Here is a 72,089-nt window from a genome sequence, read left to right on the forward strand (position 1 = left end):
AAAAATACTAATTCAAAGGGATACATACACCCCAATGTTTATAGCAGCATTATCTACAATAGTTAAATTATGGAAACAAAAAGTGTCCATGGACTAAGGAATGGATTAAGAAGAAATGGTATACATATATGATAGAATATTCCTCAGCCATAAAAAGATTGAAATCTTGCCATTTGCAGCAACATGGATGGAGCTAGAGAGTAAGCAAAATAAGTTAATCAGAGAAAGACAAATGCCATATGATTTCACTCATATGTGGAATTTAAGAAATAAAATAAATGAGCACAGGGAAAATAGAAGCAAACCAAGAAACAGACTCTTAACCATAGAGAACAAATTGATGGTTACTAGAGGGGAGGGGGTATGAGTTAAATAGGTGATGGGGATTAAAGAGTGTACTTGTTATAAGCACCAGCTGTTGTATGGAAGTGTTGATCACTATATTATACACCTGAAACTAATATTACACTGTATGTTAACTAACTGTAATTTACTTTTTAAGTTTATTTATATTTTGAGAGAGAGAGAGAGAACAGGTGGAGAAGGGACAGAGAGAGGGGAGACAGAATCCCAAGCAGGCTCCATGCTGTCAACGCAAAGCCTGATATGGGGCTTAAACTCATGAACCATTAGATCATGACCTAAGCTGAAGTCAATAGTTGGACACAACTGACTGAGCTACCCAAGCACCCTTTAACTGGAATTTAAACAAAAACTAAAAAATCAGTTTGATTCCTCCTATGTTATTGTTCTATTTCAAAATTATTTTATCTATTTTAGTTACTTTGCCTTTTCATATAAAAATTAGATTATGCTTGCCGATGTTCACAAAAACTCTTGGAATTTATTTACACCTATAGATCAATTTGGGAAGAATTGGCATCTTTGCTATGTTGATTCTTTCATTATATGAACAAGGTATATCTTTCCACTTATTTTGGTCTTGTATGATTTTTATTAGTGTTCTGTAATTTTCATAATAAATATCCCACATATGTTGTATTAGATTTATACCTAAGGTGGATTTTTTGTTATTATTTATGGTATTGCATTTTCAGTTTGAATTCCCAATGTTCTGTTCACTGTGTTGACATCCTACTTGCAAACTAGCTAAATTCACTTATTAGTTCTAGGAGTTCCTTGGTAGATGTTTTAAGACTGTCTACATAGATATCATATCATCTGCAAAATACTTTTACATCTTTATTTCCTACCTCTATGACTTTTATATCTTTTTGCCTGATTTCATTAGCTAAAACATGTGTTACTTTGCTGAAAAATCAGTTAGAGTGGGATATCTTTACCTCATCTCAATCTTAAAGATAATACATCTGTCTTTACCATTATATTTGATACTGTTTTTTGTTTTGTTTTGTTTTGTTTTTTCCAGGCTGGGTTTTGTAAATGTTTTTTTTTTTTTTATCAAGTTGAGCAAACTCCTTTCTTTTGGTTTTGAGCTATATCAACTTTTATGATAGATTTCATCCAGAATAAATGTTACAGTTTGTATGCCTTGATCCCTGTAAATTTATTTAGACTTTTTGACACAGAATATGTGCTATCGTGGTAAATGTTCCATGTTCACGTCAAAGGAGTGTCCTTTGCTGCTGTTTTAGTGAAGCATATAAATATATATATATACATATATGTCAATAAGATCAAGTTAGTTGATAATGTTTAAATATTCTATATGCTTCCTGGTACCTTTTTCTATATGTTCTACTAAATATTGGGGGGCAGATTGGAATTTCCAAATATAGTTTTGGATTTGTCTATATTTCTTCTTGAGGCACTATCAAATTTTTTTTTAGTTGGCATACATTTTGAAAATCTGTTATTTTGTGCATGAAGGATTAGGATTGTTATGTCTTATAAACTGACCAGTTGTTATGATAAAATAACTCTTGGGAATGCCTGGCTAGCTCAGTCAGTAGATCATGCGACTTGACCTCAGGACCATGAATTCAAGTCCCACATTGTGTATGGAGCCTATTTAAAAAGAAAAAAAATAATTTGTGAAATAATCTTCTTTAATACTGGTAGTATTCTTTTAGTATAACATTTACTTTAAGGGGCACCTGGGTGGCTCAGTCGGTTGAGCGTCTGACTTCGACTCAGGTCATGATCTCGCAGTCTGTGAGTTCGAGCCCCGCGTCAGGCTCTGGGCTGACAGCTCAGAGCCTGGAGCCTGCTTCATATTCTGGGTCTCCCTCTCTCTCTCTCTGCCCTCTCCCGCTCATGCTGTCTCTCTCTGTCTCTCAAAAATAAATAAACACTAAAAAAAAAAAATTTACTTTAAATGATAATATTGCCACTAAAGGTATCTTGTTTTTTGTTGGAATTATATATATTTGTCTATCCCTTTACCTTCTCCCTATTTATACCTTTATATTTAAAGTATATTCTGCAGGCAACTTATGGTTGGCTCTCATGTTTATGTCCAATCTGACAATGTGTCTTTGAGTTTGTGGATTTAGACCCTTTACATTTAAAATTATCATTAATATAGTTAAGTTAAAATGTATCATTTTTCTATTTGTCACATATATTACTTTATCCCTTTTTCTTATTTCTCTGCCTTATTTGCAATAATATTGTATGTCTAATGACTCCACTTTTTCTTCTTTATTGGCTATTTTATATCTATAACTCTTTTTTACTAGTATTGTTGATTTAGGATTTATTGTATGTAGGTTTAGCTTATAAGATTTTGTCTTGCAGTGATATTATACCACTTCATGTAATGCATAAAGCCTAAAAATACTATAGTTCCGCTTCTCATTTTCCAACTTTTATGAATAAAGGTTGTAATAAATTCTACCTTTACACAAGTAACCCCATACTACATTATAATTATTTTTTCTAAACTGTAAATTATATTCTGTTATTAACTAATAAGAAAGTATATATGTTTACTCAAACAGTTACAAATTCCTGTGCTCTTCATTACTTGGTGTAGATTCACATTTCCATCTGGTGTTTTGTTCTGTCTGCCTGAAATTTAACAATTCCTGTAATGAGGGTCTATTAGTAATGAATTCTTTCAGCTTATACACATTAAAAAGTCTTTATTTTATTTTGTTTTGGAAAGATTTTTTTGCTTTGTACAGAATACAAGATTGACATTTTTTTTCTTTTTAGTATTTTAACAATATCACCGCACTCTCATATATTTTTGTGTGTGTGTTGCTTCCAACAAGAAATATGCTGGCATTCTTACCTCTATTTAAAGGACCTCTTCAGAAAGAACATGCGAGGATTGGTCCTGACCACTTAGCAGGTCCCTGTACATTGCCAAGAGGGTACTGGGTTTGGGAAACAGCAAGGGTGGAAGGGATTTCACAGACTTGCATACTGACCTTGAGTGATCCTGTTCATCTTTCTATTTCCATTCCTTTTACCCCACACCCCACCTGAGGGCAAGCTCCTTTCCCCTCAACTCATTTTGCCAGTGTACACGGAATTCATGGATTTAAACATTCTGAGCTGCCAGCTCACCGCGCCATCTGGCGTCCACATCCTGGAGGCCAAGAACAATCTTAAAATGCTGAAAATAAACCTGGTCTGCAGCTGCACAGGCTGTGTTTCAAAATAACTTGATTTTATAGAAAGTTGGAAAATATTTAAGAGCATTAGATTGTTATTGCAATTTGTGGCATTCTAGTACTCTTATAATTTCAGTTCTAGTACCTTTATCATTTTTGTATATAATTTGGCACATCGTTCTTGAATTTAAAATGTTTAAATGTATAATAAAAATTGATACTTTTAGAAAAGCAAAAGGAATAGTAAAATTAACACCTATCCACCTCAATCCAAAATCGTTAACATATTTCTGTAATAAGCTCATTGTATACCTAAGTCTGAAGTAGACAATTTTAAGCATCATGGCATTTCTGCCTGCATTTTGACAAAATTAAGGATATTCTTCTGTAACCACAATACCTAGATCACTTCTATCGAAAAGGAAGGGGATCGCTCCCTAAGGCCATGATTTTGTTCCATATGAAAATTTCTCCAACTATCCCCCAAGATCTTCACTGATGATTTTTTTCCCCGAGACAGGAAACGATGGAAGATTCTGCATTTCCACGGACTTCAATGTCTCTAAAACCACTGTGAATCCTAGGCAATCTCCCCAACACCATTCCCGCTTTAATTTTTTAGTACATTCTCATTGAATTTTGTTCAAAGGCACGCCTCTTTTATCCCCGCCTTCGTTCCCCCCCCCCCCCCCCCCCCCGACTTTCTGCAGCCTAGGGGACTTTCCACTCTTTGCGCCAGCAACAGCCAGCTGTGGCGGGAGCCCCAGGGGAGGAGTCCCAGAGAGGCTACCGAGCAAGCGCAGATGACCTGGTAGGTGTGGACCTTCTCCGAACCCCGCCCAACAAGGGCAGGGCCCTAGCTGGCGAGGCTGATTGATATGAGTACTTCTCCGCGGGGTCGACTATGCAGGCGAAGCTAGCTGCTCCTTGCTTTTCCCTCAGGATTCGGTCGGAGAATTTGTATAAAGAACGTTTGTTCAGAAATCATACCGCTTGCTGTGCGTTGTTGCTTCAGGCCTTGCCTTGTAATATTTGTTCTTGCATTTTGTTTGGCATGTAAATGTCTTTAACACATGCGTATAAATTCTTACCGTAAAAAAAATTACATAGACATCATCTACAAACAGACTCATATTTTTTGTATTGTGTATGCCTTTCTTGCTTTTTAAATGCATGAATAATCATTTTTCAAAGAATTTTGAAATCATTTTTACTTAATGTTTTGAAGCATTACTCTTTACTAAATTGATTTTTTAAGGAAGACAGATGTGATATTTTCACTGTTTTAGTGTTTTCCAGAATTTTTCTCAGAGTCTCATGCTTTGAAACGTGCTGTGAATATTTTATTATATGACTTAATTTGTTCTAATTGTGAAAGATTCAGAAAGGCATTCATTTGTGTAAACAGAATACTAAGACTCCCTCTCTGAATATGGAGACCAGATACTTATTTGCTGTGCAAGTATGAATTTAGTAACATTGTTTGCTTTTTTCCTTATCTAAAAGCTGTAAACCTTAGTTGGAGCCTGTGGTTATTTTCACATCATTTTTTTAATGTTTGCATGATTTTTTTAAATATACATGGCCCATAATATAGATATATATTCTTTTCTTACTCTTTAGTAAGAGGATACTAAATGCCACTCAAAATATGTGTATACACATCTGTTACAGGTAGCACATACTTTTGTAATATGGTCTTTTAGAGAAGAAATTGTAATATTTTACCAATTACCATAATATTAAAGTATGTGTGCCTGTGACTTTTTAAATTATCATTGTATTGACTTAGTCAATTATTTATCCACATTTCTATGACTTAGCTGATTCATCAATGTTCATTGTTTCAACCTGAATCTTTGACACCTCTGTGACATAGTTTGTTTGTGAATAGGCTGATGAGTATCCTGGAGAGTGCAGATGGGATTCCTTGATTGGGTTAAATATGTCCTCACCCCAAACCACCAAGAGACACAAAAGCATGAAGAGGTAGAAACAATTCAGGCCTCCAACAAGCAGACTTAAGATTTATTTGAGGCCTGAAATGTGGAGAGCACAAATGTGTTTAAAGGAACACATTCTCCTGTGAAGGAAGCATCCTCACAGGTTGCATCTCTGAGACTCAATAGCTATATTTGCTATGCAAGCAATGAAATTCTTGATCTAATGGTCTAAAAACTGTTCTGGGGTGGGGAGCATCATTTGTTCTAGGTTTGTAAGATATGAGCAAAACAGAGCAAAATCATGATGTTTTTATGGATATCTTTACTCCAAATTGTATGGCTGCAGTCAAGATGTCAATACTGGAAATTAGTACTCTATACAGAGAATTTAAAGGCCAAATCTCATTTAAAAAATTGTGCCTCATCTTCACCTCATTTGATTATTTCACCATTAACCTTAATTTTCCTGCATGTGAAGAACAATCCACTGTTTCAATGCAAACTACATAGAATGTAGCATTTATATAGCAAAGGAAAGAGACAATTCCCAAGTTTAAAGGAAACTAGAGGATTTGGGAAGAAATAAATAGAAATGATAAACCTTACAGGTTGCTCTGTATTTTGATGAGAGTTATGTCTTGCTCTTATAAATAAAAAAACTGTAATTGAATTATTTAATAAAAATTATTGTAAGTTTATTGACCTCAAATATGAAATCACAATAAAAGCAGATTAGGGTCCCTATAAGTGGTTCAACCTACTAATAGACATCATTTCCTTTGTCTCTAATATGTAACTCTTCACCATTGGGCTTGCTGAAAGATAACAATGACATGTAAAGACCTCTATATTTTTGTAGTCAGGAGGATTAAAAGGTTGAGAGCAAAGTTCAAATGACATTTCCTAGTGTCTTTGCTTTTTTTTTTTTTTCCTGCACAGTTCCCATAGTTCTGTGACCCATATCTCAGTGGATAATGATTCACATAGCAACCCTATCTGCAAGGTAACTGGCATGATTATCATCTCTTCTTATCGCTAGATGTGGATAATGGTTTGATAAAATGTACTGAGCTAGATATTGAGTGAACCAATATGTAGTGTCTTGTCATATTTTCTTCTTCTGCATCTGAGGAATGTTCTAGACCAGTATAGGCAGAAGGTAGTGCCACATACCAAGTATTATTTTCAGTTTTATATAATTCTAAAATTTGCCTAGTTGTAAAAAGCTGGTAACAGAAATATGGGGAATTGACTGAGGCATTTCTGTTTCTACTACTTATTAGATCAAAGACTGCCAGTCAGTTGTTCAATATCTGATTTTGTTATATGTTCTATGGCAATAACAACAATTACCTCCTAGAGATATGTGAGAGTTAAGTACGTTAATAACTGTAACTAGTATGTAACTGTGATCAATAAATGTTTGTTATTGTTATTTTTTGAGGAGATATGTTTATTAAGTTGGTAAGCAGCAGTGCAGAAAGAAAAAGCCACACAGAACAAAGGATGTATCTTCCTGGGGCACCTGAGTGGCTCAGTTAGTTAAGGAGTGGTTCAGTCACTCCTAGTTTTGGCTCAGGTCATGATCGCATGATTCATGAGTTTCAAGTGGCACATAGCCTACGCACTGGTGGCTTGGAGCCTGCTTGAGTTTCTCTCTCTCTTTCTACCCTTCCCTGTTCTCTCTCTCTCTCTTTCTTCCTCTCTGTTTCAAAATAAATAAATAAGCTTTTAAAAAAGAACAAAAGATGTACCTTCTTGGGGCGCCTGCGTGGCTCAGTCAGTTAAGAGTCTGACTCTTAGTTTTGACTCAGGTCTTGATCTCATGATTCATGAGTTTATGCCTCATCAGGCTCTGCACTGGTGGCTCAGAGTCTGCTTGAGTTTCTCTCTCTCTTTCTGCCCCTCCCATCGTCTCTCTCTTTCTCTCTCTCTCTCTTTCAAAATAAATAAGCTTAAAAAAAAAAAAAAGAACAAAGGATGTACCTCCTTTACCAATCTCCAAATTGGCTAGAACTTACTGCTTAATTCTGGATGTAGAGTCAATGGGAATGTGGACAGATGGGGAATTTGGTTTGTAACTTCTCACATAGAAAATTGACTGCCAAAGTGTGATTTGCAGTTACTTCCAGGAGATAGAACCTGTTTTAATACCTAGTATTTGTACCCAACATCCCCACAGTGAGAACATTCTTGGAGAGTTCTCAGAATTGTGTTTGACAATACAGATACCAGTATATATTAACTACAGTGTTAATATCCAAATGTATTATCACCTTTCAATTTCAAAATATCTTATCAGGACTCTCATTGCTATTTTACAGATGAGAAATATGAGGCACATCCAGGTTAAGAAACTTCACTAAGTCACACAGAAAATGGCAGAATTGGGAAATCAGCACAGGCAGCCAGATTCCACAAATATTACTCCTCAATATGAAAACCCACTTCCAACAGCACGTAAGTAGCAAAAATCTGGAATTTTGAATGTCTTGTCTGCCTCCCTCTGAGGTTATTACTCTAAAGCTATTAACTTGATTCTCCTGTCCTCTAGCAGCACTTTATTTGAACACTATGCTGAGAAACTGCCTTGGTAATTCCTCTTTGGACTGATGGCAATACTACTCTCAAAATAACCTCTATATGGGGAATGGCCTCAAGCTATGGCCCATAAGAGCAAATGTCAGCTTCCAAAATCAAAGAACCTATCATATGGTGTTTACTGAAATGCCAAGATTTTTAAAGTAAAATATGAGATCCAAGTGTGTCTTTGCACCAACCCCTCCTCCCCGAATACAACGTAGTAGTATTGTCAAATTTAAACAAAGCTGGACACCACTTCATGGTAAGGAGAGATTTCAATCAATAGTACACTACTGCAATAGAAATGATGGTCTAACATCTGTTTGTACAGAGAAGACTTGGCATTTTAAAGAAAGAATAAGGGAAAAAGAGAGAAGTGAACAGTGGCTTGGTAGAGTCTGGGAAGTAAAAAATGATGTAGTTGGTCAGTATAAATGTGATTAGGCCAGCTGTGTCTGTTAGCTGACAATTATTAAAGTTAAGATTCTATACCCCAACAGAGGCCCTATCCTTCCTAATTTCATTTCAAACTAATGATTTTCAGGTACTTGAGAAAGAAACCTCTGAGTTGAAAGAGATACATACATATATATGTCAGTTATTTATAACTCAAAATAACTCAAAATTTTAAGTATTTTTTGTAAGTGTCTAATAAAAAGATCAGGGATCTATCATCAGGTGTTGATTAGAACAAACGGTAAATTATTTTGGCAGCAAAAGTCATCCTAGGTATTGAGCTGTTAGAAACTTTTATAATCTTTAAAAATTTTAATGTATGTGTAGGAAGATGAACAAAATCATTTATACTGAGAGTCTATAGTTTTATAGGCCAAGATGTGGGCTTAGAGAAACCTGACTAGAGATTTGAAAAAAGGATGATTTTTACCAGTATCAAAAAGAACCATGCATCCCAAAATACATATAGAGTCTCAAAAGACGCCATTAAATAGTAAATAAAAAGTAATAATAATAAAATAATAATAATAGTAAAATAATAACAGTAAATAAAATAATAAGTAATAATAAGTAAATGAAATAGTAAAAATAAATAAGCATTAAAAAATAAAATAGGAAAAAATAGGAAAAAAAAAATCCTGAAAAAGGACAAAGTTGAAGGTTTCATAGCTCCTGATTTCAAAAGTGATTGCAAAGCTACAATAATTAAAATAGTGTGGTACTAGCATACAGACAGACATATAGAACAATGGAACAGAATAGGGAGGTCAGAATTAAACCCTTTTATGCATGGTCATATTATTTTGACAAAGGTTCCATGATCATTCAAGGAGTGAAGGACAGTCTTTTCAACAAATGGTATTGGAAAAACTGGATACAAAAAATATATGAAAAAGTATAAAGTATAAAAAACTCAAAATGGGTCAAAAACCTAAATATAAGGTCTAGAAACTGTAAATGTCTTTGGAAAAAAACACATATAGGGACAGCTTGATGACATTAAATTTGGCAGTGATTTCTTGGATATAAATTAAAAGCACAGGCAACAAAAGTAAATATAGATACATTGGAGTACACTAAAATTAACAAATTTTGTGCATCCAAAGATACAATCCATTGACTGATAAGGCAATCTATGGAATGGGGGTAAATACTTTCAATAGATATTACTCCAAAAATGATATGCAAATGACCAGCGAATACATGGAAAGTTACTCAGTATCAACAATCATTAGGGAAATGCAAATCAAAACTATGATGAAATACCCCCTTACACCCATTAGGATGGCTTCTAAAAAAACATAGACATCAAAACAGAAAACCAAACAAACAAGTGTTTGTGAGGATGTGGAAAATTAGAATCATTGTTCACTGTTGATGGAAATGTAAAATGGTATAGCTACTACGAAAAAGAGTATGGTGGTTCCTTAAAAAATTAAAAGCAGAATTATCATATCATCCCACAATTACATTTTAGGTATGTTTCTAAAAAAATTGAAAGCAGGTCTTGAAGAAATATTTGTGCACCCATTTTCATTGCAGAATTATTCACAATAGCCTAAAGTTGGGAGCAACCAAAGTGTTTATCAACAGATGAACAGATTGTGGTGCTTGGGTCACCCATTAGACTCGGGGTCCAACTTTTGATCTCAGCTCAGGTCTTGATCTCAGGGTCGTGATTTCAAGCCTTCCATTGGGCTCTGCACTGGGCTCTGCGCTGGGTGTAGAACCTATTTACAAAACACATACACTCACAAATGAATGGATAAACAAACAGATAAATAAAATATATAAAACATAAACAAATAGATAAACAAAATGTATATATATGGCAGTTATGTGAAAAACAACAACCATAACAGCAACAGAACATGGGGATTTTTGTTATAGATGAATAATGAGACAAACTCAAAAGTTAATGAAAGTAAAAACAGATAAAATGGGGATGGTTTCTGGTTATTGACTACACTGTGAGGTCACAGGGAAGCTTCTTGAAAGCTTAGTTCCATTTATCCTATTAGTAATAGATGTGACCATCATGTTTATGACTTTTATAGTTAGCCCCTGGAAAACAAGAATTAGACTGTAAGCCCTTTGGAGACGAATTATTCTATTTTACCATTCAATTACGTATCCCCAGGAACTAGGATATTTTCTCTGACCTCACTGGTGAAAACACCTAGATATTGAATTAATATATAGATGAAATACATAGATTTATGTATGAAGACTTGGGTTTATAGCTCAGACAGAAAATGCATCCTTAATAACTCAGTTTTCAAAATCATCTAGTCAGGGAGTCAGTTTCTAAAATGATATAATGACTGAGTTAGTTATTAGAGCATTGCATTAGTTTGCTAGAACTTCCACAATACATTACAATACACAAGACATACTGGGTGTCTTAAACAAAACTAGTTTATTTTCTCACAGCTGTAGAGACTATAAATACAATATCAAGGTATTGGAAGTTTTGTTTTTTTTTTTTCCCTGTGGACTCTCCTTTGGCTTGCAGATGACTGCCTTCTCAGTGTATCCTCATGTGTTCTTTCAGTGTTAGCATCCCTGATATTTCTTTGTGTGTTCAGTTATTTTCTTCTTGTAAGGATACCAGCTGGAGTGGGCTAGGATCCACCCTAATGGCCTCATTTTAACTTAATCACCTATTTAAGGGCCTTATCTCCAAATACATTCACATTCTGAGGTATGGGGGATGGGATTTCCAGAATATGAATTTGGGGAAGATATAATTCAGCCAGTAGCAAGCACAGAGATTTCAAGGCTACAGAAATAAGGGAATGATACCCAGATGTAAAGATGTCCAAAGTTAATAAGGCAAAAATAATTACCTAGTCATAAAATTGTGAATGGCATTGGGACAAGAGATGAGTCTGAACATGTAGGTAGGACTGTTACTATTTTATCTCTACATGGAAATGTAAGTTGAACATTTCTACTATGCAAAATGTGTAATATATGTTTTTTTAAATGTATAAGGCTACTAATTTAAATAAGCAAGGACTAAAAGTAAGGAGATTGATAAATAATCCACTTATTCTTAAATTGGGTTTATTAAGATGAAATTCATCTTTTTTCAGTATATAGTTCAATGCATTTTAACAAATACATACCATCATGCAACCACCACCATAATTAAGATACAGAACATTTTTCTTCACCCTTAAAACTTCTGTTGTGTCTCTTTATTGCAATTCTCTCCCTTTACAGCCTTAGCAATTATTTTTCATATTTCTCTTGATTGTTTTGTCTTTTTCAGAATGTTATATAAATGAAATTATTCTGTATGCAAGCTTTCTGTCCAGTTTTTCTCACTTAGAATAATGTTTTTGATATTCATTCATACTGCTGCATGTATATGTAGTTTGTTCCTTTTCAACATTGATTTGTAATCTACTGAAAAAGTGTACTAGAATTTATTCATCTCTTTTACAACTTGTTGGATATTTGGGTTGTTTCCAGGTTTGGATTATTATAAATACATTTTCTATAATAATTTAGATACAGCAGGGGTGCCTGGGTGGCTCAGTCAGTTAAGACTCCAACTTCAGTTCAGGTCATGATCTCATGGTGGGTGAGATTGAACCCCATGTCGGAATCTGTGCTGACAGCTCAGAGCCTAGAGCCTGCTTTGGATTCTGTGTCTCTTTCTCTCTCTTCCCCTCCACCACTCGCACTCTGTCTCTCTCTTTCTCTCAAAAAAATAAATAAACATTAAAATATTAAAAAAAAGAATTTAGATACAGCATTTTATGAACATATAGTTTTGCTTATCTTAGGAAAATTCTTAATAGCAAGGTTGCTGGATCATATAATTGATTTTTATTCACTTTACATAAACTGCCAAATTGGTTCAGAAAGCTGCTATACCATTTTACATTCCCAACAGCAAAATAGGAGAGTTAAAGTTGCTTCACATATTTCCTGGCATTTGGTATTGGCAGTATATTTTGAATTTTTTAAAGTTCATCTAGTGGATGGGTAGTGGTATCTCATTGTGGTTTTAATTCTCATCTTTCTGATGACAGTGGTGTTAAGCATATTTTCATACACTTGTTTGCCAACTCTTTTTTGCTTAAGTATCAATTTTCCTGCTTTAAAATTTTGTTTCTTGTTTTATTGTTATTAAAATTATATATATAATATATATTATATTTATATAAATTCTTGATATAAGATTTGTATCAGTTAGATATTGAAAATATTTTCTCTAAGTCTATCGTATCTCTTGTTATTTTGTTAACAGAGTCTTTCATAGAATATAACTTATTTTTAATATTAAGTACAATTTATCCATTTTTCTTTTGTGACTTATGTTTATTTCCTACCCATGAAATTTTTGCTCATCCCAAGACCACAAAGGTTACCTATGTTTTCTTTTAGACATATATTAAGGTTTTATATTTATATCTATGAAACATTTTGAGTTAATTTTTAATATAGTGAAAAATGCAATTGGATGGTTTTATTTTGTTGCTGTTGTTGTCAGCATACAGATGCTCAAATGTGCTAGCACCATTTGTTGCAAATACTATTATTTCTCTCCATTGACTTCCTTTAGCTCACTTATCAAGACCTACTGACCATATGCCTGTAGGTTTTTTTCTGGATGCTATGATATTCATTTATTTAAATGTCTATCATCACCTCAACTTTCCTTTATATTAAGTCTTGAAATAAATCATGTGAGTCCTCTAACATTGCTTTTCATTTTCTGAATTGATTTGGCTTTCTAAGTCTTTTACTTTCCTATGTAAATTTTAATGTTTTTTAAACTTATTTTTAAGACAGAGAGAGACAGAGCATGAGTGGGGATGGGGCAGAGAGAGAGGGAGACACAGAATCCGAAGCAGGCTCCAGGCTCTGAGCTGTCAGCACAGAGCCCCAAGAGAGGGCTCGAACTCAGGAACCATGATATAACCCCAGCCGAAGTCGGACACTCAACCCACTGAGCCCCCCAGGCACCCCCTATGTAAATTTTAGAATACACTTGTCAGTTTTTACAAAAATTCATAATGAGATGTTGATTGTTGATTGTGTGGAAATATTTAGATAAATATGAAATAATTGATGTCTTAAAATATTGACCCTTCCAATACATGAGATTGGGGTATTTCTACATTTACTTCAATATTTTTTATTAATCTTATCTAATATTCATAGTACAAATTTTGCACACATTTTGTCAGATTTATCCCTAAGTTCTAATTTATTATATTTTATACTACTGTAAAATATAATTTTAACTTCAATATCCATTTAGGGAGCCCCCAAATATCCATTTATTCATTGTTGGAAAATATGAAGGCAACTGATTTTGAGCCATTCAATTTTGAAAACCAAAGAAATTAAGTGATAACCATGTAACATGTATTTTGCTATATATTAAGAATGGAGAAATGAAACATTAATGTAATGTTTCCCTTTTTACTTGAGACATAAGGCAAGTGGAGATTCAAATAGGCAATGGAAATAAGATTAAATATGCTGGAGGAGGGAATGTGCATTACTCTGCTGCAATCCACAATATGTACTGGAATGAAACCTGAATTTAAATGGTCATTGAAGATTTGTTGGAGAAAACATTCTATGCTTGAATACATAAAGCGTTAGAAGCCCATGTAAATTAGAGCTAGAGAAGCCAATAACGAAATTGTATTCAGGTATAAAGGACAAAAGATGTGAGAAATAACATGGAAAGTAGCATTTTCAGGAATTTGAAGAAAGCTGGAAACATATGCCTGTGGTAGATTTTTGAAGGAATGTATTCTCTGTTACTGAACTTGGATTTATAGTTTTTAACATTTTATCAGACTACTATGGGGTCTACTTACTAGAAACACAGCTGGTGTAACTGTAAAATGAGAATTTGGGAGACTTGTAAATTTGAATAACAAAATTTATGGGGTTTAGAGACAGACTAGGCAACGGAAAAGCATGGGGTGAAAAAAAATGAGCCTAAGGTCCTGGAAAAATAGCCACAAAAAAATTTAGTGTTTGCAGGGTACAGCCTTCTCTTGATTGAGTTAGACCTCCATGTGAAAGATGCCAAGTCAGACCATGAACGCCCCTCCTGTAAGCAGGCAATTCAGCTCCAAACACAGGTTACTTTCAAGCCTTAAACTAAACTTCTCATGTTTCAGAAGTACGTGCTACACTGATTTTGGAATCAGGACCCCTGGGCTCATAGCGCCATCTAGCATCAACAGAAATGGGAGGCCAACAGCAAATAGGTGGCTGCGGAGGGGAGTGGCGGGGGTGCGGGGGGGGGGGGGGGGTGACCCAGGAACCAGAAATGCCTGTGTTCATTTGAGCAGGATTTTTAAATATTATTTGAAAAGTGAAACATAATGAATAATTGTTGCAGGGGGAAAATAATGTGATTTTATGATTATTCTCGATAAAGATATAGAGAAGACTGGCCCATATCCACTTTACATTTTACAAGTAACATAAGGGTTAAAAAACTGATGTGAATTCTATTAGATTGATTTCATTTACAAACATGGATTAAAGGAGTGGATTACCATGGAGATAGATAGATATATATATAGATATATATATATAGATATATATATAGATACATATATATCTATATATATATATATTTCATGTTTGGTATAAAACTAATTCAGTTGACTTCTCACGGTGTCACACTAAATCCTTGGAAATATGTATGTGTATTTACAAACACCATTTTCCTCTTTAGTTACATTATAGTTCATGAGCATAATTTTAGGTTGAGGCCTTTATACGTTATTATTCTTTAAACCATTTTTCCAATCTGATAGGCCTGGCGTGTTTGTTTGAGGCTCCCCGGGCGGAGCCTTGTACTCTTAACACCCCAGGGTTCCGACTCGTACAGCACAGGCAGCCTTCGCCGCCTCCTAGCAGGACTTCAGCCGGCAGGAAATGCGCCATTGTACAGTGCGGCCGGCTGGCTCTCGCAGTGCGCTGTGGGAAGGTCACGTGCTTTTCCGGCGACTGCAAAGGCCGATCCTGTAAGTTCCGCGGCGCATAGGCGGGGCGTTATCAGGTGCGTCACTCCTTACCGTCCGGTTTTCATTCCCGTGCTCTGCGCTATGTGCGTTCCTCTTTCTGTCACCCTCCGCGAATTTCCTGTCACCCTCCGCGAATTTCCTGTCATCTGCACTGTAAAGACTTTAACAAATTATTTAAGTATCCCCCCCCCCAAAAAAAAAAAAAAAATTCTCCCAGACTTCTTATCATGGTTTTGGGTCTTGATCTTTAACTTTATATTAACTTCGGGTTATTTGTTCCCGCCCCTGAGAAAAGTACAAACTGATGTTTCCACAGGATTCTCTTCCTTTTTTTTTTTTTTTTTTCTGTACAGTTATATAAGCATTACTAAAGCCATAATTTTATACCCTTTCTTTACATTTCATTTATTGCATCCATCTGCAAAGTGTAAATATTTTTTAAAAATACTGATCTTGAGTGTTTTTTATGGTATACTATTTTAATCATTTCCATGTTTTCCTTTAGATTCTGTATTGCTTCTCTAATTGTTTTTTTCTTTCTACACCAATTAAATATCTTTAATATACGAAGACTTTAGGGGCTTCAAAGTTAAACTTTCCCAAAGTCTCAATATTCACATTTTATTTTTTTTAAGATTCTTAAACAATTATGGCGCAAAGTTGAAAAAAGTTTTACGACTTTTAAAATACCTACTGAATCTTGGTTTTCTATATGTCCTGACTTCTCTTACTCCATTGTCCTAGCGGACATCTTAGAACTGATCATTCAATCCCCAAATTGTTCTGATACTGCCTCTGCTTCCCCTCTACTATCCTCCCAGTTCTGGTTCGGTTTTCCTCCCTCCCTCCCTCCCTTCTTTCCTTCCTCCCTTCCTTCCTTCCTTCCTTCCTTCCTTCCTTCCTTCCTTCCTCTTTCTCTCTCTCCCTTTCTTTCATTCTTTCTGTTTCATAGAAAATATTCCCCAAACTCTAATTCAGAGGTCAGCATTGTTTTTGTTTTCTGTAAAGGGCCAGATATTAAGCATTTTAAGCTTGGAAGGTCCACTATGGTCTCTGTGACAGTTATTTATCTCTGCCATGTAACATGAAAGCAACAATAGACCATATATAAATGAATGGACATGACTCCATTCCAGCAAAGATTTATTTACAAATGTATAAACTGACCAATGAAGGTGGTTTCTGACTGTAGCTTAATCAGCACCTTGCTTATGGTAAACGACATTGTAGTTTATACAACTCAAAAGTCATGTTTTATTTTTGTTGTAAATTATTTTGATTTTACCTGTATTTTTTGCATTAAGTTGAAATATTTAAGCAATATTAGAGAAGGTAAGGGAAATGGAGGGAATCCCAACATAAAGACACTATGGTCTGCTATAATTCATTAGTTGATTCTATTATTGTTCTATAGTCTTGTATACTTACTTTGTCATATTGACTACCCTATTGTTTTTTTTTTGAAATGGGAATACATGCTGATTATAATATTAAAGAAAAATATTCAATGAAACTAGTTAAAAGTGATGTTAGGTTTTATTTGGGGCCATTATGACAGGTATGGGGATCACTGCAATGGGATTTTATAGTAGGAGAAAGAAGTTAGGCTCAACTATTGAATATAGGATGGGCAAGTGGGAATATACAGACAAAATCTAGGGTAGGAGTCAGGTAAAATTTCAGAGTTCTGGCTCAATCAACCTAACAGGATCCTTGCTGAAGAAAGGCCAGGTTCAACAGATATGAACTGGAGGATAGTGGAGGATAAGGAAACTGATTAAGGATGTTCAAGATGTTCAAATATTTAGGGTGGGAGTTTCTTGTTAAAGTATCTTAGTGGAGTACTTGCTAAAACTAGCTTTTACAAGGAAGAGCATAGATAGGACCAGGAGAAGGTTCAGGACACTGACTGAAGTTTGGCCAAGCAAAGAATCCTTGTCAGTAACAAAGAAGAAACAAAATGGAAAAAGAAAACACTGTAATTTTTTACAGTTAAGGAATTTCCGCCTTATACCACTGATCCAAAAATTAATCATTGCAGTACATTGCCACCATTAATACTTTGGTGCCTTTTTAAACTTATATTTATAAAATACATTAATGTGTCTCACTACATTTGTTTCTTTGTATGTGTTTAAATAGATTATACACAATATATAAAGATAATATTGATTTAAACAAATACTTATTGAAAAGTTATTTGGTGCTGTGTATTTTTTCTGAAATTAAAGCTCATAAAAGGTACATGGAGTTTGTTCTATGAATTTAGCCATTATATAGATGAGAAAACAAAGGTAAAATGCATTCACAACATTGAAGCAGCAATTGTTGGAATAACAATACAAGATTATTATTTTACATGCTGAGACCATTTTATTAACTCCTGTAAATCACAGTATCACATATTTCTGTTGACTTATAGCCTGAAAGGTTAATTCTGCCTCAAACCTGTTTTTGTAAATAGAATTTTAATGTAAGAGGTATGCAAATTTAATTGTGTATAGCTGTTTTCATGCTGCAATGGCAAAATTCAGTAGTTTTGAGAGAAACAATATGACTCATGAAGCCAAAATATTCACTATCTATTCTTTACCCCACCCAGAGTTCAGTTTAGAGCCTAGGCTGTTCAGTCTTTGGTGTGTTAATTAGGAAGAAATCCACACTAAGACAGAGGAGGCTGGTGAGCCTGTGAATTCTTGTACTACTTCAAAGAATCCCTTTCTCAAGCTCCTTTCTCTCCACAAACTCCCAATACTTTCTGCTTCCATTGGTCCTTTTCAGTTCTCAGGCCATGATTTTGACCATGTTTGGGATGAAGTGGTCAGAAGACATAGAAAACATAAAAATAATAAGTGTTGGCTTTTAGAACTACAACTTCTAGCAGCAAGGAAAGTTCCCTTACTCTTACTTTTTTCTTCTTGTCAGCTCCCTTAGCTGCCACTGTCACCATGACAACAGAGTGACCTCAGGGCTTGGGACGGAGAGATTGGAGAAAAGAAAGGGGGGAAGGGAAGACAAATTCTGCTCTTAGCATTAGCAGTTCCCTTTGCAATTCTCAAATTAGAATAAGAGGGCTCTGAAGCATTCTATCTGCACCACCGTGCTCATTTTTGGGTTTCCGTATGTGTTAAATACAAGCTGGGAGATATATGTGTATCTCAGGCCAGGAAATACACAGTGGGAAAAAAAGAAAGAAAAAGAAAGAAAGAAAGAAAGAAAGAAAGAAAGAAAGAAAGAAAGAGAAAAGAAGAGAAAAGAAAAGAGAAAAAAGAAAAAGAAAAGAAAAGAAAAGAAAGAATAAAGAAAGGAAAGGAAAGAAAAGAGTAAGAAAACACCAATTTAGTACTACTTCACGATCCATTGTCCTTCCTTGATTCCCGCTAATGTTTATTTTCAGTGTTTAAATAGCTGTTCCATATATTTTATTCAACATTTATAGTTATGTTCAGTGGAAGAAACAGAGTGGAGTGTGCTTGCTCCCTCTTACTTGGAAAGGAACCTTGAATGCAGTCTATTCCACCTTTGTTTTTAAATTTTGACCAAAAAATGTTTAATTTATGTTCACAAATTCATATTTATATTTATAAAATATCATGTTAAAACCAAGTTCTTCATTTTAGTATCTATGTCTTTCAATTCTGTTTTGATATATTTGTATTCTTAGAAAATTTTCAATTATCAATTATAATGATATATAGGCTATCACTTTTTTATATGAATGAGAATGCTACTTCTAGTATGAAATACAGATTTTAGTAATGTTTCTTGTGTTAATATTTTAAAATTTTTCCACAGCAATATATCTAGAGGATATCAAGATGAGTGGGAAACTTTGCTCTGAGTCTCATAATATTTTAAATTTCATGAATTTTACATGATATGATGTTATTTATTCTAATTTTAAAATGTGTTGTTTGATCTACCAACAACTACAAAATGGGCCCTTTACACTTTAAAGTCAACTTTCATGGAGCTAAATATAAAATTCAGAACTTGGGTCACCTGGCTGGCTCAGTCGGTAGAACATGTGACACTTGATCTCATGGCAGTGAGTTTGAGCCCACATTGGGGGTAGAGTTTACTTAAAAAAAATAAAAAGAATAAAATAAAATTCAGAACTTCCTGAACATATATTTATGCCAGAATAGGTTATGTCTACACTGTTCAGCCAATTGCCAAACATATTCTTGTCATACCCCTTTTTATATGCTCCTTGCCCTTTATTTCTCTCCCCTCACCCCAAATTGACAGTAACAATTATGTTCTAACCTTCCATTTGCCTTTAGAGTTGTCTCTACTACAGGATCCCCATACTATTAAGCTAATAGTCTCCTCACTAAGGTGTTCCTGAAGCCTTTTCATTGACACCCTATGAATTTGACTATTATTGTGATTATAATTACTATTTTGTTTTCAAAAACTTAATTTTTCTTCTCTCTAATCAGTGCTCCAAAGTTTATAAAAACCAGAATAAGCAAGCAGAATATAATCAGAAAAAACATAGAATAACAATTATAATTTTTAGATATCCTTTCTAATACTTACAACTTATGCATATATATATATCTTTCACTTCATTGATTTTTTTAATTTTATCTTAAGTGTAGAAGTCTCAAATGTAGACATTAGCAATCTGCATATATCCTAGATATCTTCTGATATCACCTTTCACTGGTGACCACTATCAAAATCTTCATGTATTTCTTTCCTAAGGATGTACTCTGCTTATAATATTTTTTAATTTTATTTTTTTAAATTTACATCCAAATTAGCATATACTGCAACAATGATTTCAGGGGTAGATTCCTTAATGCCCCTTACCCATTTAGCCCATACCCCCTCCCACCCCCCCCCTCCAGCAACCCTGTTTGTTCTCCATATTTATGAGTCTCTTATGTTTTGTCCCCCAACCTGTTTTTATATTGTTTTTGTTTCCCTTCCCTTATGTTCATCTGTTTTGTCTCTTAAAGTCCTCATATGAGTGAAGTCATATGATATTTGTCTTTCTCTGACTGACTAATTTCACTTAGCATAATACCCTCCAGTTCCATCCATGTAGTTGCAAATGACAAGATTTCATTCTTTTTGATTGCTGAGTAATACTCCATTGTATATATACATCATATCTTCTTTTTTTAAATTTGTTTAATGTTTATTTATTTTTGAGACAGAGAGAGACAGAGCATGAATGGGGGAGGGTCAGAGAGAGAGGGAGACACAGAATCCAAAGCAGGCTTCAGTCTCTGAGCTGTCAGCACAGAGCCTGATGCAGGGCTCGAACTCACAGACCATGAGATCATGACCTGAGCCAAAGTCGGCGGCTCAACCGACTGAGCCACCCAGCCACCCTACACCATATCTTCTTTATCCATTCATCCATCGATGGACATTTGGGCTCTTTCCATACTTTGGCTATTGTTGATAGTGCTGCTATAAACATGGGGGTGCATGTGTCCCTTTGAAACAGCACACCTGTATCCCTTGGATAAGTACCTAGTAGTGCAATTGCTGGGTTATAGGGTAGTTCTATTTTTATTTTTTTATTTTTTGAGGAACCTCCATACTATTTTCCAGAGTCGCTGCACCAGCTTGCATTGCCACCAACAATGCAAAAGAGATCCTCTTTCTCCGCATCCTCGCCAACATCTGTTGTTAATGGTAAGTCATTCTGACAGGTGTGAGGTGGTATCTCATTGTGATTTTGATTTGTATTTCCCTGATGATGAGTGATGTTGAGCATTTTTTCATGTGTCAGTTGGCCATCTGGATGTCTTCTTTGGAGAAATGTCGATTCATGTCTTTTGCCCATTTCTTCACTGGATTATTTGTTTTTTGGGTGTTGAGTTTGATAAGTTCTTAATAGATTTTGGATACTAACCCTTTATCTGATATGTCGTTTGCAAATATCTTCTCCTGTTCTGTCAGTTGGGAGAATGTAAATATCTTCTCCCGTTCTGTCAGTCTTTTAGTTTTGCTGATTGCTTCGTTCACTGTGCAGAAGCTTTTTATTTTGATGAGGTCCCAGTAGTTCAGTTTTGCTTTTGTTTCCCTTGCCTCTGGAGATGTGTTGAAGTTGCTGTGGCCAAGATTGAAGAGGTTTTTGCCTGCTTTCTCCTCAAGGATTTTGATGGCTTCCTGTCTTACATTGAGGTCTTTCATCTGTTTTGAGTGTATTTTTATGTATGGTGTAAGAAAGTGGTCCTGATTCATTCTTCTGCATGTCGCTGTCCAGTTTTCCCAGCACCACTTACTTAAGAGACTGTCTTTATTCCATTGGATATTCTTTCCTGCTTTGTCAAAGATTAGTTGGCCATATGTTTGTGGGTCCATTTCTGGGTTCTCTATTCTGTTTCATTGTTCTGAGTGTCTGTTCTTCTGCCAGTAAGTACCATACTGTCTTGATGATTACAGCTTTGTAGTGTAGCTTGAAGTCTGGGATTGTGATGCCTCCTGCTTTGGTTTTCTTTTTCAAGATTGCTTTGGCCATTTGGGCTCTTTTCTGGTTCCATACAAATTTTAGGATTGTTTGTTCTAGCTCTGTGAAGAAAGCTGGTATTATTTTGGTAGGGATTGCATTGAATATGGAGATTGCTTTGGGTAGTATTGACATTTTAACACTATTTGTTCTTCCTATCCAGGAACATGGAATATTTTTCCATTTCTTTGTGTCTTCTTCAGTTTCCTTCATAAGCTTTCCATAGTTTTCAGCATACAGATATTTTACATCTTTGGTTGGGTTTATTCCTAGGTATTTTATGGATTTTGGTGCCACTGTAAATGGGATCAATTCCTTGATTTCTCTTTCTGTTTCTTCATTGTTGGTGTATAGGAATGCAACCGATTTCTGTGCATTGATTTTATATCCTGCAACTTTGCTGAATTCATGAATCAGTTCTTCTACTTATAATACTTATGTGGATTATTTGAGGGTGGATTTATGAGTGTGTGTGTGTGTGTGTGTGTATACTTGTGTGTGTTTGCGTGTATGTGAGTGCACATTGATCATAATAATTGTTAGACACAATCATTATAGATAAAATTCCAATGGTATCGTATGTGTCAGAACTCTATTTTAGGTCTTTCCTTTGACCACACACACACATATACACACACACACACACACACACAATTTCATCATAAACTATTATTTTACCCATTAAAGTATTATTTTACCCATTACCCATTAATGTGAAGACATTAAGGATATAATTCAAAACCTATCTTTCTAAATGCAAAGACAACCCTCTTTATCATGGTGATGGATAAACTCTTCATATCTGTTCAGTTTCTTTAGACCCATTAGTATGATGGGTGTATTGTATTTCTTGGAGTCACAAAGCTGTCCTTACCTCTTCCTCGTGGAAGATTTTATCACTGAATCAATCAATTGAAGACAAATCAGTGGATAAATATTTAAATATATATAAAAACAATTATGTAGTAATGTATGGTTATACACACACACGTCTGTGTGTGTGTGTGTGTGTGTGTGTGTGTGTGTGTTACTAAGTGACTAAGTATATATAGTTACTAAGCATGATCTAGAGATCAGGGCTTAGACATGAGGTCTTCTTTACAACTACAATCCAGAGTCCTTACTCACAAGGAAGAACTGGATTTCCTAGGATTCATCTGGTATGTATCACTGTGCTGGATTCTGGCTATTGCATAAATTTGTGGTTAGTTCAAGTCATGCTTTGTAATGGTCTTTACTTCATGTTAAAACAAAACAAAACACTATAAACCTCTGAACTTCAAAAATCTCTGAGTCCTAAAATATTTCACCAACAATGTAAGCAGGAAAAGACAGTTGGAGAGAAGTGTTTAATTTCTTCTTCATGTTAAGTCCAATAACTAGGAGGCCCAAGAAAACTCTAAATAAGTAACCATGATTAGAATGAAAATACAAGATCCATAAATATTAGTTGTTTATTTTACCCTGACCTGGTATTTTTCTATCTACAGTGATGAGTGATCTAAGAAAGAAACACACACACACACACACACACACACACACACACACACACACATCCTGGACAATGTGATAAAACTAGTTATCACTAAATACTTAATTTTGAAGGTTCATACAAGCAAAATAATTGTGATTTCCTCAAAATTCCTTGATCACCCACATAGAGGTTCATGTAACTAATGTAACAATGCAGTATATTTAGTAAATTGCAAAGAAATCATGTGCCATATTCATGGATTTATGAGTAGAATGAGCAGAGATGGGGATAAATCAGTAGACAGGACTCATGTCAACTTTATGTCTACGTATCAGAATGCTACTAAAGAATTTTGAAATTAAAAAGACCAAATTATAATTTTTGTACTTGTGTGGGTTATTTAAATAAGCATAGAGAGATTGATGCAGCATTTCAGTCACTTTTACAAAATGGAATATTGGGCCACCCACATGGCATCTACTCCACTGTGCACGGAGGATACACAAATGTTCTGAATAGATGAAGATCCTGTTGCTCCAGATACAGCAACCAGTGGTAATTCTGACGGATAGAGAAGTGATTTCCATTGCCATAGATATTATGCAGTATAAAAAGTAACAGTAAAGAATGTTATGGACTGAATGTTTGTGCCCCCCCCCCACCCCCCTCATATGTTGAAGACTTACTCCTCAATGAAATGGTACTTTTGGAGATAATTGGGTTTAGAGTAGATCTTGAGGATGAGGCCCCCCCCTCACCGATAGGATTAACATATGTGTATTCAGTATGGGCACACAATAAGAAGGCAGCTGTCTACAAGTCAGTAGGCTGTATACAACTCACTGCTGGTGCCTTGATCTTGGGCATACCAGCCTCCAAAAGCATGAGAAAAAAAAAGTCTGTTGTTTAAATAATCCAGTCTGTGCATTTTGTTTTTTTTTTTAATTTTTTTTTCAACGTTTTTTATTTATTTGTGGGACAGAGAGAGACAGAGCATGAACGGGGGAGGGACAGAGAGAGAGGGAGACACAGAATCGGAAACAGGCTCCAGGCTCTGAGCCATCAGCCCAGAGCCTGACGCAGGGCTCGAACTCACGGACCGTGAGATCGTGACCTGGCTGAAGTCGGACGCTTAACCGACTGCGCCACCCAGGCGCCCCTCCAGTCTGTGCATTTTGATATACTAGCCTGAGCTAAGACACAGGTCTAGTAGAAGGAGGCAAAAACAAAACAAAACAAAAAACAAACAACAAAACAAAACAAAAGTCGTAGTGCCATAACATAAGCCTAAACATGAAAACATTTGAAGTACTGTGGAAATATTAACTATTACATAAATTACATCTAGTTTCTGAGATCACTGTATGCCATATTCATGAGTGCTGAATTTATTAACTATTCATCAACTTTATTGGGAGTATCAGTCTTAGGAATGCTGTATATACAATTGTCAAGACTTAGGTCTGAAAAGGTGCTGAAATAAAGCCTGGGGTTCAAGGACAGAGGCCATGTAAGCAAAGGAAAATTAGAAAGCAAGCCAACACTTCCTTCCCATCAAAAGTGGCCACAGGTTTTCAGTTGACAACCTTCTCTTCACCCACTTAAGCCTCCCTGGAAAGCTCTGAGAGTTAGGCCATAAAGGTACCCCTGAATTCATATTCTAATTGTCTCTTCATAGACTTTGTGTATTATTTCTCCAGTTTTTTGGGGTCCTGGTAACTGAATTTGAATTTTTTATGTTCTTCCGTGTAATGAATGCTTAAATGTTAAATATAAAAGTTTATTGTTTTTTCCAGAACCATTATTTCTGACTTTTTATTTTGTAAAACAAGTCTTTTTTTTATCAGCCACATTATATTGAGATTTTAACTAATTATTATTATTATTATTATTATTATTATTATTATTAATTTTAAGTAAGCTCTACACCCAGTGTGGGACTTGAATTCATGACCCTGACATCGAGTTGCATGCGCTAACGACTGAGCCAGCTGCATGCCCCAAGTAAATATTTTGAATGCAAACATATTACATTAAATTTGAGTAAAAGTGAGAGAAATTATCACCAAAAGATCATATCGTTGTCTACTCTTAATATTTTACCAAGCATGCATTTTTTAATAATTCAAAATTTTCTAGTATTATTGAATAATTGGCATATAACATTATATAAGTTTAAGGTATAAACATGTTTATTTAATACACTTAAATATTTCAAAATGATTATTATCATTACATTAGCTAATAATCAGTCATATCACATAATTACCATTTTTTTGTGGTTGAGAACAAAAGATCTTAAGCAACTTACAAGTAAGAACCATTCTGCTCTCTGTTTCTATGAGTTCACCTTTTGGAATCTATATACAAGGGATATCACACAGTGTTTGTCTTTTTCTGACTTATTTCACTTAGCATAATGATCTCATGTTTTATCCAAATTGTTGCAAATGGCAAAATTTCCTTCTTATTGTCACTAAATAATATTCCATTGTACACATACATACCATGTTTGCTTTACCCACACATACATTGACAGATGTACACTATACAACTGTAATAAAAGTTTTTATAGTATTTCATTGTAGTGATGGGCCACAGTGATTTTGAAGTTTACCATTTTTTCTTGATATTTCAATATTTAGGGAATTTTTGTCTGTTATTATTATCATTGTTTGATACAAGAAACAATGTTGAAACAAACATACTCAAACATAAAATAAACATATATGTTAATATGTATACATTTTTTGTAGCAGATTCTTAGGGCCAGAAGGTGTTCATTTAAAATATTGCTGGATATTGCCAAAATTGCTTTTAAAATCTTCTCATGTCATAAGATGGCATGATTGTTTTACTCATTTTTCTAAATGGGCTCAGAAACATTTTGATATTTATAAGATATAACCCCATTTATAACTTTGAATAATTTACTATTTTGACCATTTCATTACTCTGTTTTTACCTAAATCTTTCTCATCTGCAAAATTATGCTAGTTCCCACCTAAACCACAGGAGAACAGGAGAGAACAGAGGAACAGAGCTGAGCAGAGAAGACAATGTTGGGGAAAATACTCTAATGTTGCTTCTTGTAGATTTTGTTTTTAGAATGCTGCCCAGGTGTTACACAGCTATATTTTAAGTATGAAGGTATAAAACAATACATTATTACAGTTACATACAGAAGCAATTAGTTTATTTTTCATGTGCATGGCAAAATCCTAGAACATGTGAGCCAGATCTCTTGTAAAGTTTAAGAATATCCTGGGGCACCTGGGTGGCTCAGTCGGTTAAGCGTCCGACTTCGGCTCAGGTCTTGATCTCAGGGTCCATGAGTTTGAGCCCCCCGTCGGGCTCTGTGCTGACAGTGCAGAGCCTGGAGCCTGTTTCAGATTCTGTGTCTCCCTCCCTTTCTCTGACCCTCCCCCACTCATGCTCTGTCTCTCTCTGTCTCAAAAATAAATAAACGTTAAAAAAATTAAAAAAAAAAGAATATCCTCATGGACCCAGCATTCATCTGATTTCTATATTTACATTCTTAATTGGTAACTTTCTACTGTTTCCTCCAATCCTCCAGTATGCTTTGAGGAAGGACATCAGGATTCTGCTCAAATGCCCAGACAGAAGGCAATCATATGGGATACTTATCCAGGTAAGAATTGTCCCTGCTTCATTTCCATTGCTGCCCATTGAATTGTGGCTTCTGTGTATGGGTTTAGGAGAAACATACTTGATGTTTAGTTAAAGCCATGGCACACATTACCTGTGCTGTGACGCGGGTTATGAGAACAGCTTTGAACAGGGTAGGATATCTGCAATGAACTCAGTGAATATTAACAATGGTCTTATTTCTCACATGCATTGCTTGTTTACATCTTCCAACGAATCTCAATGGTATGTTTATTTTCTACATATTAGAGAAGAACAAACTGAGATTTTCCTGGAACCTTGCCTTAGTAGCAGGACTGAGATATTAAGTAGCACAATAAAAAATTATTAAACTTACTTTTAATCATTAACTATCATTTTCATCACAAACCACTTGACATGGTTACTAATTCTTTAAAAGTCCTTTACCTGTCTTGCTTTCTCCTTTGTTCCCTGTATGTTCTTCCCATCCTATAGCAATGCATTACATGAGCACAACTGAGGTCTTATGTTGATTCTAACTTTGGTTCTGTCCCTGAGTGTCAGTCCACATAATAGATTCTGTCTGGGCTATCATTAAAACCATCAGCAAAAATGTCCTTTTGTAGATCTAAAATTAGAAAAGAATGCCCCATACAGTAATTGCTGGAAGGACAGAATCCTCTAAGAAAAAAAATGTGATATCTGGGCTTTGCAAGGACAAAGATTCAACATGTTGGTAGCTAGAACAATATTGTCACCCATGACCTTGAATTGAAAAAAACAAAAGTGTATCTCTGTTAAAAGTCCATGCTCCATTCCATTGGGAAGAGGATTGTAATAGGTAGGTTAAAATAGGCCACAGAACTCTGAGTGTATCCTTAGGTAAATTGGAAGAGGACAAACACAACAGATTATGAAAACTCCTGCAGGTCAGTTTAGCATCCTGGTAGGTGCCAGGAACCATGAAGGATATGCCTGAAGCTTGGTGTCTGATCTCACTGTGCTGTTAAGAGGCACAAGGGCATTCTTGCAAGCTTATATCCAAATGTTTTTTTTTAAGGAGGTTCAAAATGAATCTTAATTTTTTGAGATATAACATTGGATAATTTTAAGGTATACACATGTTAATTTGATACAAGTATTATTGTAATAGGATCATTACCATAACATCAGCTAACACTTCCATCACATAACATAATTATCTTTTATTGTATGTAATAAGATTTAAGATCTATTTGCAAAGAACTAGATCTTTAATGTTCTCATTACATAAAATAAATTATATATATATATGGTACTTAGTATTATAAGTATATAATACAATATGATTAACTGTAATTATTATGTTGTACCTTGTATCCTCAGAACTCATTCATCTTCTTACTGCAAGTTTGTACCCTTTGGCCAGCATCTCCCTTATTTCCCCTACACCGCAGCCCCTCATTACCACCATTGTACTCACTGTTTGTTTTTTTTTCTCAATATTTGAAGTTTATTGTCAAATTGCTTTCCATACAACACCCAGTGCTCATCCCAAAAGATGCCCTCCTCAATACCCATCACCCACCTTCCTCTCCCTCCCACCCCCCATCAACCCTCAGTTTGTTCTCAGTTTTTAAGAGTCTCTTATGCTTTGGCTCTCTTCCACTCTAACCTCTTTTTTTTTTTTCCTTCCCCTCCCCCATGGGTTTCTGTTAAGTTTCTCAGGATCCACGTAAGAGTGAAACCATATGTACTCACTGTTTCTATGAGTTTGGCTTTTTTAAGTTCCATATACAAGAGATATCATGCAGTATTTGTCATTCTCTGTCTGACTTATCTCTGAATAGATGCCTTTTTTGGGGGACACTATAAAACCAAAGAGAGGAAGATTTCATAATATACACAAGTATCTGGAAAAAACAGTAGACACTGAACATGTATTATAATAGAGTACAGTGCAGGTAATTCTTCTCTTTTGATCACAGTTTTATCACCATTCCTACAAAGAATCTGGAATACTTTTGGCATCAAATATGTATATGTATATATAGGTATGATTAGATTATGCAACAAAATTTTGTTAAAATGTGAACAGAGCTGATGATGTTGCTCAAACTCAATAATCTGTCAATTCAGACTTTACGATAATCTTTATCACCACATTTATGGTGCAAGAACATATTATATTTGAAGAATTACTTAAATAATTATCTATTTCACTTCTTCATAAAAAGCTAAAAGAACAATTATAGGATTAAAATTATATTCTTATCTTTGTATAATTTATTTGTGTAAGTTATGAGAAGTAGCATTGTTATCACCAGGAATGATGTGTTCCTACTTCACTCAATCTAGTCAAAATGGGTATTTATATGTTAAACAATTTTCCTTGGGAATTAATTTTTTTTCAGTACTTATAATTTTTAGGAGCCTACCCTTTGCATCTCAAATCTTATTTCATAGAGCACTTCAGTGGCCATGTTCTTTCTGGTAGGTTGAATACTCAGTTGCCCAAACCATGCTAATATATTCCAAATTTTCAGGTGGAATCCCCTTAGAATCTTTTATCTGTTAAAAATTTATTTCCCAACAATTTTCTGGTTCATTTCTTCTGCAAACCTATATTAAAGACTTCTGTAAACCAAGTTTTAGGCTTTCATTAATAGTATTTACTTGAAGGAATAATTCAAATAAAATCCACAAAATGAGACAGATTAAAAACCTGGCAGTTGTAATACAAATAGGAGTATAAGAGTTAGATATTGCAAGATTTCCCTTTGAGTGCAAGTGAGTGGGACTCAGAATATGTCATCCTCTCAACAAATCATTAATTTAAGATGTATATTAAAGAAAAAATGCTCAGTGTATTATATAATAATGGTCATAATCCTTATTTTGTACATATAAAAAATCTCTTTGAAAACTATATACATATAGCCCTCATATACATTAAAAAAGAAACAAATTAACTAGATTCTCAAAAGTATATGAACAGTCTGCATCCAATTCTTCAGAATCAGGTTTAGACTCAGAGTCATCAATGTTCATAATGTTTAATGTAATATCTCTAAAAGTGTTGTTAATATAGATTGTGATGTAATGCTTCTTAATAGAATACACTTTTTTGTCCCTGAGACTTTCCTCCAAGACACTGGCACCAGTTCTGCAGAACTTCATGCTGGTGATCTAACTAGAAAATATCAATGTAAGGATTTTCAGACTAAGTTTATATGTGTATATGCAATGACGATGTGCTCTCTATGAAGTTATATTAATTATAAGAAGTTTTTTTTTCTCTACCCAGGATGAAAAATGTAATAAAATGTGCATGTTAAAATTGATGAAACTGAAAATTGATGTTTTAAGTAGTTTATAAAAGGAGCACTAATTACCAAGATGATTCTTGGTGAATGCATAGTTAACTCGGATCCAGCAAGGTGAGACTCCCTAACCAGAAAGAAAGAATGGTTGCAAAAGAGGTGAGAAGAACAAATGCATATCATGGTGATTTATTAATATAGTGGTGATTTGTGAAGAAGCAATCTCAGCCAAAAAGCAAGGCCTCATCCTGTGGTGCTATCTACCTGATGAAGCATCTTCAGATTCAAATCCTGTTTATAGTTGCAAAATTCTATAGTCTAGAAACACTAGAGGTCAAGGATGTGAAAGATTGAAATAGACTTATTTGATTTTAAACTACAATTAAAGGAAATCTTCTCTGTTACTCTGTGTCCAATACATGTGAGGGGCCTCATGGGGGATTAACATAGATGAAGTTTCCATATTCTCTGAGATTTTGGTCCAGTGGGAATTCCCAAAACTTAACAGGAAACTAAACTGTGGGTGGAGAGCTGCACTTGGGAACTCAGATGTGAGGAATCAGACTTACAATGGGATGCACAAGGAAGACCACTTGGAGGACCATATTTGAGGAAGTGTTGAAGTATGGGGAACAGCCAGTTATGCAAAATGGGGAGGGCAAAGAGAAGTAAAAGCATGTCCTCATCACAGGCAAGGGTATATGAAGAGGCCAGTGGTTTCGAAGGACCTTTGGGAACAGTAATTTGTAAGGATATCAGAAGCATTAAGGGAAGAGCATGGTGGGACTAGCCAGTGGGAGAGGAAAGTCAGGAAGTATTGCAGGGGCAGCCCACAGAGGAATGCATGTGGTGTCGGGGAATTTCTAACGCCTGGGTCTTGTTCCTTGAGACGTTATGCCCTGCCCACGAGGTCTGTCAGGAAGACAGGAAGACAGGAAGACAGTGAAAACAAGTGAGGATGGCTCCAATCCAGTGGACAGGTCCCTGGACATTACCAGGAGTGGTTCTGCACCAGGAGAGGAGCCACGCTGGAGGGGGCAAAGAGAATTTCCAGGCTAGTGGACGGCAGGGATCCTGAATGTCCCTGTTTACATCCCTTTCTCCATACCTCACAACTCTCTCCCATCTGAGTGCAGGCTCCTGTTTCTTCGCCATTTTGCATGTGTGCATAGGGTGGATATTGAATGTTGAGTAGAATATTCAAAGGGGCTGGGTCACAGCGCCCTCTGGCGTCCACAGATGGGAGGCCAAGAGTGGACTTAACAATGCTATGGGAAAGGGTCCTCCGCCGCTGAGCACAGAAGAAACTCGACGGGAGCGGCACAATTGACGCCGGCAGGGGGCGCTGAGGTACCACAGCTTGGCAGTGGGGGCGCCTCTTTGAGGCCATTTCTCACTGGAGCATATATCCTCTGTGCATCTTTTCTCTTAGAAGCTCTTTGATTTTCCAACACAAACCTCGTGATTTTCTCCATTGTCTCACAGAACAGAATTTTCTTGCTACATTATCTTCATCTGCTCCTTGCAGGGCTGAAGTAGTAATAGTTAGCCAAACCTAAATATTGGTATATTATTAATACTTCATATGTCAAGGATAAATTGTATGTAGCTGAGTATAACAAACTTGGCCTACAGACTTGGACGAAAGCTGATATAGCTTCTGAAACCTCAAGCTGCATCCCGAGGATGACCCTAGACTCCCTCTTCCTTCCCCACACTTGACCCCACCCCCACACTGTCATTAAAGTGCCTGAGAAAACTCAGCCAAAAGCATTTTCTGTTTGTTGCAGCCAACTCCTGATGATAAGGGTCCTGGTTTTCCAGTCTATGTGGGAAGGTAGGAGCCTAAGTTTGATAAGTGCTTGTTAACAAACCCAGATAGGTTCCATATGGACTGAATCATCCTCCCACTGTTTGTAATTTTTCACTTCCATGACTCTACTGAGACCCTGCTCAAACCCTCCCTTCTACCTCATTCTCCTTTAAAAAGACCATTCACTTCTGAGTAAATACAAGTTGAACTCAAATCACACTGGACTCTTATCACTATTGCAGTGGTATACTTCTAATTAAAATCAGCCCTTGCCACTTTAACTAGTGCCCAACTTTGTTTATCTTTGACAGTTTTGGGCTCCACAACTTGGATCTGTATTGTAACCACCATTAGACCCTCCTCAGACATGACAACTGGACTTCTCAGCTGCATAGAGACCTTTGTATCATCTTCAAACTTCTTGTTCCTATTGTGGTAAGTCCAAGTCCTGATCTAATGCTCTGGACAAATGTCTGTTGAAGCAGGATGAGGAACAATTTTGTTTCTTACAATTTTGAGTACATACTGGAACCAAGTTAGACAACCTCCCCACTTGCCCCAGACTTCTAATGAAACGTATCTGCTTGAATGGATGTCCCTGATGGCTTCTTGTTTTGAGTAGGGCTCATACCCTGACTCCTGAGCTAGAACAAAGTTTTTTTTTTTTTCTTCCTGCCTCTTTTTTCTAACTGGCATATAACATTATATTAATTTTAGGTGTACAACATAATGATTTGATATGTATTTTTATTGTGAAAAGATTACTATAATACATTTAGTTAACATCCATCATACAAAGGGTTTTCTTGTGATGAGAATTTTTAAGATTTACTGTTTTAACAACTTTCAGATATACAGTACAGTACTGTTAACTGTAGTCACCATGCTGTATGTTATACCCTCACGACTTGTTTATCTTATACCTGGAATTTTCTACCTTTTGATTATCCTCACCCATTTCACCTATCCCCAAACCTCCACCTCTGGCAACCACCAATTTATTCTGTCTATTGGTTTATTTATTTGTTCGTTTGTTTGTTTTAGATTTCACTTATAAATGAAATCATACAGTATTTGTCTTTCTCTGTTTGACTTATTCCACTTAGCTTCATGCCCTCAAAGCCCATCCATGTTGTCACAAATAGCAGGGTCTCCTTTTTATGACCAAATACTATCTCACTGTGTGTATGAGTGTGTTGTGTGTGTGTGTGTGTGTGTGTGTGTGTGTGTGTGTGTGTATTTTACCCATTTATGTGTCATTAGACACATAGGTGATTTCAATGTCTTGGCTATTGTATATAATACTGCAATAAACATGGGGGTACAGATATCTTTTCAAGATAGCAACTTCATTACTATTTCTTGTAAATACCCAGAAGTGGAATGCTGGATTATATGGCAGTTATATTTTTAATTTTTTGAGGGACCTCCGTACTGTTTTCCATAGTGGTTGCATCAAATTACATTCCTACCAACAAGTGCACGTGGGTTTCTTCTCTTCCACATCCTTGGCAATACTAGTTAGTTCTTGCCTTTTTTATAATTGCTATTTGCTATTTGATTCTGGTTCTTTTGAGGTCTCTTTGTTCTCTATACTTAATCCTGCTTCCCCAATGGGAACTTCTCAGTTGTCCAAATACCCCCTACCTTAAACTACAAGTGACAAAAATGCCACGACATCGCTCTCTACTTCTCTTGGTGTCAGTAACTGACTAAAAATAATGTGGAACTTCAGTGACTTCTTTGGGAAAGTTAAGATCCCCTCACACTAGCCCCTCTAAGGACTCTGTCTTTCCATTACCCCCACTCCTCCTTTTACCGCTGTTTATCTTTTCTTCAGATCCTTTGCATCCTTTTGCATGTCTTCTTTCAAGTCTTACCTCCTCCACCCCTCTCTTTACTCCTGCCAGACCTTTCCTTTCTGACTCCAGCTCCTAAAGTCCCTATATTCACTGGAACTTTAGGTGCTTTGCCCTATCAGGGGCTCTCAAAAATGTGGAGACTCCAAAAAGCAAAACTATCTGAGGCTGAAAAGAAAAAAAAAAAAAAAACAACAACAAACTGGAAACAGAATGGATATTTTATTCACTCAGATAGGCTTTAGAGATGTCCAAAGAGCTGCTTCCTGTCACCTTAGTCCCTCATCTAAAATGTATTCCACAATCCTATAAGATAACATATAAGAGCACAGGAAACTTAAAAGTCTTCTCCATAAATATTGGTAGTTTTACCCTCATATTGAACAGATGACATTTAACATTTCTCATTTGCCCTAAACACATTTCCAATAAAAAATATAAAATGGAGCAAAAACAAAGAGAACCAACTCAGATATAATTAATGAGTTTTGTATTACTGCATTTATGCCTGACTCATGGCTAAAATTTTTGAAATGAAAATCATAAAGTCTCTATTTGCATTTGTATGTATTTGTGTGTATGTGTGTGTGCAAGTGTGTATTTTCTCTAACTTCTGACATTACTAATTAATTTATAAAATCCCTTAAGGGAGTTCCATCATAATTAACTTAGGGAGAAATCAACACTTGTATAAATTAAATATTCCTAAATTCCAAAAATATAAGAACCAACTCAAATGTTTTACAAATTTACATGGGTTGGGAAAATATTTGGTAAATAGGACTACTTTTTTAAAGTTTTTATTTTAATTCCAGTTAGTCAACATACTGTGTTATATTAGTTTCAGGTGTACAATATAATGATTTAACAATTCCATATATTAATAAGAATACTTTGATATTGTTGATTTAATAATACAGGCATGTCCTCAGAGTTGTAAGCATTAAACATAATGCAAGCATACATTCTACTTTCATTTACTAGTCAAATAAACTAATATTATATACACTAGTGTTTAAGATTATAAAAATGATGAAATTAATTTTAATAAAATTGTATCCTTATTCTGACAAACTTCATTTAAACAATAATTGCATTTTTATTTATTATTTTTTTTTTTATTTTAGAGGGAGAGAATGCATGAGTGGAAAATAGGGATAGACAGAGAGACAGAGAGAGAGACAATCTTAACCAGGCTCCACACTCAGTGCAAGCCTGACATGGGGCTCAATCCCATGACCCTGAGATCATGACCTGAGCTGAAATCAAGAGTCAAACACTCAACCGACTGAACCATCCAGTCAAACACTCAACCAACTGAACCAACCAGATACCCCAACAATAATTGTGTTTTTAATATGTTTGCCTAAAAATATTTTCCAAAATATTTTGGTAACCTCCAAAATTCAGTAATTAGATATCCATTGAATAGCTAAATAATTTCCAGATAAGCTAGCATGCTGGAACTTTTATTATTAAGTGTAAGTTTAGGTTTATATACCATTAGCTTCCTATTTTTATATGGTACAAAGAAGATAAATATATTACGTTTTGTTGATAAACATGTTCTTGCTACATTAATGAATTTTAATACAAAACATATACTTCTAGAGACTGTGAGATAGTATATTCATAAAATTTGTTAATCTATTACAGGGTATTGGTATATGACAATTTACAATTGTTTACTTTGTAGTTTTCCCTGTAAAATAAAGGATGCTAATTGTTATTATTTATAATCAATACATTAAAATAAAACTATTAGAAAAAGTGAAAGAAAAACTTCATTACACAGAGTATGAAAGGCAACTTGGATGTGTTTTTACATGAAAAAAATATTAGGAATATAAGATATGCATTTTTTGTTTGTTTAGGAAAAAATAGGAGTAATTTTGTCCTTAAGTAAAATGTGAAAAAAAAAAAAAATTGAACCTGAATGGGTACAGAAGATTTCAGGTTTATGGGAGAAGAATTTTGTGCTGTGAGGTCAAAGCTGGATAAGATTAAATGGATATATTTATAAGATTCATTTTATTTATTTATTTATTTATTTATTTATTTATTTATTTATTTTAGAGAAAGAGAGAGTGTGAGCTGGGGGGAGGGGCAGAGGAAGAGAGAGCAGGCTTAACATAGAGCCCAACGCAGGGCTCAGTCCCATGACTCTGGGATCATGACCTGAGCCAAAAATCAAGAGTCAGATGCTCAATCAACTGAGCCACCCAGGAACCCCTCAAGCGTTTTATTTAAATTCCCATTAATATACAGTGTAGTATTAGTTTCAGGTGTAGGATCTAGTGATTTAATCATTCCACACATCAGCCATTGCTCATCACAAGTGCCCCTCTTAATCCCCATCACCTATTTCAGTGATTCCCCCATGTACCACCCCTCCAGTAACTCTTAGTGTGACCTGTATAGTTAAGAGTCTCTTTCCTGGTTTGTCTCTCCTTTTCCTCCCCAAAGTTCATCTGTTCCATTTCTTAAATTGCACATGTGAGTAAAATCATATGGCATTTATCTTTCTCTGACTGACTTGTTTCACTTAGCATAAGCCTCTCCAGTTCCATCCACATAATTGCCAATGGCAAGGTTCCATTCTTTTTAATAGCTGAATAATAAGTGTGTGTGTGTATGTGTGTGTGTGTGTGTGTGTGTGTGTGTGTGTTTGTACCACACCATCTTTGTTCATTTATCAGTAGATGGACATCTGGGCTCTTTCATCATTTGTTGTTGATAATGCTGCTACAAGCATCCAGGTGCATGTACCCCTTCAAATCAGTATTTTTGTATCCTTTGGGTAAATACCTAGGAGTACAATTGGTGGATTTCAGGGTAGTCCTATTTTTCACTTTTTGAGGAACCTCCTTAGTATTTTCCAGAGTGGCTGCACCAGTTTGCATTCACACCAACACTACAAGAGGGTTCCCCTTTCTCTGCATCCTCACTAACATCTCTTCTTCCCTGGGTTGCTAATTTTAACCATTCTGGCTTGTGTGAGGTTGTATCTCATAGTTTTGCTTTGTATTTTCCTGATGATGAGTGATGTTGGGCATCTTTTCATGTGTCTGTTGGCCTTCTGTATGTATTTTTTGGGAAAAAATTTCTATTCACGACTTCCGCTCATTTTTTATTTGTGTTTTGGGTTTTAGTTTTATAAATGCTTCATATATTTTAGATCCTAACCCTTTACCAGATATGTCATTTGCAAAAATCTCCTCCCATTTTGAAGGTTGCCTTTTAGTTTTGTTGATCATTTCCTTCACTCTGCAGAAGCTTTTTATTTTGATGAAGTCCCAATAGTTCACTTTTATTTTGTTAACCTTGCCTAAGGAGACATATCTAGTAAGAAGTTGCTACAGCCAATGTCAAAGAGGTTATTGCTTTTGTTCTTCTCTAGGATTTTGATGATTTCCTGGGTCATATTTAGGTCTTTCATCCATTTTGAATCCATTTTTTGTATGGTGTAAAAGTGGACCAGTTTCTTTCTTTTGAATTTTGTTTTCCATTTCCCCCCAAACCATTTATTGAAAATATTGACTTTTTTCATTGAATATTCTTTACTGCTTTAGCAAAGATGAGTTGACGATATAGTTGTGGGTTCATTTCTGGTTTTTTTTATTGTGTTCCATTGATTGATGTGTGTGTGTGTGTGTGTGTGTGTGTGTGTGCACGCCAATACAAGACTGCATTGATCAGCATAGGTTTATAATGTAAATTGAAGTCCAGAATTGTGATGCATCCAGTCTTACTTTTCTTTTTCAAGAATGTCTTGGCTATTTAGGGTCTTTCATGGTTGCATACAAATGTTAGGATAGTTTGTTCCAGCTCTGTAAAAAATGCTGGTCATACTTTGATAAGGATTGCATTGTATCTATAGATTGTTTTGGGTAGTGTAGACACTTTAACCATAATGGTTCTTCCAATATATGAACATGAAATGTTTTCCCATTTCTTTATGTCATCTTCAGTTCCTTTAATCAGTGTTTTATAGTTTTCAAAATACAAATCTCTTTCTGCTTTGGTTAGGTTTTCCTAGGTATCTTACTGTTTTTTTGTGCAATTGTGAATGGGATTGATTCTTTGATTTCCCTTTCTGCTGCTTCATTATTGTATGGAAATACAACAGATTTCTGTATCTTGATTTTGTATCCTTCAACTTTACTGCATTCATGTATCAGTTCTGGCAAATTTTTGGAGCAGTCTTTTGGGTTTTCTGTATAGAATATCATTTCATCTGCAAAATGGTCAAAGTTTGATTTCTTCCTTGCCCATGTGGATACCATTCTTTTTGTTGTCTGATTGCTGTGGCTAGAACTTCCACTACTATATTAAATAACAGTAGTGAAGGTGGTCATCCATGTTTTGTTCCTGACCACAGATAAAAAGCTCTTAGTATTTTTTTCCTGTTGAGGGTAATATTAGCTGTAGGTTTTTCATATATTATCTTTAGGATGTTGAGATATGTTCTCTCTATCCCCACTTTGTTGAGAGTTTTTATTATGAATTGATGTTATACATTGTGAAATAATTTTTCTGTATATATTAGAGGATCATATTATTCTTATCCTTTCTTTTATTAATGTGTTGTATCAGGTTGATTGATTTGTGGATATTGAACCCACTTAATCATGCTGAATGATTCTTTTAATGTGCTGTTAAATTTGATTTGCTAGTATTTTATTGAGAATTTCTCCATTCATGTTCATCCAGGCATTGGCCAATAGTTACTTTTTTTAAGTGGCGTCTTTGTCTGCTTTTGAAATCAGGGTACCACTAGCCTCATAGAATATTTTAGAAGTTTCTTCCATTTATATTTTGGGGGATACTTTGAGAAGTACAGACATTACTTCATCTTTAAATGTTTGGTATAATTTGTCTACGAAGCCATTTGCCCTGCACTTTTGTTTTTTGGGAGATTTTTGATTACTGATTTAGTTTCTATGCTGATTATCAGTCTGTTCAAGTTTTCTATTTCTTCTTGTTACAGTGTTGGAAGTTTATGTTTCTACAAATTTACCCATTTCTTCCAGAATGTGGAATTTGCTGGCATACAGTTTTTCATAATATACTCATAATGTTTTTGTACTTCTGGGGCATTGTTATTTCTCCTGTCTCATTTGTGATTTCATTTATTTTGGTCCTTTCTCTGTTCTCTGATAAGCCTGGCTAAAGGTTTATCAATTTTATTATATTATAAATTTTATATATTTTATTATAGAACCAGCTCCTGGATTCATTGATCTCTTATATTTTTTTAATTCTATATATTTTATTTCTGCTATAATCTTTATTATGTCCCTTCTTCTCCTGGCTTTGTTGTTCTTTTTCTAGCTACTATATGTATAACATTAAGTTGTTTATTTGAGATTTTTTTTTTACTTTTTTTTTTAATTTAGGTTTAAATTAGTTCACATATAGTGTAGTATTGTTTTCAGGACTAGAATTTAGTGATTCATCACTTACATATAACACCCAGTACTCATCCCAACAAGTGCTCTCCTTAATGCTCATCATCCATTTAGCCCATCTTCCCACCCACCTCCCCTCCAGCTCTCCCTCTTACGGTTTGCCTCCCTCTCTGTTTTTTTTTTCTTTTCCTTCCCTTGTTTATCTATTTTGTTTCTTAAATTCCACATATTTGTGAAATCATATGATATTTGTCTTTCTCTGACTGACTTATTTCGTTTTGCATAACACACTGTAGTCCCATCTATGTTGTTGCAAATGGCAAGATTTCATTCTTTTTATTGCTGAGTAATATTACATTGTGTGTGTGTGTGTGTGTGTGTGTGTGTGTGTGTATCTTATCAATTCATCAGTTGATGGACATTTGGGCTCTTTCCATAACTTGGCTATTGTTGATAGTACAATAAATCAGTGATATAGAAGATAAAATTATGGAAAATAATGCAGCTGAGAAAAGAGGGAAACAAAGGCAAAGTGTCATGATACAAAACTTAGAGAACTTGATGACTTATTAAAGAGGAATAACATTCATATTATAGGAGTCACATAAGATTTAGAGAGAAAATAGGGGCAGGTTTATGTGAACAAATTATAGCTGAAAACTTCACTACCCAAGGAAGGTTGCAGACATCAGAATCCAAGAAACACAGAGAACTCCCATTAAATTCAGCAAAAATCAACCATCATCAGGGCATAGCATAGTCAAATTCACAAAATACACAGAGAAGGTAAGAATCATGAAAGCAGCAAGGGAAAAAAAAGTCATTAACCTACAAGGAAAGATAGAACAGGTTAACAGAAGATTTGTCCACAGAAACTTGGGAGGCCAGAAAAGAGTAGCAGGATATATTCAACATGCTGAATGGGAAAAATATGCAGCCAAGAATTTTTTATCCAGCAAAGCTGTCATTCAGAATAGAAGGAGAGATAGTTTTTTAGACAAACAAAAACTAAAGGAGTACATGACCACTAAACCAGCCCTGTAAGAAATTTTAAGGGGGACTCTTTGAGTGGAAAAACCAAACCAAACCAACACAAAACAAAACAAAGAGACCACAAGTGACAAAGACTAGAAAGGACCAGAGAACATAACCAGAACAACTATGGCACTAAATTAATATCTTTCAATAAAAACTCTGAATGTAAACGGACTAAGTGTTCCAGTCAAAGGACATAGGGTATCAGAAATGGTGAAAGAAATAAGATCCATCTCTATACTGCCTACAAGAGACTAATTTTAGACCTAAAGACACCTGCAGATTGAAAGTGAGGGGATGGAGAACAATATGCCATGTTAATGGCTGTTAAAAGATAGTCCAGAGTAGCTGTACTTACATAAGACAAACTAGATTTTAAACCAAAGACTATAATAAGAGATTAAGAAGGGCATTATATCATCATTAAGGGGTCTGTCCACCTAGAAGTTCTAACAATTATAAATATTTATGTCCCCAACTTGGAAAAACCCAAATATGCAAGTAAATTAATTAAAAACATAAAGAAACTGGGGCACCTGAGTGGCTCAGTTGGTTGAGCATCATAATCTTTGGCTCAGGTCATAATCTTGCAGCTTATGGGCTCAAGTCTCACGTCAGGCTCTGTGCTGACAGCTCAGAGCCTGGAACCTGCTTCAGATTCTGTGTCTCCCTGCCTCTCTGTCCCTCACCTGCTCAGGCTCTGTCTCTCTCTCAAATATAAAATAAAACATAAAAACTTAAAAAAAACATAAACTAATTCATAATAATACCATAATAGTAGGGAACTTTAACACCCCACTTACAACAATAGATAGAGCATCTAGGCAGAAAATCAACAAGGAAATAATGGGTTTGACTGCCACACTGGACCAGATGGACTTAACAGATATATTCAGAACATACAATCCTAAATAAACATTTCTTCTTGAGCACACATGGAACATTCTCCAGAATAGATCACATACTGGGTAACAAATCAGAAGTACAAAAAATCAAGATCATACCATGTGTATGTTCAGCAACACTATGAAAGTTGAATTTTTAAAATTTTTTAATGTTTTATCTATTTTTGAGACAAAGAGAGATAGAGCATGAGTGGGGGAGGGGCAGAGAGAGAAGAGACACAGAATCCTTAGCAGACTCCAGGCTCTGGGCTGCAGCACAGAGCCTGACGTGGGGCTCAAATCCATGAACCGTGAGATCAAGACCTGAGCCAAATTTGGACGCTTAACTGACTGAACCACCCAGGCACCCCAACACTATGAAATTTGAAATCAACCACAAGAATAAAATTGGAAATACCACCAATACTTGCAGACTAAAGAACATCCTACTAAGGAAAGTATGGGTTAAACAAGAAATTGAAGAGGAAATTAAAAATTACATGGAAGCCAATGAAAATGAAAACATATATTAAAAAAATCTATGGGATGCAGCATAGGCAGTCATAAGAGGAAAGTATAACACAATCCAGTCCTTCCTAAATCCTTCCTAAAGAAGGAAAAAATGTCACAAATATTTGAGATTTGTCTTGCTTCCTAGGTAGCCCTGTATTCCTATATACTTTATCCTCTTAAGACCAATTTTGCTGGATCCCAAAGGTTTGATTGCCATGTTTTCATTTTTATTTTTCCATGTATTTTTGTATTTCTTCTTTAATTTCTTGGTCAACCCATTGATTCTTCAGTAGAATATTATTTAACATCCATATGTTTGTGGTCTTTCCAAATTTTTTTTGTGGTTGACCTCAAATTTCATAGGGTTGTGGTCACAAAATATGCATTGTATGATCTCATTTTTTTGTACTAATTGAGGTCTGACTTTTGACCTATTCTGTGATATATTTTGAAGAATGTCCCATGTGCAGTTGAAAGGAATTTGTATTCTGCTGCTTAGGGTGAAATGTTTTGAACATATCTTTTGAGTTCATCTGATCCAGTGTGTCATTCAAAGGCATTGTTTCTTTGCTGATTTTCTGCTTAGATGAACTGTCCATTGTTGTAAATGGAGTGTTAAATTCCCTACTGAAAGAGCAGACCTATGCCGGCCAACTCCATCTTGTTCTGTGTCCTCCACCTTGAGTGACTATGTCCTCGACATGCCCCCTTTCTGGGAAAATCGCAGAAACCTCAGACCATGCCTCCTCCCCTTGAGTAACCTCCCACTCACCCGTTCAAACTTCCCGATCAAAACACACCCAGCAACCTGCGTATCAGGACTCCAACCCTTCCCCAGCCAATCGGCCGAGGCCACGACCCTTCCCCAGCCAATCGGCTGAGGCCACAGCCATTACCTCACCAACTGCCCCTAGACCCCTATAAAACCTCTGTGCTTTTGAAACTTGCTCTCTCTCCTCGGCATCTCACCGATGCATTGGTGCAGGTAGGTGATTGAGCTCGAGTTAGCTCGAATAAAGGCTCTTTGCTTTTGCATTGGACTCGGCTCCCTGGTGGTCTTTGGGGATCACGAATTCTGGGCATAACACCTACTATTATTGTATTATTATTATTAATGAGTTTCTTTATGTTTTTGATTAATTATTTTATACATTTGTGAGTTTCAAGTTGGAGGCATAAATATTTACAATTGTTAGACTTTCTTGTTGGGTAATCCACTTATTATGTACAGTGTCCTTCTTCATCTCTTATTACAGTCTTTGGTTTAAAATCTAGTTTGTCTGATGTAAATTTTGCTACTCTGGCTTCATTTTTGACATCCATTTGCATGATATATGTTTTTCCATCACCTCACATTTATTTATTTATTTATTTATTTATTTATTTATTTATTTGGAATTTATTGTCATATTGGTTTCCATACAACACCCAGTGCTCATCCCAACAGGTGACCTCCTCAATGCCCATCACCCACTTTCTCCTCCCTCCCACCCTCCATCAATCTTCAGTTTATTATCAGTCTTTAAGAGTCTTATAGTTTGCTTCCCTCCCTCTCTAACTTTTTTTCCCCTTCCCCTCCCCCATGGTCTTCTATCAAGTTTCTCAGGATCCACATAAGAGTGAAAACATATAGTATCTGTCTTTCTTTGTATGAGTTATTTCATTTAGCATAACACTCTCCAGTAATCATCACCTCACTTTTAATATGCAGGTGTCTTTAGCTCTAAAATGAGTCTTTTGTAGGCATGATACAGATGGATCTTGTTTTTTCTTTCCTTAATCCATTCTGACACCTTATGTCTTTTTATTGGAGCATTTAGTACATTTAAAGTCAGAATAATTATTGATAGGTGTGTATTTAGTGCTATTTTATTATTTTTGTTGTTCTTTTCTTGGAGACTTTTTCTGCTCCTTTCTAGCCTTTGTTACTTTTGTTCTTTCCTTCCTACTCAGAGTCTCCTTTAGTATTTCCTGCAAGTCTTGTTTAGTGATCACAAATTCCCTTATTTTTTGTTTGTTTAGGAAACTCTTTATCTCTCCTTCTATTCTGATTGATAGCCTTGATGGATAGAGTATTCTTAGCTGCATGTTTTTCCCATTCAGCATGTTAAATATATCATGCCACTCCTTTCTGGCTTGCTAAGATTCTGTGGAGATATCTTCAGCTAGTCTTATGGGTCTTCACTTGTAAGTTAATGACTTATTTTGTTTTGCTGCCTTTAGGATTTTTTTCTATTTTGCAAATTTAAATACAATATGTTTTGGTGTTACCCTGCTTTTGTTGATTTTGATGGGAGTTCTCAGTGTCTCCTGGGTTTGGATGTCTGTTTCTTTCCCCACATTAAGCAAGTATTCAGCTATTATTTCTTCAAATATGCCTTCTGTTGTTCCCCCCCCCCCTTTTTTTTTTGTTTTTGTTTTTCTTCTGGGACTCCTATTATATGAATGTTATTACATTTGATGGAGTCACTGAGTTCCCTAAGTCTATTTTCATGATCCATAATTCTTCTTTCTCTTTTGTTCAGCTCTATTATTTTCGATAATTTTCTCTTCTATATGGCTTATTTGTTTCTCTGTTTCTTCTATCCCTGTGGCCATTAACTCCATTGGTTTTGAATTTCAGTTATTGCATTGTTCATTTCTGCCTGATGATTTTTTTAACTCTTTATTCTCTGTGGTAGGGTCTCCCTGATGTCTTCCATGCTTTTCTCAAGCCCAGCGAGTATCCTTATTATTTCTGTTTCAATTCTCAGGCATATTACTTATATCTATTTTGATTAGTTCTCTGGCTGTGACCTTTTCTTCTTTATTTGGGGGTGAATTCCTTCACCTTTGCATTTTGTCTAGGTCTCTCTTTCTTCTATTTGTTAGAAAAGCCTGATATATTTCCTACTCCTGAGAGTAATAGCCTTATGAATAGGTTGTATACTGTCCATGGCCTTGTGCTTCAGGGAGTGTCTGTGTTGTGTGATGCATGCACTCGTTGCTGTTTTGGCCACTCTGTCCCTCAGGTCTGTCATATGTGGAGGCTCTTCTTGCTTGCCCTGTGAAGTGTTTGGACTTTGGCAAGAATGTGGTAAGTCTTAACTAGGAGAACTCTGATATGCTTGTTAACTGAGATATCATGCTATTTTCTCTAGAACTGAAGCCTTGCAGAACTCAATGGTCAGTAGATGTGCGTGTGGAGTTTCTGCTGGCCTTCAGAAGAAGAGGCCCACTGGTCTGGCCTTTAGGCACACTTGCCCATGAAAAACAGTACCAGCAGAGTACAGGGGGGCAGGACTTGGTGTAAACAGGTTAGGCAACCAGTTTTGATGCCATGCTGCTTACTGAATTTGGTTTAAGCAGAGCGGCAAGGGAGGGAAATGGCATGCAGCAAATGCAATCCTAAGGGGAAAATATACTGAAATCCAGGCCTATCTAAAGAAACAAAAAATCCCACTTCTCCAAAGAAGACATCCAGATGGCCAACTGACACATGAAAAAATGCTCAACATCACTCATCATCAGGGAAATACAAATCAAAACCACAATGAGATACACCTGACACCTGTCAGAATGGCTAACATTAACAACTCAGGCAACAACAGATGTTGGTGAGGATGCGGAGAAAGAGGATCTCTTTTGCATCGTTGGTGAAAATGCAAGCTGGTGCAGCCACTCTGGAAAACAGTATGGAAGTTTCTCAAAGAACTAAAAATAGAACTACCCTATGACCCAGCAATTGCACTACTAGGCATTTATCCAAGGGATACAGGTGTGCTGTTTCGAAGGGACACATGCACCTCCATGTTTATAGCAGCACTATCAACAATAGCCAAAGTATGGAAAGAACCCAAAAGAGTCCATTGATGGATTAATGGATAAAGAAAATGTGATATATATATATACACACACACACACACACACACACACACACACACACAATGGATTATTACTCAGCAATCAAAAAGAATGAAATCTTGCCATTTGCGACTACATGGATGGAACTGGAGGGTATTATGCTAAGTGAAATTAGTCAGAGAAAGACAAATATCATATGACTTCACTCATATGAGGACTTTAAGAGACAAAACAGATGAACATAAGTGAAGGTTTAGGAAACAAAAATAAATAAAAACAAGGAGGGGTACAAAACAAAAGAGACACATAAATATGGAGAACAAACTGAGGGTTGCTGGAGGGGTTGTGGGAGGGGGAATGGGCTAAATGGGTAAGGGGCATTAAGGAATCTACTGAAATCATTGCTTCACTATATACTAATTTGGATCTAAATTTTAAAAAATAAAAAATAAAGTTAAATTATAAAAAAAAAAAACTAGACCGAGAAAAAAAGAGAGAAAGAAAGAAAGAAAGAAAAATCCCAAACACAAAACCTAACCTCACACCTAAATGAACTAGAAGCAGAACAGAAAATAAACCCCCAGGCTAGCAGAAGAAGAGAAATAATAAAGATTAGAGCAGTTATAAACAATATAGAATTAAAAAAAAAACAGATCAATGAATCTAAGAGCTCATTTTTTTAATAAAAAATAAACAAAATTGATAAACCCCTAGTCAGACTTCTCAGAGAGAGAGAGAGACAGAGAGACAGAGAGAGGACCCAAATAGATAAAATCATGAGTGAAAAAGGACAGATCACAACCAACACCACAGAAATACAAAGAATTATTAGAGAATGCTATCATAAATTATATGCCAACAAACTGGAAAACCTGGAAGAAATTAACAAATTCCTCAACACCCACACACTACCAAAACTCACATGGGAAGAAATAGAAAATTTTAATAAACCCATTACCACCTAAGAAATTGAATCAGTTACCCAAAATCTCCAAACAAATAAGAGTCCTGGGCCAGATGACTTCCCAGGGGAACTCTACCAGTCATTTAAAGCAGAGTTAATACCTATCTTTCTCAAGCTGTTGCAAAAAATATAAATGGAAGGAAGGCTTTCAGACTCATTCCTTGATTCCCAAACCAGACAGCAATCCCACAGAAGAGGACAATTATAGACCAATACCCCTGATGAACATGAATGCAAAAATTCTCAACTAGATACTAGCAAATCGAATTCAATCGTATATTGAAAGAATTTTTCACCATGATCAAGTGGGATTCATTCCTGAGGTACAGGTTCAATATTTGCAAATCAATCAATGTGATATATCACATTAATTGAAGAAAGGATAAGAACCATATGATCCTGTCAATAGATGCAGAAAAAACATTTTACAAAATCCAGCACCCATTCTTAATAAAAACCCTCAAAAAAGTCGGCATAGAATGAACGTACCTTAACATCATAAAAGCCATATATGAAAAGCCCACGGTTAACATCATCCTCAATGAGGAAAGACTGAGATCTTTCCTCCTGAGATCAGAAACATGATGGGGACATCCACTCTCACCACTGTTGTTTAACATAGTGTTGGAAGTCCTAGCCTCAGAAATCAGACAACAAAATGAAAGCATCCAAATTGGAAAGAAGTCAAACTTTCCCTTTTTGCAGGTAACATGATTCTCTACATGAAAACCCAAATGGCTACACCAAAAAGCTGCTAGAACTGACACGTGAAATCAGCAAAGTTGCAGGATACAAAATCAATGCACAGAAATAAGTTACATTTCTATACACCAAGAATGACGAAACAAAAACAGAAATCAAGAAATTGATCCCATTGACAATTGCACCAAGAACCATAAAATACATATGAGTAAACCTAACCAAAGATGTAAAAGGTTTGTATACTAAAAACTATAGAAAAATTACAAAAGGAACTGAAGTAGACACATAGAAATGGGAAAAAAATCCATACTCATGGATTGGAAGAATGGATATTGTTAAAATGTCAATGCTATCCAAAGCACATTCAATTCAATCACAATCAAAATTGCACTGACATTCTTCTCAAAGCTAGAACAATCTTAAAATTTGTATGAAACCATAAAAGACCCCGAATAGCTAAAGTAATTTGAGAAAGAAAAAACAAAGCAGATCACAATCCTGGACTTTAGCCTCTACTACAAAGCTGTAATCATCAAGACAGTATGTTATTGGCACAAAAACAGACACGTAGACCAATGGAATAGAATAGAGAACCAGAATTGGACCCACAGTTGTATGGCCAACTAATCTTTGACAAAGCAAGAAAGAGTATCCAATGGAAAAAAAGACAGCCTCTTTAGCAAATGATGTTGGGAGAACTGGAAAGCAACATGCAGAAGAATGAAACTGGACCACATTATTACCCCACACACAAAAATAAACTCAAAATTAAAGACCTAATTGTGAGACAGGAAACCATTAAAATCCTGGAGGAGAAAACACGCAACAACCTCTTTGACATTAGATGCAGTCATTTCTGGCTCAACACGTCTCTGAAGGCAAGGTAATTAAAAGAAAAAAAAAGGAACTATTGGGACCTAATCAAGATAAAAACCTTCTGCACTGCAAAGGAAACAATCAATAAAACTAAAAGGCAACTGAAAGAATAGAAGAAGATATTTGCAAGTGACATATCGGATAAAGGGTTAGTATCCAAAATCTATAAAACACTTACCAAATTCAACACCTGAAAAACAAATATTCCAATGAATAAATGAGCAGAAGACATGAATAGACACTTTTCCAAAGAATACATTATGAAGACCAACAGACACATGAAAATGTGCTCAACATCACTCACCATCAGAAAAATACAAATCAAAACTACATTGAGATACCACCTCACACCAGAGTGGCTAAAATTAAAAAATCAGGCAACAACAGATGCTGGAGAGGATGTGGATAAATGGGAACCCTCTTGCACTGTTGTTGAGAATGCAAACTTGTGCAGCTGCTCTTTAAAACACTGTGGAGGTTCCTCAAAAAATTAAAAATAGAATTACCCAATGACCCAGCAATAGCCCTACTAGGAATTTATCCAAAGAATACAGGAGTGCTGAATCATAGGGACACATGTACCCCAATGTTTATAGCAGCGCTTTCAACAAGAGCCAAATTATGGAAAGAGCCTAAATGTCCATCAACTGATGAATGGTAAAGAAGATGTGGTTTATAAATACAATGGATTACTACTTGGCAATGAGAAATAATGAAATCCTGCCATTTGTAACAATGTGGATGGAACTGGAGGGTATTATGCTAAGTGAAATAAGTTAGTCAAAGAAAGGTATCATATTTTTTCACTCTATGTGAAATGTGAGAAACTTAACAGAAGACCGTGGGGGAAGAGAAGGGGAAAAATAGTTTCAAACAGAGAGGAAGACAAACAATAAGAGACTCTTAAATGCAGAGAACAGACTGAGGGTTGATGAGGGTGGGACAGGGGCGAGGGAATAATGAGTGAAGGACATTGTTGGGATGAGCACTGGGTGTAGTATGTAAACGAATAATCATGGGAACCTACCCCCAAAACCAAGAGCACACTGCAAACACTGTATGTTAGCCAAATTGACAATACGTTATATTTTTAAAAAAGAAAAAAATTGTGTGTCTGCATTCTATGTGATGATGGCAACTCTAAAGATACGCAATTTTATTGAAAATGTTGCCCAAAATTAGAAACAGCCCAGATACCTGTAGATAGAAGAATGGATAAACCAACTGTAGTATATTTAGACAGTGGAAACTTTCTTAGCAATAGAAAGGGACAAAGTACTTATACATAACACAATATGGCTGCATCTTGAAAGCCTCATTCTTACTAAAAGAATCTAGACATACAAGAGCACAGATTATATGGTTCCCATTTATATGAAGTTCTAAAACAGGCAAAACCAATCTATGGCCAAAGACCACCAGAACAGTGGTTGCCTCTGGAGGGGATTTGGGGCAGGGGCCAGCAAGGAAATGATATCAGGGAACTTTCTGGGTGATTGTAATGTTCTGTATCATTTTGTTAAATTAATTAATTTATTTACTTATTAATTTACATCCAAGTTAGTTAGGATATAGTGCAACAATGATTTCAGGGGTAGATTCCTTAATGCCCTTTATCAATTTAGCCCATCCCCCTTCCCACAACCCCTCCAGCAACCCTCTGTTTGTTCTCTATATTTAAGAGTTTGCCCCAGTCCCTGTTTTCATATTATTTTTGTTTCCCTTCCCTTATGTTAATCTGTTTTCTATCTTAAATTCCTCATATGAGTGAAGTCATATGATATTTGTCTTTCTCTGACTAATTCGCTTAGCGTAATACCCTCTAGTTCCATCCACATGGTTACAAATCGCAAGATTTAATTTTTTTTTGTTTGCTGAGTAATCCTCCATTGTGTGTGTGTGTTTGTGTGTGTGTGTGTGTGTGTGTGTGTGTGTGTGTGTGTGTGCGTACGTGTGTATACCACCTTTATCCATTCATCTGTTGATGGACATCCAGGATCTTTCCATACTTTGGCTATTTTGATAATGCAGCTGTAAACATTGGGGTGCATGTACCCCTTTGAAATAGCACAGCTGTATACCTTGGATAACTACTTAGTAGTGCAATTGCTGGGTTGAAGGGAGTTCTGTTTTTAATTTTTTGAGGAACCTCCAAACTGTTTTCCAGAGCAGCTGCACCAGTTCACATTCCCACAAGCAGTGCAAAAGAGATCCTCTTCTATGCCTCCGCACCAACATCTGTTGTTGCCTGAGTTGTTAATGTTAGCCATTCTGATGGGTGTGAGGTGGTTAAAGATATTCCTTCTTATATTTGATGATGACAACTCTAAAGGTATGCCTTATTTATTTTGCCAACAATTTTTATTTTTTTATTTTTATTTTTTTAAATTTTTTAACGTTTTATTTATTTTTGAGACAGAGAGAGACAGAGCATGAACGGGGGAGGGGCAGAGAGAGAGGGAGACACAGAATCGGAAGCAGGCTCCAGGCTCTGAGCCATCTGCCCAGAGCCCGACGCGGGGCTCGAACTCACAGACTTTGAGATCGTGACCTGAGCTGAAGTCGGACGCTTAACCGACTGAGCCACCCAGGCGCCCCTTGCCAACAATTTTTAAATCTAGTTTTATTTACCAAAGATTATGCCAGGCCATAGGAACTTAAGAAAAATTGGATTTGTGTTAAAATTTCATATAGATTTAGGATACTTACTTAATTAATTTTTTGATATGAAATTTATTGTCAAGTTGCTTTCCATACAGCACCCAGTGCTCATCCCAACAGGTGCCCTCCTCAATACCCATCACCGACCCTCCCCTCCCTCTCACCCTCTATCAACCCTCAGATTGTTCTCAGTTTTTAAGAGTGTCTTATGGTTTGGCTCCCTCCCTAACTTTTTTTTTCCTTCCCTTCCCCCATGGTCTTCTGTTAAGTTTCTCAGCATCCACATAAGAGTGAAAACATATGGTATCTGTCTTTTTCTGTATGACTTATTTCACTTAGTATAACACTCTCCAGTTCCATCCACTTTGCTACAAAAGGCCATATTTCATTCTTTCTCATTGCCACGTAGTACTCCATTGTATATATAAGCCACAATTTCTTTATTCATTCATCAGTTGATGAACATTTAGGCTGTTTTCATAATTTGGCTCTTGTTGAAAGTGCTGCTATAAACATTGGGGTACAAATGCCCCCATGCACCAGCACTCCTGTATCCATTGGGTAAATTCCTAGCAGTGCTATTGCTGGGTCATAGGGTATATCTCTTTTTAATTTTTTGAGGAACCTCCACACTGTTTTCCAGAGTGGCTGCACCAGCAAAAATGAACTATTGGGACCTCATGAAGATAAAAAGCTTCTGCACTGAAAAGGAAACAATCAACAAAACTAAAAGGCAACCAATGGAATGGGAAAAGATATTTGCAAATGACATATAGGACAAAGGACTAGTATCCAAAATCTATAAGGAACTCACCAAACTCCACACCTGAAAAACAAATAATCCAGTGAAGAAATGGGCAGAAAACATGAATAGACACTTCTCTAAAGAAGACATCCAGATGGCCAACAGGCACATGAAAAGATGCTCAACGTCACTCCTCATCAGGGAAATACAAATCAAAACCACACTCAGATACCACCTTATGCCAGTCAGAGTGGCTAAAATGAACAAATCAGGAGACTATAGATGCTGGAGAGGATGTGGAGAAACAGGAACCCTCTTGCACTGTTGGAGTGATACTTAATTTAAAGAAATGATTTATCTCTAAGTTTATGTGAATAGAACTTCTTTATAGGGTTTATAAATTAATTTGGTAATATCATCCATAGGTAGGAATATGTCACCTAGGCATAAACATATGCATTCATGTGTACATAAATGTATATAAACATACAGACATTCCAACAGAGATCTTACAGCTTTTATTTTAAAATATGAGGTGAGGGGTGTCCGGATGGTTCAGTGGATTAAGCATCAAACTTTTGATTTTGGCTCAGGTCATGATATCGCACTTGGTTAGTTCACGCCCCTCGTAGGGGTCTACTCTGGAAGCATGGAGCCTGCTTGGAATTCTCTCTCCCCCTCTCCCTAGCCCTCCCCCATTCATATGCTCATGCACGTTTTCTCTCTCTCAAAATAAAAAAAAATAAATTAAAAAAAGACTAAAAATAAATAAATAAATAAATAAATAAATAAATAAATAAATAAAATTTGGGATCAATAAAACATAGTAATACAGTTGACCCTGCTTGCACTTTATATTTTTATCTAAATTGTTCTGACATGACACAAAGTGTGGTTACCTGTTTATCAATATTTATGGAGAAGCCCTTTAAAACGTTCTTTTGCCCTGACAAAAAATCCTATACAGTTTCTGGATTCAACTTAATCAGTGCCTGAAAGGATATTTAGCTGCTCTCTGGGTGTCTCCAAAATGTATCATAGACAAAACATCCAGTTCTCTTCCAAATAGCATTTTGTTCTTTTTTTCAGCCTCAGATGATTGCTTTTGGGGATCCATAACCCCTTGAGAGCCCTCAAGGAATGGCAGTAGGCTTAAAGCTCAAGTGAATAGGGGCTAACATGAGAAGGGAAAACTCTGGCAAGCTGAACAGAGAGAGATGTTGTGGTAAGGGTTATAAAGAGGACATATCAAAGGATTCAAGAACAATTGGAGTAAGATTCAAAGCAGTAAAAGGAGAAAGCAGAAAAAAAACTGATGTGAAGGGAGAAGTTTTAGAAAAGCTAGTTTGAATAGACATTAAATTTCTCCTACAGTTGATTAAAGTTCCAAATTATCCTTAGTAAAATCATAATAACAGCATGGAATCAGAATTAGTGAGGAATATTTTCAGTGAGAGTTCAAGAAAGAGGCTTTCAATACACTGACAAGCTACCAGGTTCTTAACTATGAATATCTTTACATGTAAGGAAAGAGAAATTTGGGACTTTTAACTTAGTTTCTTTTAGCCTGGCACTTAAACCTGTTTCTTACACAGGCGCTTGCTGTGTACTCTTATCCAGAGTTTAACAAAGAAACCTAGCATTCTGTACTGCCTCTCTTTGGGACCCTAACATATCTTCTAATTAGAACCCAAAGTTTTAGTAGCAAACTTTATCCATACCAGCTTTAAGAATATTTCTGAAGCAATTGTTTAGGAGTCAGTCACTAATGGATCTCAAATAGGAGTGAAGATAAATGTTTCAAAAGTGCACACTCAGGGTCCTGGGGGATGGTCTGGAGGTCCAAAAATGTACCTGACCTTATCTGAGTCTCATAACATCATCATCATCATCATCATCATCATCATCATCATCAAAACAGATCCAGACATTAGTTAAAGTAAGAAAAACATACATTATCCAGGACTATGACAATAGAGGGAGAGAAACCTCTTTACAGAATTGGGCTCAATTATAAATACATCAGGAGCAAGTGGTAGTTTTTAGCCAGGAAGCCTGGTGGGTGTCTGTAAATGAAAAATTACTAAAAGGAAACATCAAGGCTAAAGGAGTAGTTGACTAATCTACCCACAAGAGTCTTGGTGATTACAGGGAAGGCTTATTTTACACACCCTGATAGATGGTGGAGGATAAGGAACTTGTTCAGACAATGACAATGCTCAGATATGGAGGAAGAAAGACTTTTGCTAAACTGACTTAGCTAAGGATTTTACAGTGGATAGGTGGGCCTATGGGAAGGCTTAGGAGCCTAATGTCTGGTGAATAAAAGAATCTGCATTATTAGCAAATGAAAATAAAACAACTGATCCACAGTGGAAGTGAGAAAGAATATGTCTAGAATACAGAACATCACTTAGACATTCTCTTAGTATTAACTGATATGCCCCGATTTGAGAGACCCCCCGAAAACAATCCACCAGAGTCCAGAGTCAAAGCCAAGCGGCAAGGGTCATTTATTGCGGGTTCGAACCTGGTCCTCCGCACACTCGTTGCTGGTGATGCTAAGAGGCCCCGAGCGAGGATCTTACAGCTTCTTTTATAGACAGGCACAAACAAGTTAGGGATTTTTTTGCGGTTACAGAGCTGTTATTGGTTGACATTTAAATTTGAACACTCAGCAGAACTTGATTGGTTCCCGCCTTTTTTTCAAACCACTCAGGAAACTTGATTCGTTCCCGCCTTTAGGTCAGACCACAACTGGGCACGCCCTGGCTGGTCGCGGGAACAGCGGGGAGGGGAGGGAGGGGGAGGTCTTTTCTTTGCAGTTGTGAGTACACCTGGTAATTTTTCTCTTAGTCTCTCATTCCCCCCTCTCTTTGGTGCCTTAAGAGCCAATCTTGGATCTTATGTGTCTGACTCAAATGTTTCGGTAATGACGGGTTGGTATTGGGTCCTAAGGACCATCAGTTGGATTGTGTTAACTCGGTCTTTGATAAAGGCAACTAGTTTAATAATATAAGGCCCGAAGGTGAGGAGGAGAAGGAGGAGTAAAAGGGGCCCAGCTAGAGCAGAAAGCAGGGTAGCTAGGCATGGGGACTGATTGAATCAAGACTCAAACAAGCCTTGTTGTTGTTCTTGTTCATGCCTCCATTTGGCCAGGCCTTCTCTAACTTTAGCCATGGACTCTGGGACTACTCTGGTGTGGTCAGCATAAAAACAACATTCTTCTCTTAAGGCTGCACGTAAACCTCCCTGTTGGAGGAAGACTAGATCTAGCCCCCTTCGGTTCTGTAGGACTACTTCAGAAAGGGAGGTCAGAGATTTTTCGTGGTGCGAGATTGAGTCCTCAAGTCTGGCTATATCCTCATCAATGGCTGCCCTTAGGCTATTGAACCCTTGGTGCTGTATGGCTAGTGATGAAATCCCAGTTCCTGCCTCTATGGTACCGAGGCCAAATAAGGTGGCCAAGGTTATGGCCGTAAAGGGTTCCCATTTTGTTCTTATTGACTCTCTTGCTTCTGTCCCTTCTGTCCACAGATCATATACAACATTTTCTTGGTGGTAAATAACCTTTGGAAATATTAATACCATGATAACAATATTCGGGTGATGAATTAAAAACATCTCTGCTAACACATGGGGTGAGCTCTGTCTTAGAACAAATCCACCAACTGTCAGGAGCTGGAATTATCCATTTAGATTCATCTATAGAGTAATTAGTTGGGGCACAGAGCTGGATATGGCTAGAGGGGACCTTTCCTATACAAGTCCCATTGCCAGTGACCGCTTGCAGTGTGAGGCCGGGGCCCTTTTGATTCCACTTGCAAGCTGCTGGCGACTCTTCTCCTGATTGTGAAAAAGGGGCAGCTAGACCTATGGCTTCATAGAAGGGGGGTTTTATATCATAACATAGCCAGCAGGCCCTTGTTGCCTCAGGGTCCGATCGGTTTAAGGCCTCATATGCTGCTGTTAGCAATTTCCATAGGGAGTCTATGCCTTCTGGGTTCTGATTTTCTTGGACAGCTTGTGCTTTTACTCCTGGGGTAAGGACAGGGGTCCTGCTGGAGGGAGTAGTGGGGATCTGCCTGGGGATAGGCTCGTCTCTTTTTTTTTTTTTTTTTTTCCTAATATCTGATTTGGCCCCACCGGTTGTACAAGAGGGGTGACTTTTAATTTCATTTGAATGGCAGTCCCAAAGAGGGGATATTGATATAAGTAGAGTCCCCAAGTGAGTCCTGAGACCCACCGCCTGTCCTTTTTCCCCTCCTCTGTAAATCTTACACAAATAAGGTTACAGTTTTCATCATACCTGGTGCAGGTACATGGTCAGACATAGGACATTTCAATAAATTGGGGTTTTACTTCCCCCTTCCATTCCCCATCATTGGAGGTGACACAACTCCAGGCTGTGCAATAGAGGGTTTCAAACCCTCCACATGTGTGCCTCATCGCCCCCGTCCTAAATCCCGGACATGCATAAAATCCATTTCTATTTACTGATACCCTCCTTTGCAGTTGCCTCCATTTACCTCCTTCCATTTCTTCTAATGGACTAATTTTTTTCTAAATTAAAATATAAATCTGGCCACCAGGTATTTAATGGGGCAGTTCCTAGGGTTTTGTTGTAGACTTCATGAGTCTCTAAATTAGTAATTTCCCATGTCAAATTATAGGGGTTGTGGGCGTTTGGATTTACAGACAGAATTTGCAGAACAATCAAGAGGAGGGCAAGTACCATAGATACGGCTCAGTCCATTGGCGGCGTAGGGTCAATTTTAAAGGATTGTCCTTAGTCTGATCAACAGTCCAGGTTGTCTTTGAAGGTCCAATGAGGTCTGAGAACGGGTCCACTGGTTTGGTGTGGGCAAAATGGATCCAGGTGGCGATTCTGTCTACTTTGATGGCAGAAGCATTGTCAGGATGACCTGGAAGGGTCCTTTCCACCTGGGCTCCAGAGTTCCCTGCCGATGACGTTTGATGAGGACCCAATCCCCTGGCCGGAATTGATGTGGAATAGGCGGGGGTCCAGTCTCATAGAGTTCCTTTAATTTGGGCCATACATCTTCATGAACCCTCTGCAAGGCTTGTAGGGAGAACAAGAATTCAAGACTATTATCGTTCTCAACTTTGACAAGGTTATCTGTTAGGTTAGGGATGATGGGGGGTGGTCTACCATGTATTATTTCATTGGGTGTGAGTCCCAGTTTGTATGGGGAATTATGCACCCTGAACAGAGCGTAGGGGAGAAGGACCACCCAATTAGCGCCAGTCTCCATGGTCGATTTGGTTAGGGTCTCCTTTAATGTTCTGTTCATTCTCTCTACCTGTCCTGAGCTTAGGGGTCGGTATGCACAATGTAATTTCCAATCAGCCCCAAGTATGGAAGCCAGTCCCTGACTTACCTTAGAGATGAATGCAGGTCCATTGTCTGACCCTATCATTACTGGAAAACCATACCTGGGCAGGATTTCTTCCAGGATCTTTTTGGCTACAATCTGCGCTGTTTCATTCTTGATTGGAAAGGCTTCAGTCCATCCTGAAAAGGTATCTACAAAAACTAGCAAATACTTATATCCATATTTTCCTGGTTTTACCTCAGTGAAATCTACTTCCTGATAGGTCCCCGGTCTGCTCCCTCTTTGTCTTACCCCAGTTGTCTGAGGATTGCTACTCGCATTGTTGAGTTGGCACACTGTACATTTAGTGACTACTTGATCGACCTTATCAGAGACATTTCTGATTTTTAGTCCAGTCTGTCTCAGTAAGTCCAACATTCGCCGGGAACCTAAGTGGGTGCTGTGATGGATCCGCTCTAGAACTTGCCATCCTAGTTTATCTGGGAGTATAATGCTGCTTTTGGAGTCTCTCCACCAGCCATCTTTGATTCGGGTCATAGGAAGTTTACTCATCCATTGAATGTCGCTTTCTGAATACTCAGGGCTGGGGGGCAATTCCCAGGGTCCAGGGTCTGGCAGCTGTACAATCAGCAATTGCGCTGGGGGCCGAGCTATGTTTTATGCAGTCTGATCGGCCGAATTGTTGCCCCGGGAAACTGGGTCGGTTGTCTTCTGGTGTCCTGGGCAATGCACAATCGCTAGCTTTTTGAGTTCCCATAAGGCTGCTAGCAGGGCTAGAATCTCTTCTTTATTTTTGATGTCTTTCCCTTCAGCTGTGAGGAGCCCCTGTTCTCTGTATATCACCCCATGTACATGAGCGGTGGCAAAGGCATATCGACTATCAGTATACACGGTTAGCTTTCGGTCTCTCCCTAATTTTAGGGCCTGGGTTAAGGCTATTAGTTCAGCTTTCTGGGCCAAGGTTCCAGGGGGTAGGGCTTCTGCCCAAATCACCTCGGTTTCTGAAGTTACGGCCACCCCCGCATACCTTTGTCCTTGGTGAACGAAGCTGCTTCCGTCGGTAAAACAGATGGCGTCCGCATCCAATAATGGTGGTCCTGCAAGTCCTCCCAGACCCCATAAACTTGAGTCAGTATGTCGGCGCAGTCATGAAGTGGGGTTCCCATGTCTGAGTCTGGCAGCAGTGATGCTGGGTTCAGGGCCGTTGGGGGGGTGAAGATGACCCTGAGGGGGTTCAACAGCAGTCCCTGGTAATGAGTGAGTCGGGCATTGCTCAGCCATCAGTCAGGCGGCTACTTGAGGATGCCCTCGATGGCATGCGGGGTGGTGACTTGTAGCTCTTGGCCCATGGTCAGCTTATCGGCGTCCTTTACCATTAGGGCAGTGGCTGCAACCATCCGGAGACAGGGTGGCCATCCGGCGGCCACTGGATCTAGCTTTTTAGACAGATAGGCTACTGGCCTGCGCCAAGGGCCCAAATGCTGGGTTAGCACCGCCTTGGCTATGCCCCGGTTTTCATCTACATATAGGTGGAAGGGTTTGGAGACATCGGGGAGTCCCAGGGCAGGTGCTGATAGCAGAGCAGTTTTGATTCGTTGGAAGGCCTGTTCAGCTTCTTCCATCCAACTAAAGGGCTGTTGATCTTTTGTTGCCTGGTGTAAAGGTTTTGCTAATTCAGCAAACCCTGGTATCCATCATCTGCAGAACCCAGCCGACCCTAGGAATTCCCTCACCTGTCGGGGTGTCTGCGGTCTGGGAATATGAAGGACAGTCTCTTTCCCGGCATCCGTTAGCCAGCGTTGCCCCCCTCTCAGTAAGTAACCCAGGTAAGTTACCTCTGACTTGCAGATCTGAGCCTTCTTTGCTGAGGCGCGGTAGCCCAAGGTTCCCAGAGTTCGCAGGAGACCTTCGGTTCCCTGGATGCAGGCTTCGGGTGTCTCGGCAGCTATTAAGAGATCATCAACATACTGTAGGAGAATTATATTAGGGTGTTGTTGTCTGTACTCACTTAAATCTTCGTGTAGAGCCTCGTCGAGTAGGGTCGGAGAGTTCTTGAATCCTTGTGGCAGTCTGGTCCAAGTGAGCTGGCCATTTATGCCCCTGTCTGGATCTGTCCACTCGAATGCAAATAGCTCTTGACTTTTAGGCGCTAGTGGTAGGCTGACAAAAGCATCTTTTAGATCCAGAACAGTATACCATTGTTTTTGTGGGCTGAGGGCGCTCAGGAGAGTATACGGGTTAGGAACGGTTGGATGTATGCCCATCACCCGCTTATTGACTTCTCTCAGGTCCTGCACTGGTCTGTATTCCCTGCTGTTGGGTTTGCGCACGGGCAGCAGGGATGTATTCCATGCTGAGTGGCAGGTGTGTAGGACCCCAAAGTCAAGGAGGCGGCGGATATGCGGTGTGATGCCATTTTTGGCTTCCGCGGGCATAGGGTATTGGCGCATGCGGACGCGGTCCGTCCCGGGCTTGACCTCTATAAATAGGGCTGGGCGATGTTTTGCTAACCCCATACCACCCGTTTCTGCCCACGCGTCTGGGAAGCGTTGAAGCCAGGGCTCGATGCCCTGAACCAGAGGAGTGGGTTCCTGATGGAGCCTATATTCATCTTCTAGTTTCACAGTGAGTACAGATATGGGTTGGTTGTGGACGTCAGTCACTGTGGGTCCCCCCGGTTGGAAATGAATTTGGGCACCCATTTTGGTAAGCAAATCCCTCCCCAACAGGGGCAGGGGCTGTCGGGAATGACCAGGAAGGAGTGGGTTACCTTTCCAGTTCCTAAGTCCACAGTCCTCTGAGTTGTCCAGGGGTACTTCTTTATTCTGGTGGCACCATGTACCCAGGATGATTTTTCAGATACTTTTCCATGGGGCTTGACCAGAACTGTGTGCTGTGCCCTGGTATCAACTAGGAACTGGACCGGGGTCCCCTCCACTTGCAATGTTACCCTAGGTTTGGGGAGGGGATCCGAACCCCGTCCTCCCTATTCTGTATCTTGGGTAAACAGTATGGGGGCTATTTTAGGCTGCCATTGTCCTTGGCTGGGGCGGGGTTGTTTCTTCCTGGGGCATTCTCATATCCAATGGCCTTTTTCTTTACAATAGGCACATTGATCTTTATCTAAGTGCCGCCTGGGAGGGCGTGTTGTTTGAGTGCCTTCTGGGGGTGGCTGTTCTTTCTGGACTCTAGCGGGCAGGACTTTAGTCATTTTCTCTGTGACCTTGATCTGTCTGTCTTCTGGGGCATCCCTGTTGTTGTAGACCCGTTGTGCTATACGGAGCAGATCCTGGATCTGTTTACCTTCTAAATCCTCTAGCCTTTGGAGTTTTTTCTTAATGTCAGGAGTTGCTTGATTTACAAAGGACATAACGACAGCAGCTTGGTTCTCAGGGACTTCTGGATCCATGGGTGTAAACTGCCTAAAGGCTTTCATTAATCTCTCTAAGTAAGCAGCTGGACTCTCTGCCTTTCCCTGTAAGACCGAATATACCTTAGCCAAATTGGTGGGCTTGCAAGCTGCAGCCCAGAGACCAGCCATCAGAGTTTGGCGATAAATGAGTAGCCTTCCCCTACCTTCTGTCGTGTTGTAGTCCCATTCGTCCTGTGGAGGTCTGGTTAGGGGGAAAGCCGCATTAATGAGGTCAGGGTTAGATGTCTGCCGACCGCCGTCTCCGGGAACCAGCTTTCTTGCTTCTAATTGGATCCTGTCTTGCTCCTCTGTAGTGAACAGGATGCGGAGGAGCTGCTGACAGTAGTCCCAGGTGGGCTGGTGGGTGAACATGACACTGTCTAAAAGAGCTATTAGGTCTTTAGGGTTATCAGAGAATCGAGCGTTCTGTGTTTTCCAGTTGTAAAGGTCACTGGTGGAAAAGGGCCAATACTGGAGTCGGGGTTGCCTGTTTCATCGGGGGGTCCTATTTCCCGCAGGGGTAGGGCCACAGTGGAGTCGGGGAGGCGAGGGTTTGGCTCACGCTGGGTGCGCCCGCGGGTTTGGCCGGCTGGCCCCTCGCGGTTGGTTTCATTTTCAATGGGGCCCAGCACGGCTGCTGCCTCCTGTCCTCCTGGTTCCAACGCAGTTGCTGCTTCCCGTCCTCCCGGTTCTGCTGGGGGGGCAACTAGCGGGGCGACTGGTGGGGTGGCTGCTGCAGGCAGGGCCTGGGGTACGAGGGGAGGCGGATGATAGGGTGGAGGGTCTAAGGATAGTAGGTCCTATCGGGCAATATGGGATACAAGGGCACGGCTGGCGTCCTTGATTTTGGGGGATCTGCAGGCCGCATGGCAAGGACCTTACACGTTCCCGAGGATAGGAAGGGGGCCAACCAAGGGGGTGGATTTTCCACTAAATTCCACCATACAAGAATGTAGGGGATCTGATCCGGGTGTCCCTCGCGACCCGGTAGAAAAATCTTTGATTTCACCTTAGCAATTATAGGGAGGCAGAAAGTTCCTTCGGTTGGCCATCCAACGCCGAAGGTTGGCTATTCAGAGTGGCAGAGCGTTATTAATTTTCCCCGCCAGATATCTAAACTCAAATTCTGTCCTCTGGTTCTAACATCCCTGAAGTTAGCAAGAGGAGAGAAAGGGGAGTGCTTTGAGATTGGCCCATCTATATCCTGGAGGTGGAGGAAAAGATTAAAAGGAGAAACAGTAAAGTTATGAGGATTTCTGGCTGGGCCAGGCCAGGTCACCTGTGAAAGAGAAGGAGTTTAACACTTAAAGGTTATAGAATAGAGAACACAACACTTAGATCGCTAGCGCGTTTCAGGTGTCTGCCACCCGAACAGAAAAATTCCAATGGGCCCAAAAAGGTGCCCCAGATGGGTGCCAGTGGACGTCTCCTACTGGACCTGACCATCTGCCCTATAGCGCGTCCGCCAGGGCGGTGTCAGTCATTGATACAGATCCCGCGCGAGAGAGCCAGAAACGAACAGACAAACAGAAACGGACAGAGCCGGCTCACTTATCGATCGGTCTCAGGGATGACCCGTTGACTTGGGGTCTGGTGGGTTTGGGGGGATCCCGGACGAGCCCCCAAATGATACGCCCGGATTCGAGAGACCCCCCGAAAACAATCCACCAGAGTCCAGAGTCAAAGCCAAGTGGCAAGGGTCGTTTATTGCAGGTTTGAACCTGGTCCTCCGCGCACTCATTGCCGGTGACGCTAAGAGGCCCCGAGCGAGGATCTTACAGCTTCTTTTATAGACAGGCACAAACAAGTTAGGGATTTTTTTGCGGTTACAGAGCTGTTATTGGTTGACATTTAAATTTGAACACTCAGCAGAACTTGATTGGTTCCCGCCCTTAGGTCAGACCACAACTGGGCACGCCCTGGCTGGTTCCGGGAACGGTGGCGGGGGGGGGGGGGGGGGGGGGGGGGGGGGGTCTTTTCTTTGCAGTTGTGAGTACACCTGGTAATTTTTCTCTTAGTCTCTCATAACATGTTCTAAGATTAAGGGCAATGTAAAACTGATAACATAATCCAAGCAGGACAAGTATACTATAGTCCAGAAGCTTCAGGAATAAAAATTTGGGTTAACCCATCAGGTAAAGGACCATCCTGAATCATTCCTTCCAGTTCAAGAATGCATAATTAGAGTAGCATACTTAATAGATGTAACAATTAACATTTATTTCCTGACCTGCAGAATGAGGCTATTATCATGGGAAAGGCCACATGGAAGCCATAATAATTACCTTTACCTAGGAAGATAGTAAATCAAAAGCAATACCTAACATTCCTTTAGGGATTGCAGAGATACTTGCCAACATCAAAGATGCAAGATGCAAGATGCAAGAGTGGTGATTTCCATCACATCCACATTCAATATTTCTATTTGGCTTTGAGGTACAGAGGTTGATCTGTGTAAGAAAAAGAATGGATTATTACTAGCTTAACCAAGTAGTGATCCTATGGTAGTTGCTATGCCAGTTGTAATTTCATTTCTTGAGCAAATTCACATACCTTCTCGTACCCAGTATGAAGCTATATCTTTTTCTCTATCTTTCCATAAAGCCCACCAGTAACAATTTCTTTAATTATTCAAGGACAAAAAATATATTCATGGTCATACTTTAGAAGTATATTAACTCTCCAGCCTTATCACAGTTTAGTTCTTCAGGGATCTTGGTTTCCTCTTTCTTACAAAGATACTACATTGATATATTGCACTGATGACTTTATATTGATTGGACCTACTGAGCAAGCAGGAATATAAACTTCTTGATAAAACATTTGGATTTTAGCTGGTAGAGAATATAGCAAATAAAATGAAAGCATGTACTAACTCAGTGATATTTTTAGGAGTCCTGTGGTATAGGGATTGCCCAGATCTCCTATGTAAAGTGAAGGGTAAGTTTTTTCAACGTGTGTGTGTGTGTGTGTGTGTGTGTGTGTGCATGTGTGTATATGTATTTAAATTCCAGTGTAGTTAATACACAGTGTTGTATTAGTTTCAAGTCTACAATATAATGACTCAACAATTCTATATATTACTAAATGGTCACCAAGAGAAGTGTTCTCCTATTCCCCTTCACCTATTTTGCACATTTCTCCTACTCACTTCCCCCATAGTAACCACTGTTTGTTATTTACAGTTAACAGTCTGCTTTTTTTTCATTTTTCCCCTTTGTTTGTGTTTTTTTTCCTACATTCCACATATGAATGAAATTATATGGTACTTGTGTCTCAGACTACTTCATTTTGCTTAGAACTATACTCTCAAACTGAGAACAAACTGAGGGTTGATGGGGGTGGGAGGGAGAGGAGGGTGGAGGATGGGTATTAAAGAGGGCACCTTTTGGGATGGGCACTGGGTGTTGTATGGAAACCAATTTGATAATAAACTTCATATTAAGAAAAAAAAGAACTATACTCTAGATCCACCTATTTTGTTTCAAATGGTAAGATTTAATTCTTTTTTATGGAGAAACAATACTCTCCTCTGTGTGTGTGTGTGTGTGTGTGTGTGTGTGTGTGTGGTGTAACATCTTCCTTATACATTCATCTATTGATGGACATTTGGGCTTCTTCTAAAACTTAGCTATTGTAAGCAATGCCACAGTAGTCAGGGTTGTGGATATTCCCTCAACTTAGTGTTTTTGTATACTTTGGGTAAAAAACCAGGAGTGCAATTACAGGATCATATGTAGTTCTACTTTTAATTTTCATTTTCTTCCTTTTTATATTGTTATTTAATTCCACTATAGTTGACATACAGTGTTATATTAGATTCAGGTATACAATAAAGAAATTCAACAATTCCATACATCACCCAACAGGTATTGTCCTTAATACCTGTCACATATTTAATACATATGCCCACCCCACCTCCCTAGAAACCATCAGTTCTCTATAGTAAAGGTCTGTTTCCTAGTTTCTCTCTCTCTCTTTCTCTCTGTCTTTTTTTTATTTTGTATTTTTTAAATTCTAAATATGAGTGAAATCATATGGTATTTGTCTTTCTCTGCCTTATTGCACTTAACATTATATTCTATAGTTCCATCCATGTGGTTGCAAATGGCAATATTTCATTCCTTTTTAATAACTGAATAATATTTCACTATACCTGCATCCAAGAGGCTAATTTTAGACCTAAAGACACCTGCAGATTGAAAGTAAGGGTATGGAGATCCACTATCATGCTAATGGATATCAAAAGAAAGCAAGAATAGCCACAGTTATATCAGACAAACTAGATTTTAAAACAAAGAGTGAAATAAGAGATTAAGAAAGGCATTATATCATAATTAATGGGTCTATCCACCAAGAAGACCTAGCAATTATAAATATTTATGCCTCCGACTTTGAAGCACCCAGATATATAAATCAATTAATCACAAACTTAAAGAAAGTCATTGATAATAATACAATAATGCCATGGGACTTTAGCACCCCACTTACAGCAATGGACAGATCATCTAAGCAGAAAATCAACAAGGACACAATCGCTATGAATGACACAATGGACCAGATGGATTTAATAGATATATTCAGAACATTTCATGCTAAAGCAGCAGAATACACATTCTTCTTGAGTGCACAAGAAACATTCTCCAGAATAGATCACAAATCAGCCATAAGAAGTACAAAAAAATTAAGATTACACCATGCATATTTTCACACCACAATGCTATGAAACTTGAAGTCAACTACAAGAAAAAAAATTGGAAAGACCACAAATACTTGGAGATTAAAGAACATACTACTAAGAATGAATGGGTTAATGAAGAAATTAAATAGTAAATAAAGAAGTACATGGAAGCCAGTAAAAATGACAAAGTGGCAGTCCAAAACTTTGATGCTAGGTGGTCATAAAGAGAGAAGTACATAGAAATCCAGGTCTTTCTCAAGAAAGAGGAAAGGTCTCAAATATACAACCTAACCTTACACCCAAAGGAGCTGGGAAAAGAACAGCAAATAAAGGACAAAAGCAGCAGAAGAAGGGAAATAATAAAGATTAGAGCAGAAGTCAATGGTACCAAAACCAACAACAACACCAACACCAACAACAAAACAATAAACAAAAACAGTAGAGCAGATCAATGAAGCTAGGAGTTGGTTCATTGAAAGAATTAACAAAATTGATAAATCCCTACCAAGATTTATCAAAAAGATAAAGGAAAGGACCCAAATAAACACAGTCACGAATGAAGGAGGAGAGATCACAACCACCACCACAGAAATAGAAACAATAATAAGAGAATATATAAGCAACTATATGCCAACAATATGGGCAAACTGAAAGAAATTGGTAAATTCCTAAAAACATATAAACTATAAAAACTGAAGCAAGAAGAAATAGAAAATTGGAACAGACCCATAACCAGGAAAGAAATGGAATCAGTAATCAAAAATCTCCAAACAAACAAGAATCCAGGGCTGGATGGCTTTCCTAGGGAATTCTACCAAACTTTTAAAGAAGAAGTAATACCTATTCTTTTGAAGTTGTTACAAAAAATAAAAAAGAAAGGCAAACTTTAAACTCATTCTATGAGGCCAGTATTACCTTGATTCTAAAACCAGACAAAGACCCCACTAATAAAGATAATTACAGACCAATTTCCCTCATGAATATGGGTTCAAAAATTATCAATAAGATACTAGCAAACCAGATCCAACAATACATTAAAAGAATTATTCACCATGATCAAGTGGGATTTATTCTTGGGCTGCAGGAGTGGTTCAATATCTACAAATTAATCTCACATGATACATCACCTTAATAAAAGAAAGGATAAGAAGAACATGATCTGCTCAATAGATGCAGAAAAAGCTTTTGACAAAGTACAGCAACTTTTATTGATAAAAGCCCTCAAGAAAGTGGGGGTAGAAGTAACATACGTGAACATCATAAAGGCCATGTATATAAAGACCCACAGCTAATATATCCTCAATGGGGAAAAATTGAGAGGTTTCCCCCTAAGGTCACAAACATGAAAGGGATGTCTCCTCTGTCACCACTGTTTTTCAACATAGTAATGGAAGACCTGGATTCAGCTATCAGACAACAACAAGAAATAAAAGGCATCCAAGCTTAGAAGGAAGAAGTCAAACTTTTACTCTTCACAGATGACATAATACTCTATGTGGAAAACCCAAAAGACTACAAAAAAAACTGCTAGAACTGATACATGAATTCATCAAAGTCATAGGATATAAAATCAACTTACAGAAATCAGTTGTATTTCTATCCACCATTAATGAAGCAGCAGAAAGAGAAATAAAAAATTGATCCCATTTACAATTGCACAAAAAAAGATGAAATACCTAGAAATAAACCTAACCAAAAAGGGAAAACATCTGTCTTTTGGAAACTATAGAAAGCTTGTGAAAGAAATTGAAGGCACACAAAAAATGGGAAAACATTCCATACTCATGGATTGGATGAACAAATATTGTTAATATGTCTATATTACACAAAGCAATCTACACATTCAGTGCAACCCCTATCAAAATAATATCATTATTCTTCCCAGAGCTAGAACAAACAATTCTCAAATTTGTATGGAATCAGAAAAGACCCTGAATAGCCCTGAATAGCCAAAGTAATATTGAAAAAGAAAATCAAAGCTGGAGGCATCACAATTCCACACTTCAAGCTGTATTAAAAAGCTGTAATCATCAAGACAGTATGGTACTGGCATAAAAACAGACACATAGATCAATGGAACGGAATAAAGAACCCAGAAATGGACCCATAAAGTATGGCCAACAATCTTCAACTAAGCAGAAAAGAGTGTCTAATGAAAAAGTGAGAGTCTCTTCAGCAAATGGTGCTGGGAAAACTGGACAGTGACATGCAAAATGAAACTAAACCACTTTCTTACATCATACACAAAAAGAAATTCAAAATGGATACTGTATGTGTGTACACACACACACACACACACACACACACACATACACATTCATACACTGGAATATTACTCGGTGGTCAAAAAGAATGAAATTTTGCCATTTGCAACAATGTGAATGGGACATGAATGTATTATGCTAAGTGGAACAAGTCAGTCAGATAAAGAAACATATCATACGATTTCACTCATACGTATAATTTAAGAAACAAAACTGATGAACAGAAGGGAATCAAAAATAAGATAAAAACAAAGAGGGAGGCAAATCATAAGATATTCTTAAATACGGAGAACAAACTGAGGGTTGCTGGAGGGAGGTGGATGGGAGGATGGGCTAAAAGGGTGATGGGCATTAAGGAGGGCTCTTCCTGATGAGTACTGGGTGTTATATGTAAATAATGGGTCACTAAATTCTACTCCTGATACCATTATTACACTATATGTTAACTGACTTGGATTTAAATTTTATTTTTTTCTATTTTATATATATACATATATACTACCTCCTCTTTATCTCTTAATCTATCAATGGACACTTGGGCTGCTTCCATAATATGGCTGTTGTAAATAATGCTTCTATAACAATGCAAGAGCCTGTATCCTTTTGAATTTTTTTCCTATTTTTTGGATAAATACCCACTATTGGCAATTACTAAATCATATGGTAGTTCTATTTTTAATTCTTCTAGTAACATTCATACTGTTTTCCACAGTGGCTACACATAGTTGAATTTACACAAGAGTGAAAGAGGGTTCCTTTTTCTTCACATCCTCACCAACATTTGGTGTCTCATGGGATTTTGATTTTAGCGATTCTAGCAGGTGTGAGGTGAAAATGCATTGCAGTTTTGATTTGCATTTTCATAATGAGTGACGTTAAGAATCTTTTCATGTGTCTGTTGACCATCTGTAGGTCTTATTTAGATAAATGTCTGTGCCTGTCTTCTGCTCATTTTAAAATTGTATTATATGATTTTTGGGTGTTGAGTTATATTAATTCTTTATGAATTTTGGATAATAAGATTTTATCATATATTTATCAGATATCAGAAGCTCATACATAATATACTATTTTTCAAGTTTTTACTTAAATTCCAGTTAGTTAACATATAGAATAATAATAGTTTCAGGTATAGAATTTGGTGGTTCATCACTGAAATGGTTTATCACAGCACCCAGTGCTCAACTCAACAGGTGAACTCCTTAATCCTAATCATTCATTTAACCCACCCCTGACCACTTCCCTTCCAGTAACCCTCACTTTATTTTGTGTAGTTAAGATCTGTTTTCTGGTTTTCCTTTGTTTTATGTTGCCCCTATGTTCTTCTGTTTTATTTTTTTTTGTTTTTTAATTTAACATATAAGTGAAATAATATGTTATTTGTCTTTCTGTGACTTATTGCACTTAACATAATACTCTCTGGTCCCTTCCATATCGTTGCAAAGGCAAGATTTCATTATTTTTATGGCTAAGAAATATTCTATCTATATTTATATCTATATCATCTATATCCATATATCTATATCTATCTATTCATCAGTCAATGGACACGTGGGCTGTTTGCATCATTTGGCTATAGTTGGTAATGCTGCTATAAACATTGAGGTGCATGTATCTCACTGAATCGTTTTTTTTTCCAATCCTTGGGGTAAATACCTACTAGTGCAATTGCTGGGCAGTAGGGTATTAGGTTTTCTATTTTTAACTTTTTGAGAAACCTCCATACTGTTCAGAGTGGCTGCATCAGTTTACATTCCCATCAACAGTGTAAGAGGGTTTCCTTTTCCACTTTCTTGACAACACCTGTTGCTTCCTGTTTTGTTAATTTTAGTCATTCTGACTGATGTGAGTTTGTATCTCATTTAGTTTTGATTTGTATTTCTCTGATGACGAATGATGTTGAACATCTTTTCATGTCTCTCTTAGCCATTTGTATGTTTTCTTTGGAAAAATGTTCATTGATATCTTCTTCACACTTTTTAACTGGATTATTAATTTTTGTGGGTGTTAAGCCTTATACATTCTTTATATATTTTGGATAGTAACCTTTTATCAGATATGTCATTTGCAGATATATTTTCCCATTCCGTTGATTGTCTTTTAGTTATGTTGACTGTTTCCTTCACTGTGCAGAAGTTTTTATCTTGATGAAGTCTCTCTATACTTTATGTGTGCTCTTTCTCCTCTCTCATTTACGATTTTATCTGAGTCTTCTTTTGTGTGACAAGCCAGGCTAGAGAGTTATCAATTTTATTTTCAAAGAACCAGCTCCTGTTTTTATTGATGTAGTCTATTGGGATTTTTTGTTTGTTTGTTTCTATATTATTTATTTTTGCTCTGATCTGTACTATTTCCTTCCTTCTCATGTTTTTAAGTTCTGTATGTTGTTGATTTTTGAAGTGTTTTATGTCTAATGTTAGGTTATTTGATATTTTTCTCGCTTCTTGATGTAGGTCTGTATTGCTATAAACATTATTTTCAGGAACACTTTTGCTGCATCCCAAAGGCTTTGGAACATTGTGTTTTCATTTTCTTTTGTTTCCATGTAATTTTTCTTTCTTCTTTTATTTACTGGGTGACCCACTCATTGTTAAGTAGCATGTTATGTGATCTCCATGTTTCTGTGTCATTCTGGTTTTTTTTTTTTTTTTATTTTACTTGTGGTTGATTTTTGGTTTCATAGTGTTGTGGTCAGAAAATATGTGTGGTATGATTTCACAATTTCTGTACTTGTCTGAGCCCTGTTTTGAGACATAGTAGTGATCTATTCTGGAGAATGTTCCATGTGCACTTGAATGGAATCTGTATTCTGCTGTTTTAGGGTAGAATATTCTGAATGTATCTGTTCAACCCATCTGTTCCACTATGTCACTCAAAGCCATTGTTTCCTTGTTGATTTTATGCTTAATCTTTTCATTGATGTATATGGGATATTAAAGTCCCTCACTATTATTGTATCATGCTCCATCATTTCCTTTATGTTATGAACTGTTTTTGTATTTTGGGTTCTTCTATGTTGAGTGCATAAATATTTACAATTGTTACATCTTCTTGTTAGATTGTCTCATTATTGTATAACATTCTTCCTTGTTTATTGTTACAATTTTTGTTTTAAAGTAAATTTTGTCTGATATTAGTATTGCTACTCCATCATTCTTTTCACGTCCATTTGTATGATAGATGTTTTTCCATCCTTTCACTTTCAATCTGCAGATGTTTTAGGTCGAGATGAGTCTCTCATAGGCTTCATATATGGGTATCTTGTCCTTTGTTATTGTTGTTTTTTGGTTTGTTTATTTGTTTGTTTTAACCAATTATGTCACCCTATGTCTTTTGATTGGAGCATTTAGTCCATTCACATTCAAAGTAATTATTGATAGATAGTAATTATTTATTGTCATTTTATTATTTGTTTTATGGTTGTTTCTGAAGATATTCTCTCACTCTCTTTTGCCTTTATGTCTCTCATATTTTTTCTGATTTTCTTTAGTGATATATTTGAATTCCTTCTCTTTATTCTTTGCATATTTTTAGTGTTTTTTGTATATATGGTTACCAATTGGTTTGTATAAAACCTCTTCTGCCTGTATCTGTCTATATTAATTTGATGATTATTTAAGTTTGAACCCATTCTTTACTGCTCTCCTCCCCATGTTTTGGATATATGTTGTTATATTTTACCACCTTTTATTTTGTGAGTTCCTTGCTTTTTTTACAGAAATATTTATTTTTTTACTGTTTTTACTGTAACAGTCTTTGTATACTGTTACTTCTGGTCTCTCCTTTCCACTCAAAGATTCCCCTTTAATATTTCTTGCAGGGCTGGTATACTGGTCATGAACTTCTTTAGTTTTTGTTTGTCTGGGAAACTCTTTACCACTCTATTCTGAATTATAGCCTTGTAAGAGAGAATTCTTTGTTGCAGGCTTTTCCCATTCAGTACTCTGAATATATCAAGCCACTCTCTCTGGCTTGCAAAGTTTCTGACAAAAAGTCTGATATCTATATGTGTTTTCTTTTATAACTTTCTTCTCCTCTTATCTTGTTGCTCTTAATATTTCTCCTATATATACATTTTTCAATTTTAATTACAATATGTCTCAGTGTGGGTGTGCTTTTGTTGATTTTGATGAGAGTTATCTGTGCCTCTTAGATATAGATATTTGTTTCCTTCCCCAGATTAGGGAAGTTTTCAGTTATTATGTCTTCAAATAATGTTCTGCCCCCTTTTCTCTGTTCTTTTTCTTCTGGGACCCCTATAATTTGAATGTTATTATGTTTTATGGAACCACTGAGCTCCCTAAGACTATTCTTTTGTTCCATAATCCTTCTTTCTCTCTTTTGCTCAGCTTGATTATTTTCCATCACTGTCTTCTTGGTCATTATTTGTTCCTGTGCTTTTTCCACTCTGCTGATCATTTCATCCAGTGTGTTTCTCATTTTGTTTATTGAGCCCTTTATCTCTGCTGTGTTATTCCTTATCTCTGTGTTAAGGGCTTCACTTATGTCTTGACTCTTCTCAAGTCCAGTGAATGCACTTATGATCTAGACTCTGAAAACTATAAAATAATGGTGAAAAAAATTAAAGATTGCATAAACAAACAGAAAGATAATCCATAGAAATCCACAGATTCAATGCAAT

The sequence above is a fragment of the Panthera leo genome, chromosome B3 (assembly GCF_018350215.1).
Source record: "Panthera leo isolate Ple1 chromosome B3, P.leo_Ple1_pat1.1, whole genome shotgun sequence".
NCBI classification, from domain to species: Eukaryota; Metazoa; Chordata; class Mammalia; order Carnivora; family Felidae; genus Panthera; species Panthera leo.